The sequence below is a fragment of the Humulus lupulus genome, chromosome 3 (genome assembly GCF_963169125.1).
Source record: "Humulus lupulus chromosome 3, drHumLupu1.1, whole genome shotgun sequence".
NCBI lineage: Eukaryota > Viridiplantae > Streptophyta > Magnoliopsida > Rosales > Cannabaceae > Humulus > Humulus lupulus.
Window position 1 is genome coordinate 83,879,424 of NC_084795.1, and position 72,089 is coordinate 83,951,512.

The window sequence follows — 72,089 nt, forward strand, 5'->3', positions numbered from 1 at the left end:
CCAAGTTTCTAGCAACGAAAAACAAAGGTAATGATTATAGTTCATTTATCTTAAAAACATGTGTTTTAGAGAATGATAAATCCGTTTGGATTATTGATTCTGTATCTACTAACCATGTTTGCAACTCTTTACAACTTCTTGAATCGTGGGAGGAATTGGACGAAGGCGGCTTAAAGCTTAAAGTTGGGAATGGAGCATTCGTTGCGGTCAAAGCTAGAGGAAGAGCTCATATGAAGTTCAGAAATAAATTTTTTATTTCAAATGATGTATTTTTTATTCCGGATTTTAGTAGAAATTTAATTTTAGTTTCCATGTTGCAATTAGAACAATTTGTTATGACTTTCACAAGTTTTAATATAACTATTTATTTCAATGGATCACAATTGTGTATTGTATGTTTGGAAAATGAGTTTTATATTCTGTGATCTAACGAACCCCTCACTCTTAACAATGATTTATTCAAAGTAGCTAAACCTAGGACCAATAAATGTCAAAAGACCGATCACGTTAATATTATGTATTTATGGCACTTGAGACTAGGTCACATTGGCTATGATAGGATTCAAAGACTTATGAAGGACGGGCCTTTGAGGGAACTTATCTTAGGTGAATTACCTGTCTGTGAATCTTGTTTATAAGGAAAACTGACCAAGCGTCCATTCTCTACAAAGGGTGATAGGGCCAAAGAACCCCTTGGACTTGTGCGTTCAAATGTTTGTGGACCTTTGAATGTACAAGCTAGGGGTGGTTTTGAGTATTTAGTCACTTTCATTAACGATTACTCTAGATACTTATGTCTTTACCTAATGCATAGGAAACCAGAAACATTTTCAAAGTTTCAGGAATTCTTAGTTATGGCTCAGAACCAATTAGGTAAAACATTAAAGATCTTGCGATCTAATAGGGGTTAAGAATATTTGAATATGCAGTTCCAAGATCATTTAACTAAACTTGGGATTTTATCACAACTTACTGCCCCGGGTACTCTGCAACAAAATGGTGTAGCGGAATGCCGGAACAGAACTTTTTGGAAATGGTTAGATGCATGCTTAGTTACTCAACTCTACCAACTTCGTTCTGGGGACATGCAATTGAAACCACGAATGACATTCTCAATGTCATGCCATCTAAATCAATCCCCAAAACAACTTTAGAATGCTGGAATGGACGTGAACCTAGTTCACGCCATTATAGAATATGGGGGTGTCCTGCCCACGTCCTGAGGAAAAAGGAAGGAAAGCTAGAACTGTGAACTGAAGTTTCCATGTTTGTTGGCTATCCTAAAAGTACTCGGGGTGGACTTTTCTATAGTCATTCACAAAAGAAAGTGTTTACTTCTACGAATGCTACTTTTATGGAAAATCGCTATGTCCAAAACTTCAAACCACCCAGCAAAGTAGTTTTAGAGGAAATGGTTAAAGAATTGACTACAACCAATGTTCCATCGTCATCAACGCGAGCTGATGATGAAATTTCCACTCTTCATGTCCAACCGATGCAAGTCAATTTAAATGAGGAAAGTACGACAGTTCTTGAGCAAACAGTGACGGAGCCTCGTCGTAGTGGGAAGGTTTCTAGGAATCCAGTTCGCTATGGTATGGATGGTGAAACTGTTGGAAACATTATACACGATCTTTATTTATTTTCATGTAGATCTAATATTAAACAAATTAATATGAGATAACCTAGAACATGTTTCTAAAATTGAATTCAAAGAGAAACAATGATAAGAATACTTACAATATACGCAGCGGAATGAATGAGTCATTCCTTCAGTTTCTCTAACCCTTGTATCCTTTTTGTCGCAGAGTATTATCAAGAAATTGAACCAATCTTCTATTATCTTCACAGTCTTCCAAAGTATCATTAGAATCACCTAGACTAGAGTGGGCAATTTCAACACATGAGATAGATACAGATAGAAGAAGAGAAAAGAATATTAAGAGGCTTAGAAAAGGACTTGTGTTTAGAGAGAATATAAAACTATCAGAAAACTAGTGATTAAACTTATGTTTTGACTTCTCTCTAAGCACTCCTTTTATAGACTCAATTAAGTCATTTATTTAATTAAAAAATCAATAAAATAATAGCCAATTAATAGCCATAGGTCGAAATTATCATGGGTTTTAGGCCGGTGAAATTTCCCATTTGATTATAAGCCCATTGAACTTAAAATCAAGGCCTGTATAATTTTCTATTGATTTAATTAATTTAATAATTATTTAAATCCTTTACCAAATTAATTATTTATAATTTGAACCTTGATTTAAACTTATTTATTGATTTAGATACCAATTTATCTTAATTAATAAATTTGCCCTAATTAAAACCTCATTTCTTTGTAATCTCATTTATTATCAATAAAAGAATATAAATCATTTCTTGACTTGGTCAATCACTATGCTCACATGTTTTATTTTCGTGATTATTTGTTTAATATAAACTTCTATTAAATACCAAGCATATAGCTAATCATATTTATAGTGACGTAATCACAGTGGAATATAAATATGATTATATGTTCAAAATAGTTAGTCCTAAGAATAGTCAGTGCACAGGATTTACACTGACTTGCCAATCTACGATATGATCTACTTACACATTTTAGTGTTATGTTCCTTCCAGAACATTAGCAAAGTAGATAAGATCGGATGTATTTGTTACATCGGACACGATCGATATTGACAGTTGATAATATAAGTAAACATACCGTTATTATCTATTCTAGTCATATCATATAGTTGACCATAGGTCAATTCAATCTCAATTCTGAGTGGTTAGTATTCTAACTGATTGTATTATTTGAGTTCTTTGACTTGTTCGTTACCAGCTTACCCTACAGACTAGCCCATACTTACATCTTGGGAACTCAGTAGTATAATTGAGTGGGAGTGTTAATCATAGATATGAGCATCTATAGCTTCTTATGAAGAAGTGAAACGATGGTTTCCTTTTAGTTTGGCTCAAGGTGTTAAATGATAGATATCTCATTTCAGTAATTAAATTAGTTTACTGAAATATAATTTACAAGGAACTAAGTGTTTTAAGGATAAAATACAATGAGGGGTAAAACGGTGTTTTAGTCCTATCTCATTGTAGACCGTCTATAGAGGATTGAGTGACAATTATGGTTGTAACAATGGATAATTAATAGCGTATCTATATTTGTTATAGAGCATTCTATGAATTCAAGAGTGCAATTCCGAGTCTTTAGTGGAGTCACAAGGAATTAATAATTTAGTAAATTTATTTGTTAGATTTATGATAACTTATTGGAGCTTGATTTCATAGGCCCATGGTCCCCACTGTACCTTGGATAAAATCATCTAGATAGTCTCAATTAATTGATTTAATTTTCCATTAGAATTATTAAAGTTTGCCAGGTCAATTTTGGATAGTTTCATTGAGTTATACAATTTAGAGAAGAAAAGAGAAATTAGGGCACATTTATTAATTATGATAAATTAGTATCTAAATTAATAAATAAGTTTAAATCAAGGTTCAAATTATAAATAATTAATTTGATAAATGATTTAAATAACTATTTAATTAATTAAATCAATAGAAAATAAGACAGACCTTGATTTTAAGTCCAACGGGCTTATAATCAAACGGGAAATTTCACGGGCCTAAAGCCCATGATAATTTCGACCTAGGGTTGTTAATTGGCTATTACTTTGTTGATTTTTTAATTAAATAAATAACCTAATTGAGTCTATAAAAAGAATATTAAGAGAGAGTTGAAAACAGAAGTTTGACAAGTTGAAACACAAGTTTTTGATAGGTTTTAGATTCTCTCTAAATATAAGTCATTTTCTAAGCCTTATTGTTCTTTTCTTTTCTTCTCTTTGTATCTATATCATGTGTTGAGAATTGCCCGCTCTAGTCTAGGTGATTCTAAGGATACTTTGGAAGGTTGTGAGGAAAATTGAAGATTGGTTCATTTTCTTGGTAATACTCTGCGACAAAAAGGAAACAAGGGTTAGAGAAACTGAAGGAAGGACTCACTCATTCCACTGTGTATAATGTAAGTATTCTTATCATTATTTCTCTTTGAATTCAATTTTAGAAACATGTTCTAGGTTGTCGCATATTAACTTGTTTAATATTAGATCTACATGAAAATAAATAAAGATCTTGTATTAGTTTACAAACATACAGGTGCTTTCTCGTTGCCTCCCTGAGTGTAGAGTCCCAGAATGTTTACTTAATTAGCTAGTTATTAGTAGTTGTAGTATTTTAGATTTCACAGATTTTCGTTCAAACCGGGACTTAGTTGGAAACTCCTAGCAATAGTTATGGATTTTATAAGTTTAACCTAAAGTTTAAGAATATTAATTATAACATAAGGTTTGATTAATATTACTGGTCATAAATATGATATTTATTATAACCTGAGGTTTAGATAGAGCCAATAGGAATATGACACTTGTCATAAGCATGATTATTAAGGAATTAAGTATTTTAATGATAAAATAAGGAAATATAAGCTTTAGTATTCACCAGAAACTGTTAGGGTCGTAGTTTGACTCAATCAAAGCAGTTATCCAACTTCAATTATGCTGAAAAAGTGCAATTACGTGTTTAAAATATTCGTGTATGCCGATATATCGCCTGACGAAGGATACAGAAAACACATTGATGATTCACGAACGTACGAACGGAGGCTCGGGATTAGGGCAGAGCCGATATATCGCCACATAGGGGCGATATATCACCCTAATTTATATTTTGTTTTTAATTTTAAAATCAAACCTTAACTACTTAGACCTGCCCCTAAATAGTTTTGGCCGAGTCTTCAGCCTCTGATTGACGAATATTCAAATATTTTCAATTATTATTCATTATTTTATTCAAACCAAAAAGAAGATATTTTATTCCTATAACTCTATAAATAGGACCTAGTACCCAGCCCTTTCTCTCATTCTTCAAGCTGTGATGAGAGACTCCAAGGTGCTAGTGCTACCATAGAGTGATAAACACTTGGGTTGGGAAAAAGCTTTGCCATTCTTAAGCTTTATAAAATACTTGGGAAGTGAGGTTTAGTGTATTTCGGTATTGAAGATAGACCAATCCATAAGGTCAACTAAGGTACTCTTATTCTTTAAGTCCAATTCTCTAAAACTCTTTAGTTTTCTTTAGTTCCTTTTATTCAGATCCTAACTTTTGATATTGGTTTTGATTAGGTTCTTGAAACTAAAATATCTTTCTTGGTAAGTCTCTTATTGAAGGTTTAGTTTCCACAATTATTCTTTACTCTTTAGAAATACTCACCATTCTTATTGTTGGTTTTAGGAGTGTTCCAAGTCCCACATTTGTTCTCAAATATCCCGGTTTTGGTAAGGAAAATTAGATAGAATTTTATATGTTTATATGATATGTTATATTATCTTATGTTATGTAATGTTTACATTATGTATAGTATGCTTATAGACCTTGGGCATATGACTTGTCTAGCTAGCAAGCCCCAATAATTTATGGGCATATGACTTGCTTGACTAGCAAGCCCCACAAATCTAATGGGCATACGACTTGCTTAGTTAACAAGCCCCAAGTAGTATAATGGTCATTGTAGTATTAAATGACATATGTTTATAGTATATGTGTTTATGATATAATTTATGTATATGGTTTATCTTGTTAATAGTTTTCCTTGCTGGGCATTAGGCTCACTCCTTTACTTTTAGTGTGATGCAAGAAACTAGATACAAAGAATAAATGATTCTTGGAAGCTTGGCATGTGTGTTGAGGTGAATGGAGTGGATGGGCTGCGTGTCGATTCGAGGACGAAGTTATTTTCTTTAGTCTATTTAAATTACGTTTTTATGTATTTTTCGCATTTAGCTTTGTAAAAAATTTCATTTAAATTTATGTTTTATTTTTAAAACAATGAGCTCTTTTATGTATTACAAATATTATTTTAAAGTTTCAATAAAGTTATGAATATTTCTCATGTATGTTCTCTTCAAAGTAGTAGTTATGTCTAGTAGTTTTAATGGTCTAAGTCTTAGAAATAGTTGGGTCATTACAGTTGGTATCAGAGCAACGGTCCATTGACATGAAATTCTCCTTGATACACACGCTCAAGCTCCGAATCCAACCGCCAATGTACGTATTTATATTTTAGTTATTATGTTTCTGTGTTTTAGCTAACATTTTAGTCTTATGTTTTCAGTTAAGAATGGATGGAGCTTTATCATATAATGATATTCGAGCCATTAAGGCCTTAGAAAGGATTAGAGAACCAAGAAATACAGTAGGAATATTGGAAAGAATCACTCGGAGATTTCTTTTATTCCATAATCAAATAGTTCATCTCCAAACGACTAAGCAAATAATGATGAAAGCTATGGAACAATATATTTTAGTAATTAGGCTTTTTAAAGATTTTCCTTTTGTAATTGCTGCTTTGGAAGAAATATGGGAGACAATAGATGTTGAAGATGAAATACCAGAGGCGATGAGATATTATTTTCTTATAATTAGGTTTACCTCTAAGATGGAATTTCAATTCACAGGAGAACAAAAGAATAGAATCTTTACGAATCTTCCCCAGGGAATTTTTGAGGCAAAATGATGATTATGAAGAGATAAATGATGACAAGTTAGATGAAGGATCTGATGTAGAAGATCCTGATCTTTAGAATAGATTAGTTTCTTTATTTATTTTATTATTTTTCCTTTATGATTGTTCTTAGTGAAAACTGTTTTTCCAAATTAATATCATTGTTATTTTGATGACATGTATAAGTTTGATTTTTATTTTGCACTCATAATAAATAATAAATTTAATAAATAATGACTAAGTTCGGTAAGGGTGGATACAAATCAATGAACCAGGGTTCTATATTGAGAGTTAAGGGGCCATAGTAGTGGGAACGATTTTACTAATCCCAGCTCTCCCTCAATATGGTTAAGTTTGGAACAACGATGAGTTTCGAGCCTGAGAATTAAGTCATATAGGATAATTAGAAACTAACTTAGAAAATAATAAAGATGGCTTATTTTTCTAAGTTTGGAAACACACCCTAATTATAAAGAAGGCTTATATAATTCTTTTCATAAAAAATCATAATTAATAGGTCCAAGTTATGTTTGCTTAGATTAAGTTTTTGCTTTAGAGCCTATTAAGGTAAGTTCTAACATCTTTTTCTCGACTGTTAGAACTTTGCTGAAGATGTCGCTCAGAAGGTCTGCACGCACGAATGGCAATGCCTCCAACGTCGCTCCTAAGACTAATGAAGCCCCTCCAGTTCGTAGAAGGGGAGTGCGTGCTAATGCCAACTGAAATGCACCGCCGCCGCCGCCGGTTGACAACACTGCAAAAATTGCTAGGCTACGACAACAAGTTGAGGAATTACTGCAGGCTCAACCTCAGCCTCCACCTCCACCACAACCACAGCCTCAACAAATGGCTCCAGCACCCCAACAAGTTGGTCCGTATGGGGGATGGCCAATGGCGAACTACGCGCCATACCCAGCTCAACATGTGGAGCCTATCTATAAGTGGTTTCGTAAGCAACATGCTCCAAACTTTGAAGGGACAACAGACCCCTTCGAGGCAGAAGAATGGCTAAAAAATGTGGAGTCGATCCTGATGCACATGAACCTCGGTAACGCGGACCGCATATCCTACGTTTCGTCTCTGCTCAAGAAAGATGCTAGAATATGGTGGGACCCAGTGCAGCAGACTCACGATGTCGCCACCATGACTTGGACCAGATTTATGGAGTTGTTCCACAAAAAGTACTACAACTTAGCTGTCATCGCTTCAAGGGTCGAGGAGTTCGCTGGTCTAAAGCAAGAACTTATCACTAGCAGAATATGCTCGGCAGTTTGACCGATTAGCCAAGTTTGCATCAAAAATGGTTCCAACTGACTTTCTAAGGGTGACTAAGTTCGTTAGAGGACTTCGGCCGAAGATTGAGCTAGGGGTTAAGCTCTCAAACCCAGGAAATACTACCTATGTCGATGTCATAGGAATGACAATAGAAGTGGAAAGGCTCCAGGCGAATGTTAGTAAAGAAGAGGACAGTGAGCCTGAGCCTAAACATTAGAGTCAGCCTCAGAATGGTCGAAACAACAACAACAACAATCAGCCCAGCAATAATAGTAATGGTCAGAAGAGATGGCATCCTGACAACAAGCAATTCGATGATGATAAAAGGACACGGACAAACAATGAAAGTAACAGGCCGGGTTATGTTGAATACCTGCAATGTGCTAAGTGCCAAAATAAACATCCTGGTGAATGTCGTGCAAACACCAAGGGATGCTACAACTATGGTCAGGAAGGACACCGGAAGAGAGAATGTCCCCAGCTCAAGCCAGAGGGAAAAAGGGACGACAAGATGGTTCCTGCCAGGGTATTTGCCTTAACCCAAGGAGAAGCTGACGCTTGCAATAAAGTAGTTACAGGTTAGGTTTCTATCCTCCATAATATATGTTATGTATTATTTGATTCGAGAGCCACTCATTCGTATATCTCGTTAGGAATGATAGAGAAATTAGACAAACCTTGTGAAAAATTTAGAACTAGTTTTGTAACCGAGTTGCCTTCAGGCAAAGTAGTCCTATCATCATGGATAGTACGAGGCGTACCGATCAAGATAGAGGACGTAGAACAAGAAAGAGACCTGATAGAACTAGAGATTAAAGACTTTGACGTGATACTTGGAATGGATTGGCTAGCAAGGCATGGCACAACCATCGACTACAAATGTAAGCAAGTGATATTCGAGACTCCTGATAGTCAGAAACTATGCTTTATGGGACAAGTTTCAGGACTACACACATCGCTTATTTCATCTCTCAAAGCTCAGAGGATGATAGAAAAAGGATGTCAAGCATTTTTAGCTAGTGTCACGGATGTGGTCAAGGAAACACCGCTTAAAGTTGGAGACGTTCATATTGTAAAGGAATTTCCAAAAGTACCGTCGACTCGGGAAATTGACTTCACGATCGAGCTAGTATTGGGCACCGAGCCTATCTCCAAGGCACCATACCGGGTGGCACCTACCGAACTTAAGGAGTTAAAGATGCAGCTACAAGAACTATTAGACTTGGGCTTTATTAGACCGAACCATTCCCCATGGGGAGCACCGGTTCTATTTGTGAAGAAGAAGGACGGGAGTATGCAGATGTGCATAGATTACCGCAAGCTGAATAAGGTGACAATAAAGAACAAGTATCCGCTACCCCGAATTGACGACTTGTTTGATCAATTCCAAGGAGCGACCGTGTTCTCAAAGATTGATCTACAGTCCAGGTATCATCAGCTCAAGGTACAGGAAGAAGACATTCCTAAGATAGCTTTTAGAGCTTGTTATGGGCATTACGAGTTTCTAGTCATGTCTTTCAGTCTTACCAATGCTCCAGCCACATTTATGGACCTAATGAATATGGTCTTTAAGGACTACTTAGATAAATTCGTCGTGGTATTCATTGACGATATCTTGGTGTACTCAAAGGATAAAGTCGAGCATGAGAAACATTTAAGGTTAATCTTATTGCGACTAAAGGAGCATCAGCTTTACCCCATGTTCAAGAAGTGCGAATTTTGGCTTTCACAAGTAGCATTTCTCAGCCACATAGTATCCAAGGACGGAATTTTTATAGACCCATCTAAAGTGGAAGCTATGAAGGATTGGCCAAGACCAAAGAACGCGTCTGAAGTAAGAAGTTTTCTGGGTTTAGCAGGCTATTATCGGAGGTTTATAGAAGGCTTTTCTAAGATAGCCACTCTGCTCACCAACCTGACTCGGAAGCAGCAGAGGTTCAACTGGAATGATAAGTGTGAAGAGAGTTTGCAGTTGCTAAAGGATAAGCTATGCTTAGCACCAGTACTTTGTGCACCGACACCCAATGATAAGTTTGTAGTCTACTGTGATGCGTCGAAGCAAGGGTTGGGTTGTGTGCTGATGCAGAATGACAAGGTGATAGCCTACGCCTCAAGGCAGCTAAAGGAATACGAGCAACGCTATCCAACACACAATATGGAGGGTGCAGCAGTGGTCTTTGCGTTGAAAATCTAGCGCCACTATCTTTATGGAGAACGGTGTGAGATTTATACAGACCACAAAAGCTTAAAGTATTTCTTCACTCAGAAGGAGCTCAACATGAGGCAGCACTGGTGGTTAGAGCTAGTGAAGGATTATGACTGCGAAATCTTATACCATCTGGGAAAGGCAAACGTAGTTGCTAATGCGCTAAGTAGAAAGAATTATGGAAGTCTAGCATCATTAGCTGGAATAGAAAAGTCGCTACAGCAGGAGCTGATCAATGATGGAATAGAAGTAGCCATTGGTAAATTGGCTAACTTGTCCATACAGTCAAGTCTGTTAGAAGAGATACGGATTGGGCAAGGGCATGATGACACATTAGTAGTACATATGGATGCAGTTAAAGAAGGCAAGGCCACAGACTTCTCGATATCCAGACAAGGGTTCTTGAGGTATAAGGATCGGGTATGCGTGCTGAATGATCAAGGGATTAAGATGAAGATTCTAGAAGAAGCGCATAGCACCCCATACTCTGTTCACCCAGGGTCGACCAAGATGACTCACGATCTTAAAGCACTGTATTGGTGGCCAGGAATGAAGAAGGATATAGCGGAGTATGTGTCTAAATGCTTAGGGTTCCAGCAAGTAAAAGCAGAACATCAGCGGCCTGCAGGCTTATTACAACCGCTTAGCATTCCAGAATGGAAATAGGACGATATAGCCATGGATTTTGTGATAGGACTTCCACGAACAAATAAGCAGCACAACTCGGCTTGGGTAGTAGTAGATAGACTAACCAAGTCAGCTCATTTCCTACCTGTCAAAACTACGTTCATAGCAGATCAATACGCGGACGTTTATGTCCAAGAAATTGTACGACTTCATGGAATCCCTAAAACAATAGTATCTGATAGAGGATCGGTGTTTACATCGAGATTTTGGGGAATTTTGCAGCAAGCCATGGGTACCAAGTTAAGTCTTAGTATAGCATTTCATCCTCAGATAGACGGTTAGTCTGAGCGTACCATACAGATTTTAGAAGATATGTTGCGCGCTTGTGTACTTGATTTCGGAGGATCATGGAGTAAGTACTTGCCGCTGATAGAATTCTCCTATAATAATAGCTACCAGTCAATGATCGGGATGGCACCTTACGAGCTACTTTATGGAAGGAGGTGTCGATCGCCGTTACATTGGGATGAGGTAGGAGAAAGGCAACTACTTGGACCCGAAGCTGTTAGAGAAGCTTAGGAAGCAGTAGCACTGATTAGAAAACGTATGCTCGCTGCTCAAAGTCGTCAGAAAAGTTATGCGGATGCCAAGAGGCGTGATGTGGAATTCAAAGTTGGAGATCAAGTCTTCCTAAAGATATCTCCTATGAAAGGTGTGTAGCAGCTTGGGAAGAAAGGCAAGCTTAGTCCCAGGTTTATAGGTCCTTTTGAGATATTGGACAAAGTGGGAGCAGATGCATATAGATTAGCCCTACCGCCAGCATTAGCATATAGCCAAAATGTGTTCCACATCTCGATGTTGCGCAGATATGTGTCAGACCCATCTCACGTCCTTAAGTATGATACAATAGCACTCCAGAAAGACTTGAGTTACGAGGAACAACCAGTTAGCATCCTAGATAGAGGGATGAAGGAATTATGGTTTAAGAGTATTCCGATAGTCAAAGTCCTATGGAGAAATAGTTATGAATGAGAGGCAATGTGGGAGTTGGAGGAGGACATGCAAGCTCAATATCCGAAATTGTTTGGTAAGTAAATTTCGGGGACGAAATTCTTTGTAGTAGGGAAGAATTGTTGTAACGACCCAAATTTGCTAATAAGGCTTACGGGCCTTGATTAGCGTGCCAGGAGGGCATAATTGGATGATATGGGATTTAAATGAATTAAACGCATGATTATGTGAAAAGTATGATTATATAATTATTTGGATATTTGTGATGTATGACTATGTGTAGTAGTACGCATGTAGGCCCTGATTAGGTTATAAGGGCATTCTCGTAGTTTTGGCCCGTCGAGGGCTTAAATGTAAATATTTGTGATAAATTAATGAGACCACATTATTATGTGGATATATTTATAATTTGTGACTCAAGGCGATCCTAGTGAGCGAGTTAGCAAAAAGGTCACGGCAGGGATTTGTCCCCGGCTCGGGGCGAGCCTGGGGGTATTTTTGGGAATTTAGGTAACATATTGGAGATTATTTGATATTGAGGAATATAATTGGGAACTAGTTAGGTGTCGGGAATTAAGCGATAAATATTAGAGACATTTGAGGAATTAGCGGGAATTGGGTGAAATGACCAAAATGCCCCTAGGTGGATTAAAAGGCTTAAAAGTAAAGGGAGGGCAAATTGGTCATTTGGATTATAAGGGATAAGAGTTAAGTTGCTTTATGCCTTAGTGGGAAAATTCTCGAGTCTGAAGGAAAGAAAAGAAGAAGGAAAAATAGAAGTTCATTTTTTCTCTCTGTTGGTTTAGGATTCTTCTCCATTCCTTGGGGTCTTTTGGAGCTAAAATTCAGAGGATTTCTTGGCTAAGGCCTTGTGCTTGAAACCTTGATCAAGTGTGACAATTCAGAAGGGATTAGGCATCCAACTGAGGTAAGTTTCTAGGGCCTACTCTTATGTTTCTGGTTTTGGCTGAGATGATTTTCTAAACAGAGATTTTATGGGGAATTATGGGAATTAAAGCTGAGGATTTGAGGAGGAGTAAGCCAAGGAGGTGTAGATTCTAGCTTAAGGTCGACTCTCCATTGAAGGTATGAAATTCTAGCTCTAAAACCCTGAGGTTTTGTTGTCTTGTTGAGTTTCTGAGTTTCTGAGTTTGAGGTCCAGCCATGGTGAATTTTGGGATTTGGAGTGCATGTGCTTAAGTTTTATGTTTTTGGGTCACATGGGATGAGTTAGACATGTTGATAAGCTTGTTTTTAAGTTTGGTTGAAGTTCGGAAAAGTTTTGGTAAGGCTTGGCTCGGGAAAATCGAAGGAGGGAAAAATGCAGGGTTGCTGTTCTGTGACTAGCGCTACAACGCTAGCCTTTGGGCATTGTAGCGCTAGGCCATGTTGTCTGGGACATTTTTAGGTTCTGTTTGTAGCGCTGTAGCACCCTCCAAAGAGCGCTGTAGCGCTACCCTGTTTCCATAAAAGGGTTTTTGGGTTATTTTCAAGGGTTTTTGCCCGGGGGTTCGGGGTTTGATTCCACCACCCCGTTTGGTGGAATTAGGGCTTCCCGAGGGCTCGGGATTGGTCCCGAGGTTAGGTTTTGAACTTGAGGTTTGGTGATGATTCTGATCTATGGTTGTGACTAGGTGCGCGCTAGGGCTCAAGAGGGATCGTGCTTAAGGATCAATTGAACAAGGCTAGCAAATCTAAAGGTAAGGAAACTACACCCGATTATGTGTTTGTGATGGGATTAAGTGCTCCCGTTAACTGTATGATGTCATTGACGGTATTACGCCATGGGACATGTGATAAACGGCCGAAGGGTGCCGTAAATTATATTTGCACACAGGGCGCGGCTCGGCCACTGGTAGCCGAGGACAGCTTAATATTCACTGAGCTCGGTTTAAGCGGGCCAGAGTCAGTGGGATAAACAGAGGGTGCGGCCTAAGGGCTTTAACCCTGGTTATCATGTGTGGATTGATTATTGATGTGGGATGATATACTTGGTATGCTGAATACTTGATTAACATGAATGCTTAAACTGTTGAGTACATGCTTATGCAGTATGAGATATCTGATTGTCTATTGATTGATTGTGCTTTGTTATTGTGTTTTCTTGCTGGGCCTTGGATCACGGGTGCTACGTGGTGCAGGTAAAGGCAAAGGCAGGTTGGACCAATCCTGAGATAGAGAGCTGCGGGGTTGAATGTACATAGTCAGCTGTTCGGCCGCCACGGCCGAGGAGTGGAAAAGGACAAAAAATGTTTAACCGTCTGTTTTGCCTTAGAGTGGCTAATCATTGTATCTAGATCTTGAATCTTTTGTAAACAGTCTTTAACTTATTACTTTTGGGATCCCATGTAAATAGAAAATGTTTATTTATAAGAAATGCAGCTTTTGAGACCAAAATCTTTTAACCCTAGTTCGACTATAGTTTCAGTAACACGTTTTGAATTAAATGACTTGATTAGCAAGTCTTGCATCTTTATAAACACACAGTGTAACGGTCTTGGATATCCAGGGCATTACAACTGTAGAGTCCCAGAATGTTTACTTAGTTAGCTAGTTAGTAGTAGTTGTAGTATTTTAGATTTCGTGGATTTTGTTTCAAACCAGGACTTAGTTGGAAACTCCTATCAATAGTTATGGATTTTATAAGTTTAACCTATAGCTTAAGAATATTAATTATAATATAAGGTTTGATTAATATTTCTGGTCATAAATATGATATTTATTATAACCTAAGGTTTAGATAGAGCCAATAGGAATATGACACTTGTCATAAGTATGATTATTAAGGAAATAAGTATTTTAATGATAAAATAAGGAAATATAAGCTTTAGTATTCACCAGAAACTGTTAGGGTCATAGTTTGACTCAGTCAAAGCAGTTATACAACTTCAATTATGCTGAAAAAGTGAAATTACATGTTTAAAATATTCACGTATGTTGATATATCGCAGCATTGGAGCCGATATATCGCCTGACGAAGGATACAAAAAACACGTTGACGATGCAAAAACGTACGAACGGAGGCTCGGGATTAGGGCAGACCCGATATATCGCCCTAAGTTATATATATATTTTTAATTTTGAAATCAAACCTTAACTACTTAGACTTGGCCCTGAATAGTTTTGACCGAGTCTTCAGCCTCTGATTGATGAATATTCAAATATTTTCAATTATTATTTATTATTTTATTCAAGCCAAAAAGAAGATATTTTATTCCTATAATTCTATAAATAGGACCTAGTACCCAGCCCTTTCTCTCATTCTCAAGTTGTGATCAGAGACTCCAAGGTGCTAGCGCTGCCATAGAGTGATAAACACTTGGGTTGGGAAAAAGCTTTGCCATTCTTAAGCTTTATAAAATACTTGGGAAGTGAGGTTTAGTGTATTTCGGTATTGAAGATAGACCAATGCATAAGGTCAACTAAGGTACTCTTATTCTTTGTCCAGTTCTCTAAAACTCTTTAGTTTTCTTTAGTTCCTTTTATTCAGATCCTAACTTTTGATATTGGTTTTGATTAGGTTCTTGAAACTAAAAGATCTTTCTTGGTAAGTCTCTTATTGAAGGTTTAGGTTTCGACAATTATTCTTTACTCTTTAGAAATACTCACCATTCTTATTGTTGGTTTTAGGAGTGTTCTAAGTCCCACATTTATTCTCAAATATCTCGGCTTTGGTAAGGAAAATTGGATAGAATTTTATATGTTTATATGATATGTTATATTATATTATGTTATGTAATGTTTACATTGTGTATAATATGCTTATAGACCTTGGGCATATGACTTGTCTAGCTAGCAAGCCCCAATAATTTATGGGCATATGACTTGCTTGACTAGCAAGCCCCAAAATCTAATGGGCATACGAATTTCTTAGTTAACAAGCCCCAAGTAGTATAATGGCCATTGTAGTATTATATGACATATGTTTATAGTATTTGTGTTTATGATATAATTTTTGTATATGTTTTATGTTGTTAGTAGTTTTCCTTGCTGGGCATTAGGCTCACTCCTTTACTTTTAGTGTGATGCAGGAAAATAGATACAAAGGCAGAAGGATTCTTGGAAGCTTGGCATGTGTGTTGAGGTGAATGGATTGGATGGGCTTCGCGTCGATTCGAGGACGACGTTATTTTATTTAGTCTATTTAAATTACTTTTTTATGTATTTTCCGCATTTAGCTTTGTAAACAATTTCATTTAAAGTTATGTTTTATTTTTAAAACAATGAGTTCATTTATTTATTACAAATATTATTTTAAAGTTTCAATAAAGTTATGAATATTTCTCATGTATGTTCTCTTCAAAGTAGTAGTTATGTATAGTAGTTTTAATGATCTAAGTCTTAGAAATAGTTGGGTCATTACACTGACCCTCCTGCTGAGAACTTCCCCCTATTCTCACATATCTCATCAAATGTCCTTGCCGAATAAGAACTCGATCTCATCCTTAAGCTGGTTACACTTGTTTGTATCATGACCATAGTCGTTGTGAAAACGACAAAATTTAGTTGTATCCCTTTTGGATATGTCTTTCCTGATCAGGGGTATGACTGGCCTGATACACTTCAACTCAGCTATCGACCAGGGAAATGTAATTGGTGAACCTTGGTTCATATCTGTTTTGTCCAGGGCGCTTGTGTAATGACCCACTAATCTAGACTCTTGGACCATTATCGAACTACACATACAAATTCTTACTAAAACATACATTTGCGAAAATACCATAATTTATTATAAACTTGTAGAAACAAAGGTTACTTTCATAAAAATAAGTAGGATATGGGTACCCATTGTCTTTTTAAAACAAAAAAAATAACTTAAAGTAAAAAGAGTTACATAGAAAATGAGGAAAATACATCTAAAACCATAAAAAACATAAACAAGACTACATCCTCGAATCGAATAACGCTCGGCCCCTTGACTCCATTCACCATCGATACACATCCTCTAAGCGTCACGAATCTTACCGCCTCTAAAGCTTATTTTCCTGTACATAAACAGAAAGGAATGAGCCTAATGCCCAGCAAGGAAAATCTAACACATAGTCATAAACATAGATTTCATAATAAACGTAAAGACATATCATAACACATAATACACTTATTATAATGGCCATTATTACTTGGGGTCCCATAGACTAAACAAGCTTATGCCCATGAGATTAGTGGGGTCCTACCAGCTAAATAGGCTTATGCCCACAATCTTTTTGGGGTCTTGTTAGTCAAATAGGGCATAAGCCCAAGCCTACAACAAACACATGCATAACATATTCATAACATACTCATAACATAACACATAAGATAACATAAACATAAACATAAACATATAGATTCTAGCCTATTTTCCTTACCAAAGTTACCGGGATATAATGGACTGAGTTGGGACTTTTGGAACACTCCTAAAACCATAATGAACATGAGTGAGTTGAAAGAAGGAAAGAGATGAAAAGGAAATGAGAAGACTAAACCATTTGAGAGACATGTTTACCGAAACTTATGTGCTCAAGAACTTAGATTCCCTAACCAAAATAGAGATTAAGGTTAGAGATTGAGTAGAAGACTATGAGAAAGAAAATAACATAATACAGAAATGAACTAGAGTTTTGGTTACCTCAAAGACTTGTAAGATCAATCTAACCACAACCGAAAGACTAACGAATCTCACTTCCCAAAGTGTTTGATAAGCTTATGATGTTTAAGCTTATGATTTCCCAACCAGGTGTTTACACTCTCACACTCACTTTACACTAGCAGCTTCTGAACTTAGAGCAAAAGGTGAATAATGGCTGGGTACTAGGTCCTATTTATAGAGTTTGGGCATGAAAGTATCTTGATTTTACTTGAATAAAAATAATGGCTTTTTAGGTGAAAATCATTTGAATAATCGTTCAGCAGAGGCTGAAGACTCGTTCAAAAGATGCTGGACTGTTGAAGGAGTTTGAATGGCTGAAAGGAACTGAATTCAAAAGAGTTTGAATTTGTGCTGGAGGAGGCGATATATCGCCCCCTGTAGGCGATATATCGCCTAGGCCAGTATGCCCGAGGCGACCGTGCATCGTTTCGTGTTTTCCGTATCTACGTGCTGCGATATATCGCCCCCTATAGCTGCGATATATCGGCACACGCTGAATAATTAAACACGAAATTACACATTTTTAGCTAAGTTTGAATGGAGTAAACAGCCTTGACTAAGCCCTCAACGTATTCAAAGCTGCTGACTGACCCTATAACATTCAAACTTTACTCCTTATTAAATTTAATCCTCAAAAATACTTAATCCTTAATCACCATTCATAACATGTGCTTAAAATCCTATTGGTTGATGTCTAAACCTTATAATATAATAAATATAATCCTTAATATCAGTCACATTAATCAAACCTTAGGTTATACTTAATATTCTTAAACTATAGATTAAACTTAGAAAATCTATAAGTACTACTATGAGTGTCCAAATAATTCCCGATCTAAACCAAAATCCATAGTAACAAAGATAATGTTATAAATACTATCATACTATTATCTATCTTAGCTAAGTAAAGTTCTTGGACTCTACAGCTTGCTATCAGATGTCGCTGGTTTAGTGTTCGCCCTTTTTCCCCCATTCTTACTGTTACCTTTGCCGTTGTGGTTGGGTTTACCAGACCCATTGGGGCCTTTGGTCAGGTTGTCTTTCTTACCCCGGTCGTCATTTAGGGACTTTCTTTTGTTGGCAATGGCCTCCTCGAGTTTGATATATTTGTCTACTTGATCCATAAATTATTGAGTGCTCTTGACTTCATTCTTTCGCAGACTACTCCAGAGAGGAGAATGGCGTCACACTCCAGCTGTGATTGCCATCATTTTTCCCTTGTCTCCAACAGTTTTGGCCTGAGCAGCCGCTCGCATAAACCGCTGGATATACTCCTTGAGAGTTTCTCTTTCCTTCTGTCGAATGTTGACCAGCTGATTAGCCTCCGTTGGATGTATTCGACCAGCATAAAATTTCCCGTAAAACTCCTTCACGAACATCTCCTAGGAAACTATATAGGCTGGAGGGAATTTGAAATACCATTTCTGAGCAGATTCAGACAAACTGGCAGGAAAAATCCAGCACCGAGCATCTTCGGACACCTTCTGGATGTCCATTTGTATCTCAAACTTGTTCACATGAGATACTAGATCTTCTCCTCCCGTGAAGTTGGGTAGAACTGGAATCTTTAATTTGCTCGAGATTTCTGCCCCGTCTGACCCGCTTTCCTGAAGGTTTTCTCCATTGTTTGTCTTGAAGTTCTTGAGTTCAGCTTTCAATGAAAGCACCAAAATGTTGACTGGTGATTTAGCCAATTACACGGAGTCACTAAAAACGATAAGAATTAATTAGATGAATGCAAGAACTAAACAACACGAAGATTTTATAGTGGTTCGGCCCCAGAGATTGGTAATAACCTATGTCCACTTAGTGTTTCTATTAATGTAAACTCTGAAACCTACGATCAACAAACTAGGGTTCACTAAGTTTCACAAGCTCCAAAGTGGAATACAAAAGTTGTGTATAAAAACACTAGTTCTATTTGAATACCGATTATTGCCTTCCTTTAAATGAATCCCGTGAGTCCTATTTATAGGTTCAAGGATGTACATATGGGTGGGCCGTGTTTAAACTCTGTTATAGGCATATTTGAATAATAATAGAATTCATAATAGTTACACATAAAGAGGGTCAAATATCTTAGAAATATTCGTCTTATAACTATATTTGAACTCTGGCTTCGTTACTACGATCAGACATGGTTGCATATGTTAGCATATCTTCTATCGTATTGTCCAGCATCTTTCTTGAATCCATCGAGCAGCTTGCTATCTTGGTCGTTGGTCGACCAGACTGTCATCACTAAACAATCATGTGCTATCCACGTACGTCCCTATTGTGCCACATCATCAAGCATATATTTTTCGGGTAAACAACGTTAATTTCTACTTAGTTGACAATCGTTGTTCAAGGCTGTACACCACATACTCTCTCTAATCTCTAAGAGGTTACTCTATGATGAGAACCTCACAAAATTTGTGTCCAACATCAACATGGTGTTGATTATGGACAACATCGAGTTCGTGATAGTCAAAGATGTTCCTATTTTTCCTATGCAACGATCACCGAATCCTTCAAGGAGGATTGTTGATGGTTGACCGAGCAAAGGAAAGAAGGTTAATACTACCAAACATGCTCAAGAAGAAGTTGTCTTAAGCTTCTTCTTCGAATAACACATGAAGAAGAAATTCAAGCAAAAAGAACAAGAAGTCCACTGGCAAGGCACCAAATGCTGCAAAGCATCTTGGAGCAAGGCCTGAATATAAGTACACTGAAGGGGAGTGTTTCCATCTAAAAGGAGTCTAGGAATTGAGACAAGATTTCCCAGTACTCAAGGCATATGGAACTCAAGATAATGAAATATTTGTCTTGGATGCATTTGATTTTAGAGGATGATTCTTTTGTTTTAGATCGTTGGATCATAATCTACTAAACATGCATATACCTTTTTTTTACAACTTTTTAGCATTAGGAAAGTGTTGAAGAATGAAATGTTGGGAATAGTGCCCTTAAAGCAATTGTAGTTGACAATGGTTTTAATGAATTGAATTGAATTATTGGGTATATGCAGCTTATGTACTATATTATTGTTAATAATATTAAGTAAATATCAGAAAAAATTCTCAAGTTCATCTATGTGGTCTCAATCTCATATTGGTATGAGAGGATCGAGATTGAGATAATGGACTTAAATAGTTCGCAGTAAAATAAAGTTGTGGAATATTTAGATTAATTACTGCTAGTACGGTCCACTAGTATTATGAATACATGTGACCTAGATCCGGGCTGCTAGTGTAGTAGGACACTTTAGTGGATGTACTTTGCATACTGAGAGTATGTAGAAATGGACCCAGATGTGATTTGATAATACTTGTTTAAATACTATTTCGTAGTATTATAAAACACATCAACTGATGATCATATACAAATTGATCTTAACCCTGAAGTTACTATGAATTCCTATATATGTCATTTGATCATTTGATTCATGTGTTATGGTTTGTCGGAATGATCAAGCTAAGAACTATTGTTTTGGGGACTCAATGATGTATATGGCTGGGGACATAGCTTAACAGATATGGAATCTATACCTTCTTATAGATTGAATGATGGTTCCCTATTGTGTTGACTTTTGGAACTGAAAAGGTTATTAACGTCAAATTCATGATCAGATTATGAATTAACCTTTACTAGTGAAGTCAATGGTACACTAGATGATTACTTTGTATGTAATGATTATATCAATGGACACTTTATGGTTACAATAAAGTACTCGGTAAATATTTGTCTTTAATTCTCAAAAGTGCATTCTCATATTTATAGTGGAGTAATCATGAGATTAATAAATATGATTATTGAATCAAAGAGTTTTGGTTAATAATCTATTATTTATTGGAGCTTGGAATTATTGGTCCATATGTCCTCGGGGTGGCTCTATCAACACTATTCAAGGTAAGAGTTGATACAAGGGTCAAACTGTGAATGGGCTATTTGGGAGAATATTTATTCTTCGGGATAAATATACAATTATGTGATAATTGAAGTTGCACAATTTATTATTGTATTAATGCAATTTTCTAAATTGTATAGAAATAAAAGAAATTGATTTTAATCAATTATTTTATTTAAGTGAGAGAGGATAAATATGGATAGTCAAAATTAGTTTTGATTATTATATTTATTTAATTAATAATAAGATGATAATGAAAATTCAAATTTTGAATTTTGATTTTTGAAATTTGAGTTGTTATCTTTTCCTTAAAAAGATGATACCTTATTTGAATTTCTAATTATTAATTAATTAAAAATAAATATGTATGAAAAAATCAAATCCCCTTATTTTAGGACGTGTTACACGCATAGGGTATCCTGAACTACCATATGCGTGTACCACTACTAATGGTGATCAGTTATTTATTTTTTTATATTATTTAATTAATTAATAAAATATTTTGAAAATGGTTTTAAAATGGAATGTAAGACTTTGTCTTCAATTATCATTTATTTTTATTATTATTAAACTGATCACTATTATTATTATTATTATTATTATTATTATTATTATTATTATTATTATTATTATTATTATTATGCTTATATATTCTATATGATAGAAAATAGGTGAAGAAGTAGTTTTTGAAGTATCAGTAAAAGTGATCACTATTTTCTCACAAAAGAAAAACCTATCTTTCTCTCTAGCCTATAATCAAGAGTCTCATGTGTTGAGAATACTTTTGATTCACAAATTTGATTCTTGTTCTCTATGTGTCCACCCACATCTTGAGGTGTAGAGAACATCTTGGAAGATATTGGTGAGAGTACTCTAGCGAGGATAGGAAGATCGAATTATATACGAAAAGATTCAAGGACTCTTTATAGGCTACAAGAGGTAAATCATTTTGTATCAATTTTACGTATACATATTTTGTTGATTAACATATTGCATATTAAAGGATCCACATATAAAGTTGTTTATATGACTTTTTTTTTTGTATACAATGCTACCATTACTGTAATTTCCGATGCGCACTAAGAACAATTCCTTACATGAAAGCTAAAGCTTGGAATCCGACAAGGGTTGTTCGTATCAGACAAGGAAAAATGATAAGCTTGAATGAATTTTGGAAATAAATCTATTATTTTAAGACAATGCTTATTTTATTCCAATTATTCAATGGAAATTTTAATTTTAGTTTTCCTTATTACATCAACAACAATTTGTAGTTACTTTCACAAGTAATAAAGTCCTATTTCTTTAAATGGATGTGAATTGTGGGGTGGGTGTATGGAAAATGGGCTATACCCATTGCAACCATACGAACCCTATGTACTAAATAATGAGTCGTTTAAGATTGCTAAATCTAGGAGCGTTAAACAACAAAATGTCAATAACGTTAGAAATGTCGTACCTTTGGCATCTTCGCTTTGGTCCTATTTTCTATGATAGGATTCAAAGACTAACAAAGGCTGGGCCTTTGAGATAACTCACCTAGGGTGACCTACCTATTTGTGAATCTAGTCTCGAGGGCAAAATGATAAAGTGTCTCTGTGATAGGAGAAAAGGCCAAAGAACCACTAGGGCTAGTATATTTAGATGTCTGGGGACAAATGAATGTTCAAATGAGGGGTGGTTATGAGTATTTTGTCACATTCATTGACGAATGCGTAAGAGACTCATGTAAGTACCTAAAGCATAGGAGTTATGAGAATTCGTTAAGAAGTTCAAAGAATTCATTACTATGGCTTTAAAACCAAATTAGGTAAAATGTTAAAGATCTTGCGATCTGATAGGGGTGGATGATATTTGGATAATCAGAACCAAGATCATTTAAATGAACTTGGAGAATTTCCTAAAGAAACTTCCCCATGGACTCCGCAACAGAACGATGTTGCTGAGCGACGTTAATCGCGCGTTTATGAAAATGTGTGTTCTATGATAAGTTATTCAACTCTACCGACTTATTACCCAGATATTTTATGGAGACATACTACCTAGACCGCATGTGACATTTTTTAAATGTTGTGTCATCTCAAAGCTATCTCCAAGACACCACTAGATTTATGGAATGGTCCTGAACCTGGTTTACGTCATTATGGAATTTGGGGGTGTCCTGCTCATGTCCTGAGGAAAAAGGTAGGAAAGCTAGAACAACGAGCTGAGGTTTGTTTTTTTGTTGGCTATCCTAAAGGTACTCGGGGTGGTATATTTTATAGTCCAGTAGATAAGAAAGTGTTTGGTTCTACAAACGCTACTTTTCTAGATAACGACTACATAATGAATTTCAAGCCTCGTAGCAAAAAAGTATTAGATGAAAAATGATAAAGTATAGTTCCATCTTCACCGATGCAAGTTGATGAAAACAAGGTAGAATTTGAAACCACTAATCCAAGTCAAAAAGTTACGATGTCTCATCGTAGTGGGAGGGACTCTCGGAACCCGGTACCTATGAGATGGAAGTGAAACCCACAAGATGGTTGGGGATTCAAGGAACAATGATTTGTTGGCCTTTAAACAGGCAATGGGTGGGTTTGAAAAGGATCTTTGGCTCGAAGCCAAGTACCAGAAATTTGAGTCTAAGTACTCTAAATTCGTCTGGGATCTTGTAGAAGCACCTGGTGACTTTAGGGTCATTGGGTGCAAGAGGATCTACAAGAATAAGTGAGGAGCTGATGGAAAGGTTGAGACTTACAAGGCTCGACTTGTGGAAAAGGGTTATACCAAGAGAGAAGGAGTTGAATATGATGAAACTTTTTCTCCAGTTGTCATGCTAAAGTCTATTTGCATACTCTTACCCATAGCCGAAACTCTTGATTATGAGATTTGGAAAATGGACGTCAAGATAGCGTTCCTTAACAGGAACCTAGACGAAACCATTTATATGAATCAACCAGAAGGGATTAAAGTAACTGGACAAGAAAAGGAAGTGTGCAAGTTGAATAGGTCCATTTATGGACTTAACCAAGCTTCACGTTCCTAGAATCTAAGGTTTAATGAAATCATTAAAACCTATGGTTTTGACAGAATGTTGGCGGGCCTTGCGCTTACCAACTCAAGGAAAACAACATTGTGGTATTCTTGATTCTTTATGTGGATGATATCTTGCTCATTGGAAACAATGTCAAGAAATTATCTGACATAAAGAACTGGCTAGGAACTCAATTCCAAATGAAGGACTTGGGTGAAGCAAGTTATGCTCTTGGTATCTAGATTTTGAGGGACAGAAAGAACAAAACTTTTGTAACGTCCCGAATTTACTATTAAGGTTGAGTGCCTTGATTACGTGCCTGGAGGGCATAATTGGATTTATTATGTGGAATTAACTGAATAAATGTGTGACTACATGACATACATGATTTACGTGGTAATATGAATATATATGCATGTTTATGTGTATTAAATATGCATGTGGGCTCGTTCTTGTTTATAAGGGCATATTTGTAATTTTGGCCCGTTAAGGGCATAAATGTGATTGTATGCGTTAAATGATTGAGACCACATTATTATGGGGATATATTTGTGATATTCGGCTCGAGGCAATCCTAGGGAGCAGATTAGCGAAATAGTCACAACGAGGTCTAATGCCCGGCTCGGGGTGAGCCTAAGGGTATTTTAGGGAACTTAGCGTATATTTGGGATTTAACGGGTAACGGATAATTATTTAGTAATTATTTGGGTATATCAGGATTAATTGGGAATTATAGGACTATTTGAGGATTAGTGGGAAATGGGACACAAATACTGTTTTTCCCTTGAGGGGCTTTGATGGGAGAGTTGTAAGGCAGAGGTATAGTGGTCATTTGGCTAGAGGATAGACTTAATACCTTAGAAGCCCTTAGAAACCAGAACAAGACAGAACACTCAGTCCTCTCTCCTCTCCCAACCGACTCTCTCTCTCTTTCTCTCTCAATTTTTGTGGAATTCTTGAGGAAGCTAAGGGGATTAGTGGCCGAAAGCTTGGGGAATAGAAGACTTGAGGTCTAGAATTCGGTTAGTTGTAGCTAGGAGGATTAATTCACAACTGAGGTGAGTTACAATTTATGTTTTAATGGTGTTCTGTTTTTGTCTTATGACTATTCTTGAGCTTTGAGGCTCAAGGTTATGAATTTGAGTTTTGGATGGAGTTTTGAGTGTGTTGAGCTGGGGTTTTGTTGCTGGTATCATATTGGTATTATTCTTGGGATTGAATTATAGTTCTAGGAATTATTTGGGAAGATTTTGGTGGGCTTTTGGTTGAGGAAAAGTAGAGGAATTCTGGGTCTGTAGGGTCAGGTCACGGCCCTGTTCTTGGGGCGCCATGACCCAGGTGAACCCAGGGCCAGGTGGGGGGCTTCTGCTTTAGAAGTGCGTCATGACTCTCTAAGGCAAGTCGCGGCCTGTGTCCTGGTTCCAGATAGGGGGCCCTCTGACCTGGGAGGCGCGCTGTGGCCATTAGGGGCAAGTCGCGGCCCGCCTGATCATTTTTGGGCCACCTCAAGTTTTAATGACGGGAACTTGAACCTAAGGGCTCAGGAAGAATTCTGCTACCCGGTTTAGTAGAATTTGAGGTCTCGGAGGCTGGTGTTTTATTTTGAAGCTTGTAATTTATTTAGATTTTAATGGTTATCCATTGTCGCCTTGTGACTGGGGTTACCACTAAGGCTAGGGGTTGAGGATCGTACTCGGGACCGCTCTACACCTTCAGCTCGGGACTCGAGGTAAGAAAACTGCACCCGGGTTGTGAATGAGGCTTAGACCCCTGTTAATGAAAATGTTAGGATTGTGAATATATATTGATCTGAGAATATCTGGATAGGCATGCTTATATATGTTGCCTCTGATTACTAGCTTTGCAATATATATTTGTGATTGTATCTATACTGAAGGCTGGCCTAAGGGCGCTGGGGGCTGATAGCAAGCGTGTGGAATGTAGCCTGACCTAAGCGTGCTGGGGTCGACTATAAGACCAGAGGACTCGGCCTAAGGGCGTCGGGCCTGAACATTATACAAACAACAAGAAGTGATGATTGCACTTACCTAACTGTATTGATTGTTGAAATTGGATTGTATGTTTGATCGAGCAGAATATCACTACTACGCTTATTGATTATATCTTGTTGTTGACTGAATTTATTGATCTAAATCTATTGTTTTTATATTGCTGCTCAGTTGTGCATGTTGATTTAAGTTTTCTTGTTGAGCTTTGGCTCACAGGTGCTATGTGGTGCAGGTAAGGGAAAGGGATAGTCAGACCAGCCATGAGTTGGAGAGCTTTAGGGGCAGTGTGTACATATGCAGCCTACTCAACGCCACAGTCGGGATAGCCTAGGAGGACCTAGGGTTGAACCCTGTTTTGCCGCTTAGGACGACTAATTTGTATTCCTTTTTGTCTTTTATAAGTATGTAAACACTTTTTGGGATAGCGTGTATAAACTCAATATTTTAATGAAAAATAATTACTTCGTTGACCAAAATTGTAATACCTAGCCTTGACCTAGTCTTTAATTACACGTTTATGTCCAAATGACTTACTTAGCAAGTTAAGAACTATTATAAACACACAGAGTAACAGTCTTGGCTAACCATGACGTTACAACTTTGGCTCTTTCTCAAGCAACTTGCATAGATAAGGTGCTTGAGCGTTTCTCTATGAAAGATTCAAAGAAAGGACGTTTACCGTCCCGACATGGAATCCATCTTTCTAAAAAGAAGTCTCCACAGGCTCCTGAAGAGGAAGATGATATGAGAAGGATTCCTTATGCATCTGCAGTTGGAAGTCTAAGGTATGCTATGTTGTGCACTAAACAGAACATCTGCCATGTTGTTGGAGTTGTGAGCAGATACCAGTCAAACCCAGGAAAGGAACATTGGATAGCGGTCAAGCACATACTGAAATATCTTCAACGAACTAGGGATTATATGCTAGTATACTCGGGTGGAGTTCTAAACCCATTAGGCTACATCGATTCTGATTTTCAAACTGATGTCGATGACAAGAAGTCAACTTCTAGAATGGTGTTTACTCTTGGGGGTGGAGCTATGGTATGGAGAAGCGTTAAGCAATCTGTTATCGCAGATTCTAACATGGAGGCTGAGTACATAGCTGCTTTTGAGGCAGCTAAGGAAATAGTCTGGCTGAGGAAGTTCTATACAAATCTTGGTGTTATTCCAGAAATGGATAAACCCCTCATTTTGTATTTTGACAACAATGGGGAAATAGCCAGTTCTAAAGAACCTCAGAGCCATAAGAGAGAAAATCATATAGAGAGGAAGTACCACATCATCAAAGAATATGTGGCTAGGAGAGAAGTGAAGGTCATGAAGATTACATCTGAGGACAATCTTGTAGATCCCTTTACAAAGACACTGGGAGAGGCAACTTTTCTAAAGCATATAGAGGGAATGAGTTTAAGAGAAATATCACATTTGTTTTAAAAGTGCAAGTGGGAATTTGTTGGGTTTTATGCTCTTATAAAACCACATTTCTTATGTAGTTCATTCATTATCAATAAAGTAGTAGAAATTATTTTGTTCAATCAAATTGCGTTGTTTGCATATTTTATTACGTGATTAATTATTATTAATACAAACATTTATAAAATCCTGAACATATGTATAGTTACACTTATAGTGACTCAGTCACACTGGATTATAATTGTAATTATATGTTCAAAAACACTTTTTTTCCTAATATTAAATCAATACATTGGACGTTTACTAATTAGGTAATCTACGATAAGATCTACTTACACATTTGGTGTGATGTCATATCCAGGACATGGACCAAGTAGATAACATATGTACTTTGTTACATTGGACTGGATCGATATTGATTATTGATAAGATAAGTAAATATTGTTATTATCTAATCTAATCATATCACAACGTTGACCATATGTCAATTAAATCTTAATTCCGAGTGATTAATATTCTGCTAAATATATTATTCAAGTCTTTTAATTTGTTCGTTACCAGCTTACCCTACGAACTAGCTCATACTTTCATATTGAAGATTTGGTAGTAAAATTGAGTGAGAGTATTTATCATAGACATGAAATCTATAGCTTCTGTTTAAGAAGTGAAACGATGATTTCCTTATAGCTTAGTTCAAGTGTTAAATGGTAGAGTACTCATTTCTGTAATTAAGTTTACAGAACTATCATTTACAAGGAACTTAGTGGGATTTAAGGATAAAATACCCATGAGGGGTAAAACGGTAATTTGCACCCGTCTCATTAGTAGATCATCTATAGAAGATTGAATGACAGTTATAGTTATAACAATGGATAACGTATTTACATTTGTTGTAAAGCGTTTTATGAATTCAAGAGTGTAATTCTGAGTCTATAGTGGAGTCACGAAGAATTAATAAGGTAGTGAGTTTATTTGTTTGTTATAAATAAACTAACGATAACTTATTGGAGCTTGAGTCCATGGATCCAAGTTCCCATGTCATCTCTTATCAAAATGAACCCGCTAGTCTTGAATAATTAATTTAATTATTAATTATAAAAATATCATATTGACTATTAATCATAAATTATTTATTAATATTTTGTGAGAAAATAAATAGAAAAAACTTTGAGAATTTTATTGCAAAGTCTCAAAAAGAGATTATTATAACCAATTGAGATATTTTTGTTAATATTGATAAATTGATATTAATATTAATAAAATGAATTAAATAAAAGTCAAAATTATAATTGGTTAATTTTGACAAGTATTTAATTAATTATAATAATTAAATAATAAAAATAAAATGGGAAACTAAAACCTATTTTATATCTTAGTTACTTGCCTATATACTAGTGTTATAGAATGCATTAGGTAAGACGAATTTGACAAAGTAAAAATTTACTACTAATATTTCATAACTAAGAATTCTGTTGAGACTTGCCCACACAAATTCTGTTGAGACTTGCCCACATAAACACTAGTTGTTTTAGATAAAAATTTGGAAGACTGCTTGTTTTAGACAAATACTTAGAAGACTGTGGTCTTGTTTCAAAGCGGTTTGAATTCCTTGCAATTAATAGCATTCAACAAAGATAAAATGTTAAGGAAACCAAAGAGTGTAGTAATTGTTCCGCTACACATTTTGTAAAAAAAAATCTGTTGTCGCAAAATACCTGTCTCTTCACAATCGCACTAATAAAATACAGACATTTGTCTATTTTTTGTATTGCAGATTAGTGTAAAATATCTGTTAGTTTCAATCTATAGTTAGCGTCTTGGAAATATAAATTGTCATTATATTGGAATAGAAATATTTTATATTATTTTAAGAAAAAGTTGAGTCATACTTATTTTTAAAAAATCATTTTATGAAAACTCTTATTTATTTTTTATTTACGTATTTATACAGTGTCCTATCATATCAGTACAAAATATATTCATTTTGTTTATATATGTTGCAACTTATAATGCTTTTTCAATTTTTATAATTATATATATATCTTTTGAATCATCTGCTTTTTTTAAAATGATGTTAATTTTATACTATATAATTTGTTATCCAAGATTTTTTTTCTTCCATTTTTTCTACCAATAATTAAAAGAAAGCACTAGTTTAAATTTTCTTTAGTTTTAATAAAAATAAAATACTTTAAAACTAAAATACTACAATAGAGCATACAAATTATTGGAAGAAATATAAAATTAAATAAAAGCTTTTATAGAATTATGAAACAAAGTTAATATTATTTTGTACTCTTTGCAAATAAAGAAACAAACAAAAGTTATAGATTATAGTAATATAATTTTAGTAAAATAATATATTTAAATAATTTTTTATAGGGGAGTAGTATGTTTACATACACATAAATTTTTCTTAATCAAATATAAAATAATAATTTCCCTTAAAAGGGGAATTATTTTGTTAAAAACATTACAATAATAAACAGATTATCTAAAAAAATTAAATATTTTATATAAAAATTGAAAAAGATATATAAACATATGAATATTTTTTACTGTGTAAATAAAGAAAGTAAAGTAATATAATTTAATAAAATAATATGTTTAAATAGTTATGACAAGTATACAAAGATATTTATCTTCAGAAACAAAGTATTCCAAGACTAAATTAACGGAGTTTTTTAATTATATTTTTTTAACTATTTTTTTATTAAAATTTAGGAAAATTTAAACTCATTCTTTTTTTTATTATTGGTATAAAAAATGAAAGAAAAAAATCTAAAATAACAAACTATACAACATAAAATTGTCTTTAAAACGTTTTACTAAGAAAGCATATTATCATCCTCACAAAAAAAAAAAAAGCAAATTATCATATAAAAAATCATCAAAGGATATATATATATATATATAAAAAATTATAAAATTGAAAAAAAACATTATATTTTCTAAAAAAAATAAAAAAAAATATTATACGTTGTAACATATATAAATAAAATGAATGATTTTTGTACTGACACAATAAGACACTATTTATATAAATATATAAAAAAGTGAATAATTTGTTTAAAATAAATATGACTCAACTTTTTTTTAAATAATATAAAATATTTCTATTCTAATATAAAACAATAGATATTTTACACTAATTATAGTCTGAAACTAACGGATATTTTACACTACCGTGCAATAAAAAAAGTAGAGAAATATTTTATTTTATTAGTGCGACATTGAAGAGACAGGTATTTTGTGATAGCAGATTATAATGAGTTCTTACACTAATAAATTGATACAAAGTAAATAAATAAATTTGTACCGTTGGAAATGTATAACCTGTATAAGAAATGAGCATGCAAGTCTTGTATAGATGATAATCCAAACATATATTCACCGTGTAATACTGCAGGTATTTTTCTTTTTGCGTAAGAGAGCGGATATTTCCTTGAACGAAATATAAAAGCACCAGGTAATAAGCCTTAACCAATTTTTATGTCTCCATGAGATTGAGTGGCCTTGTTTTTTATTTTATTTATTTCTCTGTAATATGTCTGTTTTTTTTTTAAATCATACTTTGCACGATATCTATTGTTTGCATGAGTGTTATCAATGTTGTTTTGCATTTTATTTTGATTGCTGTCAGTGTTAGACATGCTTTTAGTGTCTTTTGTTTTTTTTAAGTTTGCTGGTTGTTTATTGGATATATTGTGTACCCTTCAATTTAAAAGAATAATAACCATTGTCACTTATTTATATACTTGTGGTGGTAGCTACTGATTAGTAAATTACTATTGCTATATAGCATTTTAAAAACGTAGTTGAAAGGAACTTTTCTTGCAGTGTGTGTTTGAGAAAAGTGTTCAAAAAATTATTTTAAAATTATATCTGAATGCAAAGAGGAGTTCTTGTTTGTTTATGTACACCATGTGTTTGAGAAAATGCTTCAAAGTGTTCAAATTTATTTTGTAATCATATCCATATATATATAGAAGTTATGATTACTGTTGTCGGCTAGTTACATGGAGAGCTTGACTTCAAATTTGATTACATAACAAATAAGTGAGTAACAAAGAATAGTTGGAGTTTATTTGTGGATTTATTTAATGTATTCTCTTGCAAACTCGAAGTTTAGACTAGCATTGGATTATTACTTGCATGGCACCTCTAAATTTAAGACAATAAGTTAAAGCACTTGTTAAGAATGTGACTTATATTTATGTCAATGATTATATGAAGTGACTTGTATAATTCTCATAGTATTAGGGCTTTGAAGAACTTGATTAACTATCTTCTTTAAATTTCAGCATTTACTAAGTTTAAATAAAGCAGTTGTTAAGAATGTACTTGCCTATAGTCTTTGATTAAGAATGACCAAGAGTCATTTGAGTCTTGTGTTCAATAAAAAATTGAGTTTTGAGTTTTGAGTTCTTTCGTTAACACTGTCTATTTTTCAAATTAAATTAAATTTAGTATACAGTTTATTAATTGAGTGATCAATATCACTTATCGTCATGGTTACAAAGTAAGGGTATCAACTTGATTTATGGTGTGTTAAATTTGCTAGCCATCCTTATCTCTATTAAAACTTTCTAGCAGGGACAAAAGCAACTAGGAAAAAGAGGCATATAATGATGAAAGTACTCTAGTTGGCCAAAGCCGAAGCTTAGGATGCTTCCCTTACTTGGACTTGGTTTTCTGGTCTCTCATTCTCACCACTCTGCCGAGAAAATGATAGGACCATTTAGAACGTTGAAAGTATTTGACACTTTAGCTTACTTAGTTCGTGCTGTAGCCCACTGAGGTCAAAACTGGTTTCGCAGCTAAAACCTTTAGACGTTCATGCCGTTCCCACTGATTTAGTTGACCAATCTTCTACTTGAGCCACAAGTTGAAGAAGATAACAATGACCCTTTACATGCCCTTATTCAGGTCCTGCACCACCTTAAGAACACTTGTTCAAGTCCATGCCCACCTCTTTGTCTCTGGTCTCCACAAAGACCCACAAGCTTCAACCAAGCTAATACAGTCCTATGCCCAAATGGGTTCCCTCCAATCCTCAAGACAAGTCTTCGAAACCTTCACCCACCCAGATTTTTTTATGTGGGGTGTGCTTATCAAATGCTATGTGTGGAACCACTTATTTGAAGAAGCCATTGCATTGTACCATAAAATGTTGTACCTTCGAATCCATGTCAATAGATTTATATTCCCATCCGTTCTGAGAGCTTTTTCCCGTTCTGGTGATGTGGATAGTGGTGGTAAGCTTCATGGGAGAGCAATCAAATGTGGATTTGATAATGATGGTATTGTTCAGACTTCGCTGCTCCTTATGTATGGGGAATTTGGGTGCTTAGATAATGCTCGGGAGGTGTTTGAGGCAATGTCAGTGAAAGACTTAGTTGCATGGAGTGCCATGATTGAATCTTGCGTGGAGAACGGGATGGCAAATGAAGGCTTGGACATGTTTTGTTGGATGGTCTGTGAAGGTGTTAACCCAGATTCAGTCACAATGCTTAGTGTGGTTGATGCTTGTGGTGATTTGGGGTCTTCAAGACTAGTTAAATCGGTCCATGGTTACATTGTGAGAAGAAGCATAAAAACTGATGGGTCCTTGGATAGTTCTCTGATTATCATGTATAGCAAATGTGGAGACTTACATGGTGCAGAGATGCTTTTTGAAAATGTAACTCGTCCAAGTACTTCTTCTTGGACTGCAATGCTTTCCTGCTACAATCAAAATGGTTGCTTCAGAAAAGCAATAGATATTTTTGTGAAAATGCAGTTGATGAAAGTTGAACCGAATTCACTAACCATGATGAGTGTTCTACGTTCTTGTGCCAATTTAGGTCTGCTCAAAGAAGGGAAATCAATCCATTGCTTTGCTATTAGAAAAGCTGTAGACTTTGATATTCTAAAACCAACATTGCTAGAGTTATATGCTCATTGCAGGAGACTAAGTGACTGTGAGAAGATTCTTCTTACAACTGGAGAGAAGAATATTGTGCAGTGGAATACACTTATTTCGATTCTTGCTCGCAAGGGTCTTTTGAAGGAGGCATTATTAGTTTTTAAACTGATGATAACAGAAGGACTAATGCCAGACTCATATAGCCTTGCAAGCTCCCTGTCAGCTTGTGGAAATGTGGGTCAATTACATCTTGGACATCAGATACATAGTCACATCTTAAAAAGAAGTTATTTTGATGAGTTTGTCCAGAATTCATTAATTGACATGTACTGCAAATGTGGTATTATGGATTCATCATACAAGATATTTGACAAGCTTAAACAGAAAAGTGTTGTGACATGGAATTGTATGATCTGTGGATTTTCCCAGAATGGTTACTCATCTGAGGCAATCAGTCTTTTTGATCAAATGTACTCTACCCGGCTTCAGATGAATGAAGTGACCTTCTTGCTAGTAATCCAAGCTTGCTCCGAATTAGGTTACTTAGAAAAGGGAAAATGGCTTCACCACAAGCTCATTACGTGTGGTATGAGCCAAGATACTTATGTTGGTACTGCTCTAACTAACATGTATGCTAAGTGTGGGGACCTTATAACTGCTCGCAGAGTTTTTGATAGCATTTCTGAAAAGAGTATTGTATCATGGAGCGTCATGATTGCCGGGTATGGCATACATGGTGAGATCAATGGGGCCATAACACTCTTTAATCAGATATTAGAATCAGGAATGAAACCAAATGATGTTACCTTTATGAATGTTTTATCAGCTTGCAGCCACGCAGGTTCTGTCGAAGAAGGAAAACTATATTTCAAGATGATGAAGAATTTTGGTATTGAGCCAAACACTGAACATTTTGCTTGTATGGTTGACCTTCTGAGTCGAGCTGGTGATCTCTATGGAGCATATGATATTATCAAATCCATGCCAGTGTTTGTGGAAGCTAGCATCTGGAGTTCCTTGCTTAATGGTTGTCGAATTCACCAAAGAATGGACATGCTTAATAATATTCAAAAAGACATTTCAGATATAAGTAGTGATGATCCTGGATACTATACTTTGTTATCTAACATATATGCTGAAGAAGGAAACTGGGATGAATTTGGGAAGGTGAGATCAAGGATGAAACATATTGGCCTGAAGAAGATTCCGGGATACAGTACAATTGAGCTTGAAAACAGAACTTATAGATTTGGAGCTGGAGATGTTCCTCATCCAGACATGAAGGAAATCTGTAGATTTTTAGACAACTTTAAGTGTCTGGCACAGGAACAAGATTGTAGCATAGAATATAATGGTACATTATCTTACAGTAACATATTATCTTGGGACAATAAAGCTATGAAGTTTGGAGCTGCCTAATTCATTGAAGCCATATACTATCCTCATGATTGAAACACCTGATTACACCAGCAGTCGAAGGTAGTTCTGGTAGGTTTTTTGTTCATGTCGTTGTAATATGATGACATATACATGCACAAAAGCGTTCTAAAAAAAGGATGAGGTACCACTTGGCTATGTTGATAAGTTAGAGACGGACAACCTATTCTGTAACTAACGATTGAAAAAGAAAATAAGTATAAAGAAAGCTATTATTTCATATCACTTGGGCATAGCCTAAATGCTTTAGTGCCATTGGACTTCAGGTATGCTACTTTACATAATAGCCAACAATATTTAACCTTGTGTTTGGTCCGGTAGGTCTTTATTAGCTTCTGCTGCTCGAATTATTGCTTGATCTACTACTATACGTAGTAACAGCCTATTGGTAAATTTATTTGCATTTTTCCCTTGAAAAACAAAGGACAACATCATGCGTAAGTTGAATTGGAAGTCTTTTCCTTGAACAAGTTTATCAAAGAATATCTACAAAAATTAAAGAACAATTTTAGCTGAAAACTTCGTATAGGGTAAAGTATAAAATTTGTCTTTTTTTTTTTTATTTCCACTCAAGTATTTCTACACATATATGAACATATACTCGTCTTTGAGAGTAAAAAAAAAAAGTATTATGCCGTTAATGATAACCCTACAGGTCTTCACAGTGATTCTGTCCACTCTAGCCAACAGGGTGTATAGTACAATGTCTTTCTCAATTCATCGGTCCAACCCTGAGTATTTACTTGCATCAAATTCTTGTCTCATGCATCGCCGAAATAGAGCTTTGGAAATGATCTAGCAAATCACCATTGTCCTACTGTCGTGTAAGAAGAAGCTCTTCTTTAACTTGTTAATAGGATCTGCCGAGAACTACTGTCTCAAAGGTAGCAGGGCAAAGAAAATAATAAATAAATAATTGTAAACAATATTTTTTTAGCTCTGCCTGCTGATGATTATTGCCTTCTGGTAAAGGATTTTATCATTTATGGGTGCAAAATCTTGGGCAGATTTTGATCAGTAAATTGAAGGTGTCACCATGCTATAATCAATCTTTGAATGACTCAAAGCTTTTAAGTTTATCTTCACACTGGCAAGAAGTCTTATAGATATCCCCCAATCATCCCAACTTGGTGGTTCTCATCTCAAAAAGCAACCACATAACTAAGCAACACATGCCACTCTTGCAGCTGAAATATCATTACAGCTATTCATCTCCACCATGCTACTCCCAGGAGACTTGCTGAACCCTCTTTGCTTCATCATCTCTCTCACCTGCTTAACCTGGCTCCACCTTCCACCCGAGGCATAAAGGTTAGACATGAGCACATAGTAACAAGCCTTGTGAGGGTTGAGCTCTAGCATTTTCCTGATCACAATTTCTCCAAGATCAAACCTCGAATAGAGTTCGCATCCATGAAGAAAAGCTCCCAACAAACTCACATCTGGTTGAACGGGTAAATTTTTAATGAACTCCATGGCCTCCTCAAGTTTTCCATCACGAGCCAATAGATAGACCATACATGTATAATGCTTCATGGAAGGCACGAACTTATAGTGCTGGCACATTAGATTGAAATACCTCCAACCCTCCTGAACCATTCCTGAATGACTACAAGCTGATAGAATAGTTGTGAAGATTTCTTCATTAGGTTGAATATCATCCTTCAACATTTCATTGAAGAGTGTAAAAGATCCACTGTTGTCTCCTTGTATCCCATACCCATCAATCATTGTGCTCCATGTAATACTGTTCTTCTCTTTCATTCCATTGAAAACTATACGTGCAGATTTAGTGTCCCCAGATTTTGCGTAAAAGTTCAGCAGTGCAGTCCCCACAACCACATTATTTGTCATTAGGCCCCCCTTTATGGAGTAGGCATGAAGAGAGGAACCAACTCGAAGAGAACCAAGGAAAGCACAAGCTGAAAGGACACCGACTAGCGTGATACCATCGGGTGCGAATGACTCTGATCTCATTCTATGGAACATTTGAAGAGCTTCGTATGCACACCAATTTTGCGAATATCCAGAAATGATTGAATTCCATGCTATCACATTCCTGTCCAAGACCGTTTCAAAGACATAACGGGCATCACCAAGCGTATGGCATTTTGCATACATGTCCACCAGAGCATTTCTAACTATTGAGTCTTCCAAACCCAGTTTAACCCCAAGACCATGAATTACCCTCCCCAAATTCAAATTACTCAACTGTGCACATGATGAAAGTAAACTGGCTGTGGTGAATGAATTTGGTTGAAAACCAACCCATTTACTGTCAGTAAATAAATTCAAGGCCTTGTCCGGATGACCAGTCTGACAGTAGCCAACAATCATTGCCGTCCAAGACACAAGGTCAACTGTGGATAGCTCATCAAACACACAACGAGCATCTCTAATGCTCCCACACTTGACGTACATGTCTAGAAGAGCTGTGCCTAAGACATAATTAAGTTCAAAACCGCTTTTACTAACATATCCATGAAACCATCTTCCTTGATGCAAAGCTCCTAATTTAGTACAAGCTTTGACTAAGCTCCCTAATGTAACCTCGTTGCATTCAACAAAACCTTCTCTCATCCGATTAAACAAAGCCAAGCCTTCTTTGGCACAGTCATTCTGGACATACCCGACAATCATTGTAGTCCAAGAGACCACATTTCGATCAAGAATTCCATCAAACACCGCTCGAGAATTCTCAATCCATCCGCATCTCGCATACATATCAACCAAGCCTGTCAACACAAAGCTATCAGGATTTCCCGCCTTTTCAATTAGGCAATGCACCTTTCTCCCTTCTTCAATGTTGCGCGACTCACTGCATGCCTTCAACACAATCGAGAAAACAATATTATCATTCTCTTTTACACGCAGTCTCATGTGATTATGAAACCTTAAAACCGCCGAATAAAATTCATTCAAGAAATACCACCTAAGCATCGCTTTCCACGAATAAAAATCTGGGTTAGGCATTTGATCGAACAGTTGTCGTGCATATCGAATGTAGCCAAACGAACCATACAAACTAACCAATTTAGTGTTGCAGATAATATCTTCGGTTAGCCCATTTAATATGAGCAAAGCGTGAATTTTCTTGAGGGAATCGATGTTTCTGCAGATACCCAGAAGAGAGAAATAGGGATTGGAGAAGATGGACTGTACCGAAGCTATAGTTTGAGAAAATGGAGGCAATTCTGAATATGTTGAATTAGTCATAGTCCTCCATTGAAATACACCTCCCTTCTTGAGGTTGAATATGTTTAACCGTAAGGCAGAGCCAAGCTTCTTCATACTCCTATTTCTTTTCTCTCGCTCAAAACTACTGATATTGAAGGAGAAAAGCAGAGCTTCTCCCGCCATTGAGCAAATTAAGCCCAACCCATTAAATAATTTAGGCCCACATTTATTTTTTTTTTACATGAAATATGGGAGAATTTTCAAAATTTTGATAAATATGGCATTTTTTGTGTGTATTTTTTTATGGTATTTTATGTTTTTTTTTTTTTTACTTTTTTATGGGAATTGTGTTTCTCATATTTGTGTAATAATTTATTAGTTTTACCATATTTAATTATATAAGATTATTGTGGCTAATTTTGACTTTTTATGAGGGTATTTCAGTAATTGTAGGTATTATTATTATTCTTTTGTTCAGACATTGAAAAACATTTTTGAATCATTTTTAAAAAAAAAATCAAGCTCGTTTCTGCCATGCAAGTACTCGAGTACATATAACCTCAATTTTTCTCTAGCTTGCTTCCTTTGTACGCTTTTATATTTCCCCAATTTCGTTGTACTCGTGTTCTTCAGTGATTGATTTTCTTCAATCGATTCGTCTTCTTCGTTTTGTTTTTAGGGTTTGGTCTTTATTTTCTCTGGTTCTAACATTGATGTTTGTGGGTTTATCGTGCTTTTGCTGTGTTCGAGGTGATGAGTACCTGGTTACATGTGTTATGTTTTTATATTTGTTTTTCACTTTCGTTTTTGTTATTTGTGTTTTACTTTTGTAGTGAGTTTTGCATTTTAAGTTCAAACAATTCTGATGGAAGAGTCTGAGTTTTCTAGTGATGTTGTTGTTGGAGTTGGTGAAGTTGGTGATTCTTCTACTTCTGATAATATTGCTCAGAATTTGTTTGATTCCGATAAGAAATCATCTGAAGATGTAGAGAATGCTTCGAAGGTGGCTGACGTTGGTGATGAGATTGGTGAAGTTTTTCCTCGGAGGAGCAATATTACTCGTGTGAAGTCTGTTGCAAAGAAGAAGAGTAAAGCTCTTGCATCTGTTAAATAGAGGAGAAAATCATTTGCATATGGAAGTAAAGAGGATAAATTTAATGCATCGGGAAGTAAGGATGCTAAAGTTGATACCATTGAGGCGAACCATGTTGTTGTATGTGTTTATTTTCTCAAGTATAATAATTTTTTTCCATATGGTGATGTTAATGCAACCGGGTTCACATTCGGTGTTTGTGTTTGTTTTATTATTATCATTGTCATTTTTTTCCTTAAAGTATTATTTTTCTCTATTATTGGTTACATGTGTTACTGGTTACTGATAGATAAGTTTACAATTATTTTTTTATGAAATTGATTACATGTTTTTGTAATTGGTTTGTTTGTCTCTTTTGCAGGCTCATTTAAAGATGAGTCCCTCTAAGAGGTTTGGAAGTAAGGTTCAAAGTTTCAATGACAAGCTTCTCATTAAAGACTTGAAAAAAAAGTTCACTAGAAAACAAAAAGAAATGTTTAAGAAGACGCCATTTGGGCACTTCTTAAGTGTTTTTTATATTCATTTCCAAACCCAACTTGCACAACTGGTTTTGTTGAGAAAGGTGTCTCATGAGAGAAAGGATGCAGAGATGTGTTTTAAGTTGGGTCGTAGGGTTTGTAGGTTTTCTATTGAGGAGTTTGCCATTGTTACAGAACTTAACTGCCATGGTCTTTATGATATAATTCTTTTACATAAAAAGAAGGTTTCTTTTAAGAAAATATTTTTTGGTCGTTTTAGTGGTAAAGTGTCAAAGGTAGAATTGAGTAATGCTTTCAATAGTAAGGAGTTAGTAGATGATGATGATGTTATGAATTTGGTGATAGTTTATTTGTTAGGAAACTACTTGTATAGCTATACAAGTCACAAATTGGTTGATGACTTTTTTTTTTTGAGTTAAATACTGATGGACCCAAAACGGGTATGTTTTAAATACTTATAACTCGCAAGCGCACAAATCGTATATGAAATAAAGTGTTTGTGTAAGCACGAGATCGAACCCAAAGGAGTTGTCTAAAATAAAAAAGAAAACTATTTTGAATCAAAATTAATAAATTCTAACCTAGCTCCAAAGATTGATGAGAATTTGTGACAAGAAAATCAAATAAGAGACAATAATAAAGAAATTAAAGACTATATATAAACATAAATTAATAATAGAAATCAAGATGGTAAAAGAAGATTATTAAGGTATTAGAATCCACAAAATATAAGTTCAATAATATTTATAAGTACATTGATTCCCAAGTTTTAGTGATAGTTAAAATAAATCAAACTATCATTTTCCAAATAGATTTATAATTTTAAGCACAAATTACTTCTAAAAAGATAAGATTTTTCTTTACTTTTCAAAAAGTATAATTTCAAAGTATTTAATGTGAATCAACTTAATGAAACAACAAAAAATCAAATAACATTATTTATAAGGCAAAACATAAAATATTTGTTCTAAGCATTGGATGTGTACAATTTAATGATACATCTTACACAAAGAATATTATGTTTTTGCACTAATGAAGAACAAAATGTAAATATGTAGTAACAATAAAAAATACATGATATTTAAGATGAAAGACTATATTTGAAAAAGAAAAATCCATAAACTTTGTTGCACAAAATGGGAAATCAACATACAAAATAAATACTATCTAGTTACATATTGTTTCATCATCACCTTAATAATCTTTAAAAGATTAGAAACTCATAACTATAATAGAAAATACAAAAAAAATTACAAACATAACTTAGGAAAATTTGGAGGAAAACCCCCAAATTATTCCTCTAAAAATACATAGAAAATTAACCAAAAAGAAGATGAAGAGAATAGAGAGGTTTGAAAGTGTAGAAACTTTGTGGTATGACCTCTCTTCCAACAAGCACTCTAAATGGTCTTGAAAATTCCCTATTTATAGCCAAAATGATAACATTAAAATAATCAATTTAAATTGATTAAATTAATAATAATATGGCAAATAGAGGTAAATTTTAGGGTGTAATGATGATTTTGGGGTAAAATGTGTAGAAAAGTTTGGGTAAAAAAAAATAGCAATTTTAGACAAAAGGGGACAAGGGAACAAAGATGCTTTTGTTAGGCTCAAAATGCACAAAGGTGGCTTGGTGGGTTGTGGCAGGCGGCTGAAGCATGTGTGCTTCGGTGGTGGGTTGAGTGGAGTTGGCTGCTGGGAGGAGGATTGGGCCAAACTGGGCTGGGGGAGCACGGCTGAAGGGGTTGATGGGTGAAAGAGATGGCTGGCACAGGTTGGGTCGGGTGGAGACTTGTTGGGCCGAGAGGCTTGAGCCGAGAAAGCAGCTAGGCTCGTGGAGGCGGATTGGGCCTGGAGTAGCAGGGAGCAAGCGGCAGAAGGAAGGGAGGCACTCGGCTGGGGCAGCTGGTGGGCTTGGCTGGGCAACTTGGTGGGTTGATTTCAGTTCTGCCATTTTTTCTTTTCTTTCCTTGAAAATGCCATTTCTTTTCCTTCATTATTCTTGCTTTTCAAGAGCAAAAATGCAACAAATTCTCTACAACAATAACATAAATTAAATTAAAACTAAATATTTTCAATAATAAAATACACAATATAAGTTTTATGAAAATATTAATTAAAACTTAATTTACTTAAATATTTAAGTTCAAAATTGCATCTTTTTACTTCTAACTTAACAATATTAATTGTAAATAATTAAACTATAACATTTTACAATAATATAACTATAAAAATACACAAAAATCTATAAAATTAAAATAAACCTAATAAATTAAAAATTACTTAAAAACTTAATAAATTAATTAAAAACTCAAGAACTAAGCAACAATTAGCATATAAAAAATAGTAAAATAACTCTATTTTGTAGAGTCATCACATCCCCAAACTTAATATTTTGCTGGTCCTCAAACAAAAGAAAATTTAAAAACACACACTTTTTTTTAATTGGTGATGTCAAATGTTTTAGTCAAAAATTATATAATGGAAATAGTTCAAAGAAAATCATAAATAAAAGTAAAGCTTATGTAATTAATTGAAAAGTTAAAATTATTTTCAAAATAAATATTTAACATGCAAACACAAAAGCATCAAATCATCATGTGAACATTAGACAAGCTTATGCAAACAAAAATAAATTAAATCTCAAGAGATAATCAAGCAAATTCTAGGATTTTTCAAAAATTTTTAGAGATTTAAAGAATTTAATGTTTAAATAAACTTTGTCCAAATATCACAATAATTTAAATAGAATAGAAAAGTGTCATATAATGAATAATAATAATAATAATAAATATATAATTAAACAAAACTAACTCAAAAATCAAAGACAAAGCTTAAGATTTATTTATATTTTTCTAAGAACTAAGAATAATTTCAATCATAATTCTTATCATCGGAAAATGAAAATCACCAATATTTTTTTTTTCAAATAAAACAAAGAATATATATATTTTTTTAATTTTACAACAAATGAAAAAACATGCAAAAACACAAAGAAAACACACATAAACACCAAGAAAAACACATACACACTACCCCCAAACTTAAATGAAACATTGTCTTCAATGAGTAATAAAATGGAAAAAGTTAAGAAATACTCCCTTGGATGTATGCTTCTTTGATTTGACTCATTTGTTTTCTTCTCTTCTTTTCTTTTTGGGCAAGAAGTTTCCTTCAAGCTTTTGAAAACACATGAAACAAAAATACATAACAAAAGTGAAATATAAAATGAAACATAACAAGTATGGGTTGCCTCCCACAAAGCGCTTTAGTTTATAGTCTTTAGCTCGACTATAATTTATTTTTTTCTTTTAACCTACACCCAATCGATAGTGTAGAATTTCATTAGTAGGGTGAGTAATGACTTTGATGCAAATGTCATAAATAATAATTGATAACATCACACCTACAAGAAAGTTAGAAATGTGCAATTTTAAGGGAATATCAATAAAATAAGAAAATGACATATCTATATTAGACTCCTTTTCATTTTGAATAAATATACAAATTTGTTCAATTACGAGCTCTTGAGATATAATTATATCTTTTTCATTTTCTTCATGAGCCTCGAAAATTATTTTATCCAACTCTTTTGTTTCATTAGGGGGGTTGGATGCATATTACAAGTTCTTCAACAACTTCATTCTCTTTTTCACTTTCAATCTGACTATTTTGATTGTGAATGGGTTGGTTGGGATAAACTTGTTTTTCCGACTGTATAACAGTTGCAAGTTGTCCTACTATTTTCTCAATTTTTGAGATTGAATGAGACTGGGCTTGTAAGATTTGGTAGGTTGATTGCATGAATTGTTGTATGGTATCCTCTAAAGATGAGCTCGTTTCTTGTTGAATGAGATATGATAGGTCGGATTGGGCATGACTTTGATTAGATATGTTGAATTCATGCTCTTGATTCATTGGAGATTGGGTATGGCTTCATGAAAAATTTGGATTATAGGTGGGGGCAAATGGGATATCAAAGGATTCAACATAATCATGCATATCATTAGTTTCTCCATAATTTAAATTTGATTGCACATAATAGTTGTACTCAGAATTCCAACTATAATTAAAATGATTTATATGGTAAAAAATAAATGACAAACTAAATTTTTTTGTTTTTTAAATGACAATTAAGGTAAAAAGAAAAAGGAAATAAAATTAAGAGAACAAAAACAATGTTAAGATATTAAACAAAATTTAGGAGGCACAAGTTGCATCAACTAATAAAAATAAAAAGTTAGGAGGCACAAGTGCCATCAACTAGTAAATTGCAAAAAAAATAAAAAATAAAAATAACAACAAGATAAATAAAGAAAATTACAACAAAATTAGGAGGCACAAGTGCTGTTAACTTATAAAAATTAAAATGATAGATAGGAGGCACAAGTGCCGTCAACTATAAAAATTAAAAAGATAGATAGGAGGCACAAGTGCCGTCAACTATAAAAATTCAAAAGATAGATAGGAGGCACAAGTGCCGTCAACTAAAAAAAACAATAAATATAACTAAATAAGTAAGTTTTTTTTATGGGTGGTAGAACCGTCCCAAATTTTCTTTTTATCTTTTTTTTAGTTTTTAGATAAATATATAATTTTTTTTTGTATTTTTGTATATAATTTTTTTAATGCGAAAATTTAAATAACTAGTAGAAGAATTCACTAACCTTGAGATAAATTTCATTTCTTTTTCTTGCAACTCCCCAACAACGGCGCCAAAAACTTGATCGACCCAAAACGGGTATGTTTTAAATATTTATAACTCGAAAGCGCACGGATCGTATATGAGATATAGTGTTCGTGTAAGTACGAGATCGAACCTAAATGAGTTGTCTAAAAGAAAAAAGAAAACTATTTTAAATCAAAATTAATAAATTCTAACCTAGCTCCAAATATTGATGACATTTTGTGACAAGAAAATCAAATAAGAGACAATAATAAAGAAATTAAAGACAATATATAAACATAAATTAATAGTAGAAATCAAGATGGTAAAAGAAGATTATTAAGGTATTAGAATCCACAAAATATAAGTTCAATACTATTTATAAGTACATTGATTCCCAGGTTTTAGTGATAGTTAAAATAAATCAAACTATTATTTTCCAAATAGATTTATAATTTTAAGCACAAATTACTTCGAAAAATATAAGATTTTTCTTTACTTTTCAAAAAGTATAATTTCAAAGTATTTAATGTGAATCAACCTAATGAAACAACAAAAAATCAAATAATATTATTTATAAGGCAAAACATAATATTTTTGTTCTAAGGATTGGATGTGTACAATTTAATGACACATCTTACACAAAGAATATTATGTTTTTGCACTAATGAAGAACAAAGTGTAAATATGTAGTAACAATAAAAAAATATATGATATTTAAGATGAAAGAAGATATTTGAAAAAGAAAAATCTATAAACCTTGTTGCACAAAATGGGAAATCAACATACAAAATAAATATTATCTAGTTACATATTGTTCCATCATCACCTTAATCATCTTTAAAAGATTAGAAACTCATAACTAAAACAGAAAATACAAACAAAAAAATTACAAACATAACTTAGGAAAATTTGGAGGAAAACCCCCAAATTGTTCATCTAAAAATACATAGAAAATTAACCAAAAAGAAAAAGAAGATAAAGAGAATAGAGAGGTTTGAAAGTGTAGAAACTTTGTGGTATGACCTCTCTTCCAACAAACACTCTAAATGGTCTTGAAAATTCCCTATTTATAGCCAAAATGATAGTATTAAAATAATCAATTTAAATTGATTAAATTAATTAAATTTATAATAATATGGCAAATAGGGGTAAATTTTAGAGTGTAATGATGATTTTGTTAGGAAAACTTATACATGATCTTTATTTATTTTCATGTATATCTAATATTAAACATATTAATACAAGATAGCCTAAAACATGTTTCTAAAATTGAATTCAAAGAGAAACAAATAATAGAATACTTACAGTATACGTAGCGGAATGAAACATTCATTCCTTCAGTTTCACTAACTTTTGTATCCTCTCTATCGCAGAATATTATCAAGAAACTGAACCGATCTTCTATTTTCTTCACAATCTTCCAATGTATCCTTAGAACCACCTAGACTAGTGTGGGCAATTCTCAACACATGAGATAGATATAGAGAGAATAAGAGAAAATAACAAAGAGGCTTAGAAAATGACTTGTGTTTAGAGAGAATCTAAAACTATCAGAAAACCAGTGATTAAACTTATCTGTCGTCTCAGAAATCTTAACAGATGACTTCTCTCTAAGCACTCCTTTTATAGATTCAATTAGGCCATTTAATTTAATTAATAAAATAATAGCTATTTTGAAGCCCTAGGTCGAAATTATCATGGGCTTTAGGCCCGTGAAATTTCCTATTTGATTATAAGCTCATTGGACTTAAAATCAAGCCCTACATTATTTTCTATTGATTTAATTAAATAATTAATTATTTAAATCCTTTATCAAATTAATTATTTATAATTTGAACTTGGATTTAAACTTATTTATTAATTTAGATACCAATTTATCTTAATTAATAAATCTTCCATAATTTCTCTTTTCTTCTCAAAATTACACAACTTTGTGAAACTATCCAAAATTTACATGGCCAACTTTGATAATTCTAATTGATAATTAACTATCTAGATGATTTTATCCAAGGTACAATGGGGACCATGGGCCTATGAAATCAAGCTCCAATAAGTTATCATAAATCTAACAAATAAATTTACTAACTTATTAATTCCTCGTGACTCCACTATAGACTCGGAATTGCACTCTTGAATTCATAGAACGCTCTATAACAAATATAGATACGCTATTAATTATCCATTGTTACAACCATAATTTTCACTCAATCCTCTATAGACAGTCTACAATGAGATAGGACTAAAATACCGTTTTACCTCTTATTGTATTTTATCCTTAAAACACTTAGTTCCTTGTAAATAATATTTCAGTAAACTAATTTAATTACTAAAATGAGATCTCTATCATTTAACACCTTGAACCAAACTAAAAGGAAACCATTGTTTCACTTCTTCATCAGAAGCTATAGATGTTCATATCTATGATTAACACTCCCACTCAATTATACTACCAAGTTCCCAAGATGTAAGTATGGGCTAGTCCGTAGGGTAAGCTGGTAACGAACAAGTCAAAGAACTCAAATAATACAATCAGTTAGAATACTAACCACTCAGAATTGAGATTGAATTGACCTATGGTCAACTATATGATATGACTAGAATATATGATAACGATATATTTACTTATCTTATCAACTGTCAATATCGGTCCAGTCCGATGTAACAAATACATCCGATCTTATCTACTTTGCTAATGTTCTGGAAAGAACATAATACTGTAATGTGTAAGTAGATCATATCGTAGATTGGCAAGTCAGTGTAAATCCGGTGCACTGACTAATCTTAGGACTAACTTATTTTGAACATATAATTATATTTATATTCCACTGTGATTACGTCACTATAAATAAGATTAGCTATATGCTCGGGATTTAATAGAAGTTTATATTAAACAAATAATCATGAAAATAAAACATGTGAGCAAAGTGATTAACCAAGTCAAAAAAATGATTTCTATTCTTTTATTGATAATAAAATGAGATTACAAAGAATTTGGGTTTTAATTAGGGCATAAAACCCCAACAAACTCCGACTTGCACTAATTGAAACTAATGCCTTAATTCTACTAATCCCATTTCCTTGATATGTTTATCAAATGTAGCTTCTGGTAGTGTCTTTGTAAACAGATTCGTAAGATTGTCTTCAGTTGCAATCTTCATAACCTTCACATCTCCCCTGGCCACATATTCTCGAATAATGTGATACTTCCTTTCTATATGCTTACTCCTCTTGTGACTTCGAGGTTCTTTCGAGTTGGCTATCACTCATGTATTGTCACAAAACAACACAAGCGGTTTATCCATTTCTGGAATAACACCAAGATCTCAATAGAACTTCTTTAGCCAGACTATTTCCTTAGCTGTTTCTGATGCGGCTATGTACTCAGCCTCCATGGTGGAATCTGAGATTGCAGACTGCTTTACGCTTCTCCAAATCATAGCTCCACCCCCAAGAGCAAACACCATTCTAGAATTAGACTTCCTGTCATCGACATTAGTCTAAATAACTGAATCGGTGTAGCCTACAGGGTTCAAAACACCACCCTTGTAGACTAACATATAATCCATAGTCCGTCTCAAATACTTCAGGATATGCTTAACTGCTATCCAATGTCCTGCTCACTACTCCCACTACATAGCAGATATCTGGTCTAGTACACAACATGGCATACATCAGACTTCCAATTGCAGATGCGTAATGAACTTTTCTCATTGCATCTTCCTCTTCAAGAGTCTAGGGAGACTGCTTCTTTGAAAGATGAATTCCATGGCGGGATGGTAGACACCCTTTCTTGGAATTTGTCATTGAGAAACGCTCAAGCAATTTATCAATGTAAGCTGCTTGAGATAAAGCTAAAAGTTTGGTCTTTCTATCTCTGATGATTTGGATACCTAGAACATAACTTGCTTCACCCAAATCCTTCATCTGGAATTGAGTGCTCAACCAATTCTTCACATCTGATAATTTCTTAACATTATTTCCAATGAGTAAGATACATCTACATAAAGAACCAGGAATACCACTATTTGATTTGCCTTCAGTTGGTGAACACATGGCTCATCAATATTTTGTTCAAACCCATAGGTTTTGATTATTTCGTCAAACCTAAGATTCCAAGAACGAGAAGCTTGCTTAAGTCCGTAGATGGACCTATTCAACTTACAAACTTTTCCTTCTTGTCCAGATACTTTAAATCCTTTTGGCTGATCCATATAAATGACTTCGTCAAGCTTTCCATTAAGAAAAGTTGTCTTGACGTCCATTTGCCAGATCTCATAGTTGAGAGCGGCTGCTATTGATAGGAGGATGCGAATGGATTTGAGCATGGCTACCGGACTAAAAGTTTCCTCATAGTCCACGCCTTCTCTTTGGGTATAACCCTTTTCCACTAATCGAGCTTTATAAGTCTCGATATTTCCATCAACACCTCGTTTCTTCTTGTAGATCCACTTGCACCCAATGGCCCAAAAGTCACTAGGTGCTTCCACAAGATCCCAGACGGAATTTGAGTACATGGACTCCATTTCTTGTTTCATGGCTTCGAGCCATAGTTCCTTTTCAGGGCTAACCATTGCCTGTTTGAAAAACAACGGATCATCATCACTAGTGTCACCAACAACCATATTGGTTTCACCATCCAAACCATAGCGAACTGGATTCCTAGAAACCCTCCTACTACGACGAAGCTCTGTGACTGTTTGCTCAGGAACAGTGGTACTTTCTTCATTTAAATCGACTTGCGTCGGTTGGACGTGAAGAGTGGGAATTTCATCATCAACTCGCATTGATGATGATGGAACATTGGTTGGAGTCAATTTTTTAACCATCTCCTCTAAAACTACTTTGCTGCGAGGTTTAAAGTTCTGGACATAGTCATTTTCCAGAAAAGTAGCATTTGTATAAATAAACACTTTCTTTTCTGAATGACTATAGAAAAGTCCACCCCGAGTACCATTAGGATAGCCAACAAGGATGCAAAATTCAGTTCACGGTTCTAGCTTTCCCTCCTTTTTCCTCAAGACGTGAGCGGGACACCCCCAGATTCTATAATGGCATAAACTAGGTTCCCGACCATTCCAGCGTTCTAAAGGTGTTTTGGGGATTGATTTTGACGGCACGACATTGAGAATGTCATTCGTGATTTCAATTGCATGTCCCCAGAATGAATTTGGTAGAGTTGAGTAACTAAGCATGCATCTAACCATTTCCAATAAAATTCTGTTTCGACGTTCCGCTACATCATTTTGTTGCGGAGTACCTGGGGCAGTAAGTTGTGATAAAATCCCAACTTCAGTTAAATGATCTTGGAACTGCATATCCAAATAATCTCCACCCTTATTAGATCGCAAGATCTTTAACGTTTTACCTAATTGGTTATGAGCAATTGCTAGGAATTCCTGAAACTTTGAAAATGTTTATGATTTCCTATGCATTAGGTAAAGACATGAGTATCTAGAGTAATCGTCAATGAAAGTGGCGAAATACTCAAAACCACCCCTGGCTTGTACATTCAAAGGGTCACAAACATCTGAATGCACAAGACCAAGTGGTTCTTTGGCCCTATCACCCTTTGCAGAGAATGGACACTTGGTCAGTTTGCCTTCTAGACAAGATTCACAGACAGGTAATTCACCTAAGGTGAGTTCCCTCAAAGGTCCATCCTTTGTAAGTCTTTGAATCCTATCATAGCCAATGTGACCTAGTCTCAAGTGCCATAAATACGTCATATTATTGTTATCGGTCTTTTGACGTTTATTGGTACTAGGTTTAGCTACGTTGAATAAATCATTATTAAGAGCGAGGGTTTCGTTAGGTCACAGAATATAAAGCCAGTTTTCCAAACATGAAATACACAATTGTGATCCATTGAAAGAAATAGATATATTAAAACTTGTGAAAGTCATAACAAATCGTTCTAATTGCAACATGGAAACTGAAATTAAATTTCTACTAAAATCCGGAATAAAAACTACATCTTTTAAAATTAAAAATTTATTTCTGAACTTCAAATGAGCTCTTCCTCTAGCTTGGACCGCAACGAACGCTCCGTTCCCAACTCTAAGCTTTAAGCCACCTTCGTTCACTTCCTGCCACGATTCAAGAAGCTGTAAAGAGTTACAAACATGGTTAGTAGATCTAGAATCAATAATCCAAACAGAGTTATCATTCTCTAAAACACATGTTTCCAAGATAAATGAACTATAATCATTACCTTTGTTTTTGTTTGTTAGAAACTTGGGGTAGTCTTGTTTCCAATGCCCCTTCTCTTTGCAGTGAAAACATTTACCTTTACCTTTCTTGTTGTTCTTGTTTTTCCCCTTAGGCGTCTGTGCACTTGGTTGTGTACTCGCCTTTGCAGCCTTTGCTGGCTTGGGGTTGTTGTTTTGTCCACCTTTCCTCTTGTTTCCAACTTTTGAAGACAAAGCTTGGTTAGCTTCAGCCTTAGCTGGATCAGCAGCAGTAGTAGTAGTTGTCTTCTTTTCTCCTCCCTTAGTAGGTCCACCCATGATAGACTCAAAATTTTGAAGCTCATTCATGAGCTGCATCAGACCATAGTTGAGTTTATTCAATACATAGTTGGTAGTGAATGGAAGGAAAGCTGGAGAAAGAGTGTTGAGGATTAAGCCAACTTAAGTTTCCTCATCTATTATGGCTCCGTGCAGTTCAGTTTCCTAAAAGTAGTTTGTCATCTTGATCAGGTGATCACGAACATGTTGAGAAGGTGCCATTCGAGCATTGGCATATTTCTTGGTGGCCTCAAAACGAGTTTGCGCTGACTTGGCACCAAACATGTCTTGGAGCTAATCCATGATTTCGTAGGCTGTCTCGACATTCTCCATCTTTGTCTTGAGAGTGTCGACCATACTAGTCAACATGTGGTATCGCGCCTTGTTGTTAGCCGCCTGCCAACGCTCATACTTGTCTCTCACAGACTTGGTAGCTCCTTCAGCTGGAACTTCCGGGGATTCCTCAGTCATGACGAACTTGGAGTTGTCACCTATCAACACAATGTTGATGTTTTGCTTCCATTTAAGGAAGTTTTCTCCAGTGAGTTTCTCCATCGAAAGTTGAGAAATGATGGGAGTAGACACAGCCATAACTCAAAACTACAAATTACCAATAAATTATAAATCAATCACATTTGCTCAATAAAACTTCTATTCACACAAATTTCAAGAAATAGCACAACATATACCAAAAATATGCAAGATATGAGAAAAAATACCAAAAACAATCATATCTCTATTTCTTTAGGTTTTTAACTAATCTATGATATCCTTGTCCCGGTTGGCGAGAGTAAAAAATACCACTAGTTAAATAGACTTGCAAACTCATTTAATAATGGACACCATTATTAACAACCTACTATTCGATCAAAATAAGAAAACAAAATCTCTTATTTTATGAGCTAGACCCACGGTTTCAATAATCATAGATTTAGTCCTAGTAGTCACTGTAGGGGTGAGTCTAGTAGAATTTGACCTATAATTATCTATCTTTCGAAATCTAACATTGTCAAAATAACTAATGAACACCTTCCGTAGGGGGACGAATCAAAGCGCCTCGAGGCCCCATTAAGCTATTGACTATGTTAAACCAACGGTGGAGATCGAATAAAATCCTTAAAATAAGCTCATTATAAAATTAAAATTAGTATTTTTCTTATTTATTTTTAGAAAATTAATGACTATGGTTTAAAAAAAAAAACAGATTAAATTTTCAAAACCAAAGTCCTATAATTTCTTATAAATTCTGAAGTATATCGTTCCTACTACAAAGGCCCCCTATCTTCCATACTAGGTCCAAAAGACAAGAATTTAAACATCCGTTTTATTAATTGTTATTAATTGATTAGGGTCACTATAGTCATGCAAAGCAAATGGGCATTCACAAGTGGAATCACCCACAAGAGAGGAATTTAAACTTTACATTTTCTAATGGGCCCAAATAAAACCTATCATTTTATGAATATTTTATTTGGCAAAATACCATATATCTAACAAACATATGGGCCACTATATGCATCTAAGCCCAATTGCAAAAATACCACATATAGTGCAAACAGACATATTATAATTGGATGGGCCTAATCATGTTACTATATGAGCAATTCTATAAATTTATACAAAAATACCACAATTTATTTCATTTGTAAAAATACCACAATTAATTATCTAGAATTTATCAAAAAATTCAAATTAATTAAATTTGTACAAAAAATAAGTCAATTTAAATGAAATTTATCAACAATTAACAATAGTTAATTTAAATTCATTTATCAACAATCAACTTGGTTTGAGGTTAATTTGAAAAAAAATATATTAATTTAATTTAAATTGGATTTATCAACAATTAACCAAAGTTAATTTAAATCTCATTTATTAAAAAAAATATTTTATTAATTGGCTGAAAAAATTTGATATTTTTCAAAATTTAACCAATTTTAAATTTTAAAATCAATATCTTAACTATTTTCCAAAAATATTTTGTGTGGTTACAACTATTCGCTAATATTTTAATCATTTAAAAAAATATATAAATAGTTATAAATCCCTAAAATATCTCAAAATAGTTAAACAAGTTCAAATATCCATAAAAATATATAACTAACAATGTTCAAATTTTAAATAATTTAAATATTAAAAACTATAGAATAAAAAGATATTTATATTTTCAAATAACGATTTAATAAAAATATCAAGAATTTAAATGAAAATATCTTAAATATCTGATATCATAATTATAATATTTTAATATATTAAAAGATTTAAAATTAAGTTGTTAGTCTATTTTTAAATTTGAATTTGAATGTTTGTAGAAAATATCTAATTATTTAAATCTTAACCAACAAAAATATCTTAATTAAAAAAATTAAATGATAAAACAAAAAAAAGATATATTTTGGTTTTGATAATAAATAATGTATTTTCACAATTAATTTTTTTTTTATTTCTCAAAAAAAAAAAAGGATGAATAGTACCCGTTTTCGGGTACTATTCACGCGTGTGCGCATGAGAGCCAATGCAAAAAAAATTCGATTTTTTTTGTGTGCAATTTTTCAAACCAAAACAATTTTATAATTAATTTTTAACATGTTTTACACAAAATAAAGCATATATAAAAATTAATAGCATAGAAAACACAACAAAATAACCTAAAAATTGCTAAAATTCACATAAAAGCAATATGCTTCATAAAACATAAAAACCATCCAATTATTCAAACATATCAAATAATTCAATTTTAAACATGTTCATACATGAAAATAAAGATTACCAAAGGCTCTGAGGCCAGTTGTTATGAAAACTTATACATGATCTTTATTTATTTTTATGTATATCTAATATTAAACAAATTAATACGAGATAGCCTAAAACATGTTTCTAAAATTGAATTCAAAGAGAAACAAAGAATAGAATACTTACAGTATACGCAGCGGAATGAAACAGTCATTCTTTCAGTTTCACTAACTCTTGTATCCTCTCTATCGCAGAGTATTATTAAGAAACTGAACCAATCTTCTATTTTCTTTACAATCTTCCAATGTATCCTTAGAACCACCTAGACTAGTGTGGGCAATTCTCAACACATGAAATAGATATAGAGAGAATAAGAGAAAGTAACTAAGAGGCTTAGAAAAGGACTTGTGTTTAGAGAAAATCTAAAACTATCAGAAAACCAATAATTAAACTTATATGTCGTCTCAGAAATCTTAATTGATGACTTCTCTCTAAGCACTCATTTTATAGACTCAATTAGGTCATTTAATTTAATTAAAAAATCAATAAAATAATAGCCATTTTTAAGCCTTAGGTCGAAATTATCATGGGCTTTAGGCCCGTGAAATTTCCCATTTGATTATAAGCTCATTGGAATTAAAATCAAGTCATGCATTATTTTCTATTGATTTAATTAATTAAATAATTATTTAAATAATTTATCAAATTAATTATTTATAATTTGAACTTTGATGTAAACTTATTTATTAATTTAGATACCAATTTATCTTAATTAATAAATCTTCCATAATTTCTCTTTTCTTCTCAAAATTACACAACTCTGTGAAACTATCCAAAATTGACCTGGTCAACTTTGATAATTCTAATTGATATTAAATCAATTAATTGAGACTATCTAGATGATTTTATCCAAGGTACAATGGGGACCATGGGCCTATGAAATCAAGCTCAAATAAGTTATCATAAATCTAACAAATAAATTTACTAACTTATTAATTCCTTGTGACTCCACTATAGACTCAGAATTGCACTCTTGAATTCGTAGAACACTCTATAACAAATATAGATACGCTATTAATTATCCATTGTTACAACCATAATTTTCACTCAATCCTCTATAGATGATCTACAATGAGATAGGACTAAAATACTGTTTTACCCCTCATTGTATTTTATCCTTAAAACACTCAGTTCCTTGTAAATGATATTTCAGTAAACTAATTTAATTACTAAAATGAGATCTCTATCATTTAACACCTTGAACCAAACTAAAAGGAAACCATCGTTTCACTTATTCATCAGAAGCTATAGATGTTCATATCTATGATTAACACTCCCACTCAATTATACTACCAAGTTCCCAAGATGTAAGTATGGGCTAGTCCGTAGGGTAAGCTGGTAACGAACAAGTCAAAGAACTCAAATAATACAATCAGTTAGAATACTAACCACTCAGAATTGAGATTGAATTGACCTATGGTCAACTATATGATATGACTAGAATAGATAATAACGGTATGTTTACTTATCTTATCAACTGTCAATATTGGTCCAGTCCGATGTAACAAATACATCCGATCTTATCTACTTTGCTAATGTTCTGGAAAGAACATAATACTGTAATGTGTAAGTAGATCATATCGTAGATTGGCAAGTCAGTGTAAATCCGGTGCACTGACTAATCTTAGGACTAACTTATTTTGAACATATAATCATATTTATATTCCACTGTGATTACGTCACTATAAATAAGATTAGCTATATGCTCGGGATTTAATAGAAGTTTATATTAAACAAATAATCATGAAAATAAAACATGTGAGCAAAGTGATTAACCAAGTCAAAAAAATGATTTCTATTCTTTTATTGATAATAAAATGAGATTACAAAGAATTTGAGTTTTAATTAAGGCATAAAACCCCAACAGATTTTGGGGTAAAATGTGTAGAAAAGTTTGGGTGATAAAAATGACAATTTTAGACAAAAGGGAACAATGGAACAAAGATGCTTTTGTTGGCCTCAAAATGCACAAAGGTGGCTTGGTGGGATGTGGCAGGCAGCTGGAGCATGTGTGCTGCGGTGGTGGGTTGAGTGGAGTTGGCTGCTGGGAGGAGGATTGGGCCAGGCGGCTGTTGACTTAGATTGGGCCCAACTGGGCTGGGGGAGCACGGCTGAAGGGGTTGATGGGTGAAAGTGATGGCTGGCACAGGCTGGGGCGGGTGGAGGCTTGTTGGGCCGAGAAAGTAGCTGGGCTCGTGGAGGCGGATTGGGCCTGGAGCAGCAGGGAGTAGGCGGCAGAAGGAAGGGAGGCATTCGGCTGGGGCAGCTGGTGGGCTTGGCTGGGCAGCTTGGTGGGTTGATTTTAGTTCTGCCATTTTTTCCTTTCTTTCCTTGAAAATGCCATTTCTTTTCCTTCATTATTCTTGCTTTTCAAGAGCAAAAATGTAACAAATTCTCTACAAAAATAACATAAATTAAATTAAAACTAAATATTTTCAACAGTAAAATATACAATATAAGTTCTATGAAAATATTAATTAACAATTAATTTACTTAAATATTTAAGCTTAAAATTGCATCTTTTTACTTCTAACTTAACAATATTAATTTTAAATAATTAAACTATAACATTTTACAATAATATAACTATAAAAATACACAAAAATCTATAAAATTAAAATAAGCCTAATAAATTCAAAATTACTTAAAAACTTAATAAATTAATTAAAAACTCAAGAATTAAGCAGCAATTAGCACATAAAAAGTAGTAAAATAACTTTATTTTGTAGAGTTATCAAATACTATAGGAGTTAATAGTATGTTGTTATGTGTAAGTTTGTTAGTGTAACCGGTTTCATTTTTGTTTTTTGTTTAGAGTTCTTGGAAGGATTTAAGTGAAGATTTTGATGATGTTTATACTGGGTTGGAGTTATCAAATATTGAGACTGGAAGTGAGGTATTGAAATCAATTTTTTTTCTTTGTATTATTTTATTTAAAGTAACTGGTTTTATTGTTCTTGATTTTAAGGTCATGCAAAGAAGGCTATGTTCAGTTCTGTTGGTTTAAGTTTTGAACGAATATATATATTGATCTAGAGATTTTGAAAGTTATTGATAAAACCGTTGAGTATGCAGAAGGAGAAAAGAGCTCACGCATCAATAATGATGATTGGAAAGTTGTGTTGGTTGGTGATGCTAATGAAATTCCACTTGCTATTGAAAAGAGGGAGCCAAAACCTAGTGCTCTTGTTAAATCTCCTTTTATTACTGAATTTGGTTCATCTGAAGTAAAAGAAGATGTGAAGAGGAAGGTAGAAGAAATGTTGATTGTGAGAGGGTTGTTTCCATTTAAAATAAGTTTGAACATAATGCTTCAAAGGATGAATGCATAGATTATGTTGCTTGGATTGAGGATAAGATTATTTTTAAAACTAAGTATGTTTTTTTTTAATTTTGTTTAATATTAATGATTTTGTTATGTAAAATTGTTGAGAATATGTGGTTTTACAAGCTTCAAACTTGTGGGGGGATCTTATGGACACAGTAAGTAACTAGGTTCTTGGTATAATGTTTTGCAATCGATTTCCTCGTTGATTTGGATGTTTAGTTATTTTTTGCATGATGGTGATGACAAATAACCAGGTTCTTATAGTAATGTGTGTAACTAGTTTTGATTAGTTTTATATATATATAGTTTTGTTCCTTGTTTTGTTACTATTTCCAATTGATTTCTTTATATTACTTCAATGTTATATTGTATGTAACTAGTTTCTTTAATTGTAAGTGTTGACTTTTGTATGTTTATTTATTTTTTTGTAGCATATTAATGTTTGCTTTTATTACTTGAGGAAAATGATTAAGTTCAGTGATATTTTAAACAAGAGGGTTATAACTACAAACTCCTAGTTTGATGCAACTATCAAGGGTCTGTATGATAACTTTTTTGCAGCCAAATGTGATCCAAGCAACATTCGTATTGATAACCTAGTTTCTAAATATATTATTGCTGAATATTTGTTTTGTAACACTCCTAGATTGGATGTGGATCATGTTCTTTTCCCCGTGCATGTGAAGGTTCAGTTACATTGGATTTTTATCCACTTTTGCATAAAAAATAGGATGCTAACTGTCTACAACTCTTTGGTGGGGAAGAAGAATGAGATTGTTGCTTTGCCATATGTGTAACGTCCCAAATTACCTAATAAGGCTTAGGGTCTTGATTAGGGGGATAGGATGGAAATTTATGGAAAATTATGTGATATATATGTGTGTAATATGTGATTATGTGAGTTATATGATAATATGACTAGATATACATGTTTATGTGTATTAAATATGCATGTGGGCCTATCTCTTATTAGAAGGGAAATTTTCGTAATTTGGCCTGTTATGGGAATATTTGGAATATATGTTCATATATGTGATATATGTGTAAGACCACATTATTATGTGGATACATTTGGGTTACTTAGCACGAGGTGATCCTAGGGAGTAAGTTAGCTGGATATTCACAACGGGACCTAATACCTGACTCGGGGTGAGTCAAGGGGTATTTTGGGTATCTAGTACAATACCGGGTTATCGGGTAACGAGAATAAATATTCGAGGATATATTTGGAGTTAGTGAGATTAGGAGGGAATTTCAGGGATTTTGACCATTTTGCCATCGAGGACGTTTTTGGTACCCGAGCCTTGGGATTTACTTAGAGTTACTTGAACTCTAAGTAACCTCTCACAAACCGAGAAACACACAAACACTTTATTTCAGCAGCTCTTTCTCTCTCTATCTCTCTTACTCGTTCTCTCTCTCTCTTTCTCTCATCTTGTTGGTGAATTTTGTAGAACCCAAAGGGAATTTAAGGTAGAAAACTTGGGAGATTGAAGGCTTGAGTTAGGAATGGATTTGCTGCAGCTAGAAGGATAGAAATCATAATTGAGGTAAGCTGCAAATCCCTATTTTTATTAAATTCTGTTTTGGTTCTTAAGTGTTCTTAAGCTTTGTGGCTCAAGGTGTTGATTTTGTGTTTTGGTCAGTTTTTGGGTGAACTTAAGGATGGGTTTTGTTGCTGGGAATATGTTGATTCTGTTATGGGGATCGAATTATGGTTCTAGATATTATTTGGGAGGGTCTTGATAGGATTTGGCTGAGGAGAATGTTGGGAAATCTAGGTTTGTAGGGTTGCGTCGCAGCCCTGTTCCTGGGGTGTCGCGACTCGTGTGAACCCAGGGCGCAGGGGAGGGGGGGTTCTGTCTGGGGTAGGCGCATCGTGACCCTCAAGGTCAAGTCGCGGCCTGTGTCCCTGAGTTTGGGGTAGGGGAGCTTTTCGGGTTTGAGGTGCGCTGCGACCCTTAGGGTCAAGTCGCGACCCACATAGACATTTTTGGCCAATATGGGTTCTTCTGACGAGAACTCAAACCTAAGGCCTCGAGATCAATTCTACTACCGGTTTAGTAGAATTCGACGTCCCAGAGGCTAGGACTCGGTCTGGAAGCCTTTATTCGCTCGTTATTAACGGGGTTCTATATTATGGTTGTGACTAGGTTATCGCTAGGGGCCGGGAACCGGGATCATGCGCGAGGGTCGTTCTTAATACACGTTGCACTCAGACCCATGGTAAGAAAACTTCACCCAATACGTGATATATGTGATTAGGGCTCGACCCGGTTGTTGATTATAACTATGAATAGGGCTCGACCCCTAAGAATGAACGTGATTTAGGTTATGCTTGAATGCTCTGTGTCTGGATAATTGTCTAATGAATGCTTGCCTTGTTTCCATAGGTAGGGCTCGGCTCCGTTAGGGAACATGGTTATTACTGTGTTTGTGTTTGATTGGTTAAGATACCATGATTTATATGCATGCATACTTGCATTTTCTGAAGTATGCTTATCTGTATCTGTATCTGTTTGTCTGGTAATCTTAATGTCTAATTAAAGCCTTGTCTTATTAGTCAAGGGTGGTAATAGCGCGCCTCGCGTTGGTCAAGAGGCTTAGGCCCAATCAGGGACGTATTATTATGTTGACCGACCCTATGGTTGTTGGAAAACAAAGCGCTTGGCTAGCTCTATGGTTAGTTACTCAGAACTAAGGGCAAAGGCCCCAGGTGACTCTATGGTCACATAGCTAGGGCATAGGGCCCCGGGTTGACCCTATGGTCATCTATTCATGGCAGCAGGCCTTAGAATGATCCAATGATTGTTTATTTGTAATTGTATGCATGCATGAGTAGGTTATTATTGCTGGGCATTCTAAATATGTATTTGGAATCTGTATTTACTGTTCATGCATATGTTTAAGTTTTTTTGCTGAACCTTGGTTCACGGGTGCTATGTGGTGCAAGTAAGGGGAAAGGAAAGCTAGACAAACCATGAGTTGAAGAGCTTCGGTGGCGGCATGTACATATGCGGCTGCTCGTCCACCACGGCCGAGGATATCTTAAAGGAACTAGGGTTGTATCCTTTATTTTGCCGCTTAGGCCGGCTAGCTGTAACTTTTGATTGTATATACCTTTTCAAACATTTGTTGTAACCTTTTGGGATCCCATGTATGTATTAAACTTTTAAATGAAAAGTCAATGTTTCCTTTGACCAAAAATTTTAACCCTAACCCTTAACATTAACCTTAGTTACACGTTTATAACCAAATGACTTGATTAGCAAGTCTAACACTATTTAAAGTACACAGTGTAACAATCCTGGATTAGGAGGACGTTACAATATGTAAAGGCTTATTCTGTTATTATTTCATATTTTCTGGAGTTTCTTGATTTTTATGTTGCTAGGAAAGACCAGGACTTGAATGTGAATCCATATTCTATTGGGAACAGGGAACCATTGGATTTTAGGTTTTCCAAACACCCGCCTTCTCAAGAGGACAAGTAAGTAATTGGTTTTGTGATTTGTTGTTTATTTGTTGTTTATTTTGTTTGTTTTTATTAATTACATTTTTTTTGCAGTGATTTTGGAATATTTGTTATCAAGTATGTTGATTTGTTTATCCACGGGAAGATAGATGACATCTCAAAGAATATGGCTACCAAAGTTGCTACCAAGAAGCAGATTGGTGGGTACAAGACTAAAGATGATGGTCCATTGAAGAAATCAAATAGGTGGAAGAAGAATAAGTAGAGATATTTGTAGACTTTTTAAGTTGTAGTAATGACTTTGATTTTTCTTTTAAGTGAATTTGTGGTTTGTAACTGTATACTGTTTTGGAACTGTGGTTGTTTGTGGGTACTTTTTTTTTAGTTGTTTTGGTTATTGTAAAGAACTGATTTCACCTTTTGGCTTAATATAAATGTTTTTTTTTTGTTTTTTTTTTTATAATTATGTGTATGTTTTTTTATCAATAGAGTTGGTGATTTTTTTTTAAAGTTTGAAGATACTGTTTTGTATATGTTTTTTTTTTCATATAGGTTTTCATCAGTTTTGGAGAAGTTTGTATGCTAATAGATAACTAGTTACTGTCGTCTTTGAAATTATTAGTCATATGTTACAGGTACCTAGTATCAGTATTTTTGAAATTTTTAATTTTTGAAATTTTTTTTGTTAAATTATAATCATTTATTATTCATGAATTTTTAATGTATTTGTAAGAGATAAATCATTAAGTAACTGGTTTGTAAATGTTTATTTTTTAAAAAATAGGCGTGTATTATTTTTTTTGGCAAGTTTGGATGAGGATGGCATAATCGGTTACTTCTATTTTTGCTAGTGTAAGTCAGATATGCCAGGTAACTAGTAACAATATATATATTTTTTAATTTTGATATATTTTTTTGTTAGAATATGTGCATTAATTGTTAATCTTTTTTGTGAATGATATTCGATTAAGTAACTGGTTTTTATTTATATTTATAGGTGGTGTATGATTTTTTCCTAAGTTTATTTTTTGCTAGTATAAGTCATTTGTTACATGTATCTATAGTAACTGGTTACTGTAATTATATATTTTTTTTATTAGCTTGTGTGATGATGGGTAACCAAGAACTTGAGTCTCCAATTTATAAAATGTTAAATGCTTAAAGAAGATAGCAAATACCATTATTGCATGTGCACACGATATTTCATCTTGTTCGAACCTTTTGAACTTGCATGTTTTCTTAATTAGGTTGACCAGAAAATTTCCTTTGTCTTCTACAACAACTTGGTCTAATATAGTGTTTACTAGGAAGACCCATTTTTTTAGCAGAGGAATACATGTTAGAAACTGGTTACTGTGATAATTATTAGTAGCTGGTTACCGAATGTCTTGGAAAATAATATTAAGTGCAGAATTTATGCTAGTTACTTGAAATTTAATGCCCCAATTTTTTTTTTCCCTGAGCACAGTTTCAGCATCTATTATTACTTGTGTGAATGCTCCATATGCTTGAATTCCATTTTTCCATACCCACTTTTGAACTAAACTTCGAAGGCCCTCCATCATTGTAGTGATTGGCAACGTTCTTGCAGCTTTCAATGCAACATTTATTGATTCTACTATATTTGATGTCATCATTGTATATCTTCTTGTTGGAGCATAACATCTAGACCAAGTGCGATATCCAATATTCTGTAAATATGGTCTTATGTGAGTGTCAATCTTGTCTATTTCGCGCATGTAGTGCTCAAATGATTTTACTTGTATGCTTTTGCTACCTTCAAAAAGTTTATGTTTAGGTCTTCACCATGCACACCGAAATTCACTTTGATGTTGTTTAGCAGGTGGAATATGCATGCTCCATGGAAAGCTTTTGGGTATATGATAACTCTTGAATAAAGAGTTATTTTTCATACTTTTAAGCTTACAAATACAAAATTAGGTTGAGTGATGTTTGTTTAATATTGTTATTCTTAGTTAGTTTCTTTCCTTTTTGTGTTCTTGTGTCCTTTTTGGTGTTTTAGAGCTGAAAGTAGCAAATAAGAAGTTTATGCATGAATTTGTCCAAAGAAAACAATGAAAAGTGAAATGCGTAACGACCCAAAATCACTAGTAAGGCTTAAGGGTCTTGATTAGCGTGCCGGGAGGGCATAATTGGGTTATGTGTGATTTAAATGATTAAATACATGATTAAATGATAAGCATGATTATATGGATATGTGAAATGCATGTTTATGAGTATTAGATATGCATGTGGGCCCTGTTTAGCTTATAGGGGCATATTTGTAATTTTTTCCCGTCAATGGCATAAATGTGATTATATGGATATGTAAATTGTTGAGACCAAATTATTATGTGGATGTAATTGCAGCATATGGCTCGAGACAATCCTAGTGAGCGGTTTGGCGAAATAGTCACGGCGGGGATTTATACCCAGCTCGAGGGAGCCTGGGGGTATTTCTAGGAATTTGGGAAATATATTGGAGATTTTTAGACATTGGGGAAAAATAATTGGTGATTAATTAGATGACGAGATTTAAGTGATAACTATTAGGAAGCTTCGGGGGATTCGCAGGAATTGGGAGCAAATGACCAATGTACCCTTAGATTAATTAAAAAAAAAAGCATAGTTTTAGTTGGGATGGTAAAAGAGTCTTTTGGTTATTAGAAGGGATAACTGATATAATCTGTTTTCCTTAGACTATAGTAGAAAGAAGTAGAAGCAGTGAAGGAAAAAGAAGGATTTTTCCCTCTCCCACTCTCCCTTGAGGATTTTGAAGCTGAGAACTCAAAAGGAAGTCTAGGCTAGGCTTTGGGGCTTTGATCCTTGGAGTAACTAAGGAGTTAAGCTGGAATTAGCTTCCAAGTTGAGGTAAGGTTTAAGGTTTTTCTGAGTTTGTTGAGGATGATTTCTGAGTTTGGATTTTGGATGAAGTTTAAGGACTTAAGCTTGGGAATTGGAGGAGTAAAAGCTTGGAAGGGCACTGAGGGCAACCTAGGGTCGGATTCATCCATTTGAGGTAACAATTTATGGCCTTAATTGTCTGGGTTTTTTGGTTTTGGTTAATTTTCTTGAGCTTCAGAGATCAATTTTGATTTCTGTGTTTGAAGAGGTGGTTAGCCAGGTTTTGGTGTTATTTGGGTGTTTTGGGTGAGCTATAGTGAGTTATGGGTTCAATTTTAAGTTTGGTTGATGATGGGAGTGGGTTTTTTGAGCTTTGGCTCAAGAAAGTTTGATGAGAAAAACCCAGAATTTTGCATGTTCTGGTTGTAGTACTGTAGCGCTAGGTTGGGAGCGCTACACCGCTAGGCTGCATTTTCTGGGGGGCTTGAGTCTCTGAATCTAGCACTGTAGCGCTACTCAGCCTTCTGAACTTGGTTTTTGGGAATTCTTTTAGGGTTTTTGCTTGGGGGCTTGGGGGATGGTTTCACCACTTCGTTTGGTGGAATTAGAGGTCCCGAGAGTGCGAGTTTGGTCTCGAGATTGTCCTTTAGAATTCAAACTCATCGAAGAACCATTTTATGGATTGTGACTAGGTGTACGCTAGGGCTCGGAATGGGATCGTGCTCAAGGGTCGTCTCTATTAACCAAAGCTCTCGAAATTAAAGGTAAGAAAATTGCACCCTTATGTGACTGTGTAGGACTGAGATTCCCTGTATTTGAATGCACATGTTGTGTGATTGTGATATGCCATGTGAGCATGAACTAAACGACCTAAGAGTGTCGGAACTGATATTCGCGCACAGGATGCGGCTCAGCCATTGGTAGCTAAGGATAGCTAAATAATCACTGAGCTTGGCCTAACCGAGCCGGAGATAGTGGGTTAAATAGAGGGTGCGGCCTAAGGGCGTCGACCATGAGTATTGTATGGTGAATATTGCTATGTTATCGTTGTTGTCTGTTGTTTATACCTTGTTTAATACTGAGATGAATGACTTATGAGTAAGTGATGATCTCTCTGATTGGATGATTGTTATGGAATGCTAAATACCTGGATAACATCTTTATGGATTATTTGATTGTCTGTATTGTTTATACTCTGCATTTTGGTTTTCTTGCTGGGCCTTGCCTCACGAGTGTTACGTGGTGCAGGTAAAGGCAAAGGCAAGGTGGACCATTCCTGAGTTGGAGAGCTCTGGGGCAGAATGTACATAGTCAGCTGCTCGACCACCACGGCCGAGGGATGGTGCAGGGACAAGAGAACCTAAAGTGCCTATTTTTCCATTAGAGTAGCTTGTTATTGTACTTAAACTTTGAAATTTTGTAATCTGTCCTTTAAACCTTGTTTTTTTTGGGATCCCATGTATCAAATGTTTATTTAAATGAAATTCGTCTTTTATGACCAAAATATTTTAACCCTAGTTCGATTATGGTTTTAGTGTCACATTTTTAACTAAATGACTTGATTAGCAAGTCTTGCACCTTTATAAACACACAGTGTAACGGTCTTGGTTATCACGGGCGTTACAATTTGGTATCAGAGCGTCCTAGTTTTAAGGATTCCTGAAGACTGGCTGGACATGTACATTCGCCGCTAAAGACAAGGTCGACTTAGGGTTGGGTAATTGTATATTTGTGTTTATATGTTTGAGTGTTTGAAAGAAATATGAATGTTGTTATTTGTTTGATTAATAGGGAGCATGAGATACTGACAGGGCCTGACCCTTGACTGTTGTGTGATGATAGTAAGGCGTGCTTATTAGCATTGTTGTTGCATGTGGATGAATATCTGGATAAACTGTTATATTTTGATTGCTTGTGATTGGTTTTGTTTCAATGGTGGATTGTTGAAAGATTGTTACATTGTCATCATAGTCTGACCGCCGAGTCGTTGATTGCAGATTAACTTGGATAACTACGTGTCCAAGGTGATCTATACGACTAGCCGGCATTGGGTCTGAGGCTAGGGATGATGACCAAGGCCAAAACCCTCCGCCAGTCCCTGAGAACTAGCAACAGATTATGGCAGACATGTAAGTCCAGCTTCAGAGCCAGGAAGAGCAGATCTGTCTTCTGAGATAGTAGGCTCCATCAGGGAGTGGTGTATATATTGTGCCACCTACAGTGGCACCAGTTGTTCAGCCATTGGAAGTTGGGAAAAGGTGGGAGTCGTTGTATGAGCAGTTCAGGAGACAACACCCTCCAACTTTTGAGGGGGGACCAGATCCACTAAAAGTCGAACAGTGGATGAGTATGATTACCGCTATCCTGGACCTCATGAGGGTAGAGGGTCATGACAGGGTGGCCTGTGCCACATTCATGCTGAGGGAGGTGCCCGCATTTGGTGGGAGGTGGGATGGATGGATTCAAGGATTTGTTTAGTCAAAAGTATTACAACATTGCCATCAGGGCAGCGAAGGTTAATGAATTTGTGGGGTTAGTTCAGGGCAATATGTTAGTTACAGAATATGCCCTGAAGTTTGACAGACTTGCGAAGTTTGCATTAGATCTTGTGCCTACTGACGCTGCTAGGAGGGACAGAATTATCAGAGGGCTTAATGCTATGATAGCCCAAGATGTGAGAATTACAACAGTACCTGGGGGGACGACTTATGCCCAGGCTGTTGAGAAGGCTCTTACCGCTGAGGAAGCGAAGAACAAGATTTGGAGGGAGAACGCTGCGAGACGGGAGGTTCGCAGGGTAGTGCCACCATATTCAAGATCTGGTAGGGGCGGAGGCCCCAGTGATTTGAAAAGGAAGGCCCCTGACACTTCGATCGTCGCTGGTTCTAATAGGAGGGGTCAGGGTGTTCAGGGTGGTCGCCAGGGAGGCGGTGACACATGGAGGAGCTACCCAGAGTGCACAAGGTATAGAAGACGCCATCCGGGCGAATGCTGGGCCAAGGCATGTTATGTGTGTGGGGTGGTGGGACACCTCAAGAAGGACTTCCCAATAGTGAAGAAAGGGGAAGCAAGGAAGGTGGACAGATTAACTCCAGCTCGAGTGTTCACCTTGACACAGGCAGAGACCGAGGCTAGTCCCTCGGTGGTGACAGGTCAGCTTTCTAGCACTGGCTCTCCTTTTACTGTATTGATTGACTCTGGTGCTACATATTCATTTATTTCTAGTAAGGTGATTGATAGATTGTGTAGACCTAGTGAGTACTGTACTACGGGGTTTGGGACTATACTGCCTACAGGGGAACTAGTAGTTTCTAGGAGATGGATTAGAGCACTGCCAGTGATGGTTGATGGTAGGGAGTTATCTGTAGACTTGATTGAGTTAGGTATGGAAGACTTTGATATGATTCTAGGAATGGATTGGCTGGTTAGATACGGAGCTATTATTGATTGTAGGAAGAAGATGGTGACCTTTGAGCCGGAGGGAGAGGATCCCTTCGTCTTCGTGGGTGCGGTCTGTGGACCCCACATACCCATGATATCAGCACTGAGGGCTAGGGACCTATTATAGGGGGGATGTATAGGTTTCCTGGCTAGTGTTGTGGATACTACCAAAGCGTTGCCAATAGGGCCGGGAGAAACCGGATTAGTTTGTGGGTTCTTGGATGTATTCCTTGAGGAATTACCAGGGCTGCCGCCGCACAGGGAGATTCAGTTCATCATTGAGTTAGCGCCAGGGACAGAGCCAGTGTCGAGGGCACCATATAGGATGGCACTGGCAGAACTGAAGGAGTTGAAGATACAGTTACAAGAGATTTTGGATTTGGGGTTCATCTAGCCTAGCTACTCGCCTTGGGGTGCTCCGGTTTTGTTTTTGAAGAAGAAGGATGGGACACTGAGAATGTGTATAGACTACAGAGAGTTGAACAAGTTGACCATAAAAAACAAGTACCCTCTACCAAGGATTGACAACTTGTTTGATCAGCTGCAGGGAAAGATGGTATCTCGAAGATTGATCTTCAATATGGTTATCACCAGCTGAGGATCAAGGACAAGGATATACCGAAGATGGCCTTCTGTACGAGGTATGGGCACTATGAGGTTTTGGTCATGTCATTTGGTTTGACCAATGCCCCAGCTGCCTTCATGGACTTAATGAATCGGGTGTTCAAGGACTTCTTGGATCAGTTTGTGATTGTATTCATCGATGACATCTTAGTGTACTCCAGTTCAGAGGCAGAACATGAGCAACATCTTCGACAGGTCTTGTAGAGATTAAGAGAGCACCAGTTGTATGCCAAATTTAAGAAGTGTGAGTTTTGGCTACCAAAAATGACATTCCTTGGACATATAGTTGGTGAAGATGGGATTAAGGTGGACCCATCTAAGGTGGAGGCAGTGAGAGATGGTCGAGGCCAAGGAATGCCTCAGAAGTTCGGAGTTTCCTCGAGTTAGCAAGTTACTACAAACGGTTTGTGCAAGGGTTCTCGAAGATTGCTGCACCGATGACAGAATTGACATGGAAGAATTTGAAGTTCATATGGTCAGACAAGTGTGAGAACAGTTTTCACAAATTGAAGCGACGACTTATTACAACACCTATGCTGAGTCTTCCTTCGGAGGAAGGAAAGTTTGTGGTATATTGCGACACATCAAGGTTGGTTTTGGGATGTGTGTTGATGCAGAACGGGAAGGTTATAACTTATGCATCACAACAACTGAAGGAATATGAGCAGCAGTACCCTACCCGTGATTTAGAGTTGGTCGAAGTGGTATTCGCACTAACGGTGTGGTGACATTATCTATATGGAGAGAAATGCAAGAAATACACTGATCACAAAAGTTTGAAGTACTTTTTTACCTAGAAGGACCTGAACATGAGGCAAAGGCATTGGCTGGAGTGTTAGGAGTGTGTCCTAAAAGCATGTAAAGACATTTGTTTTTTCAATGAATAAATAAATACAATAGTTTATTATTATTGTTATATTTAGATTGTTAAATTATTATTGGAATAATTTTGAAAATATCAGAAAAATTCCATATTCATTATTGAGGATGTGATCTTTTATTAGTACGAGAGAATTAAGATCACATGAATGAATAAAAATAGTCAACAACAACAAATTAAAGTTATGGAATTCTTTAATTGGAGTTGTAAGTACGGTTTACTGAGTATCATAATGATACAAATAATCTAGATTCAGATTATTGATGTGGAAAGACATCTCGGTAAAGGTGCTTTATATAATATGATTATATATGACATGGACCGATATGAATTAAAGTCTTTATCCAAAAACCATTTAACAATAAAGATTTGTAATTCATATCATAATTGATGATCATTTATAGATCAACCTAAATCCTGAGTGTTCATGAACTCCTGTTCATGTTTATTAAATATTTTGCTTCATTCGTTAAGGTCTCTTCAAAGAATGAGGCTAATGACTTTTGTTTTGGAGATTTAATATCATGGATGGCTAGGAACATGTATCAACAATACGGAATCTAATCTTTCCTAACAAATCGTATATTAGTTCCCTTAAGGGTTAATTCTGGAACTAAATGATTTTGAGCTCAAATCTATAATTAGATTATAGATTAATTATTCACTAGTGAATTAATGGTACTTAAGGAATAAGAAGTAAATTAGAAAGGTTAAATGGTAATTCTTCCATTCTAATTTATGAACTAATTAATTAAAGGGTTGAACTATTGTAAGATGGTTATATCAATGGACGACATAAGAAAAAGATTTATGTAAAAGTATATCTATAACATAAAGAGTGCAATTCTGAATTTATAGAGGAGTAATATCAGAATTAATAAATTAACTATTATAATTAAAGAATTTAATTATTTAGTTTTAATTTATTGGAGCTTAATGTTATAGGTCCATGGTCCCCGAAATGGCTCAAACAATCACTGTCAAAGGCAAATACAAAAAATGGGCAAAAAGGACTTATGTGATAAGTAAAATATTTTTCTATGTATCAAACATAATTATTGTTTAATTATGTGAAATTAATTAATTATTTTATTTAACAAAAATATAATTAATTTTGAATTAATTTATTTTTGGGATTTTTGGTATTTAAATAATAATAAAAATTAGGAAAAATCACATGCCATCACAGGCATGTGGTCCACGTGTGGCATAGTGCACATGCACTGTGCTACACGCATAAGAGAGTTTACTCAGTTTCTTGATTCCACAATTTTAGTTATTTAAATATTAAATAAATAATGAGATATTTTAATATGATTAAAATATTATTATTTAAACAAAAATCTGATAACTGATCAGTTATTTTGAATTTGTTTAAAATAACAAATATTTTAATATATTGGATATTATTAAATATTGGATATCAGTTTTTTCATAAAACGTAACTTTTCAGGGATAGAAAAATATCTAGGAATCTCTCTCAGAGAAAGAGAACAGTGACAAAAATAAAGTCATTGTTCTTCACAAAACCTAGGTCCAAAATTTATCAGATCTCATGTGTTGAGAAAATCTGATAAATAGTTTATTGCCTATTATTTGTATAGCGAGCCCACACTCGTTCTTTGTGTGCCTGAGAACATTTTGGAAGATCTTGGTGTGAGATCTCAAGGAATTTAGCCATACAAAAAGATAGCAGCAAGGAAGGACCTGAGGTAATTTTTCTGTTCATGTCCTTGATTCAATATATATATATGCATGTGAAGAAGTAGATCTAGAAATCTTATGGGATTAATCTAACAATTTGATTGTTGTTCCGCTGCGTATAATCTCTGATTTGATCAATAAAAACCAACACGGAGTTGGTAAAAGACTATGACTGTGATATTCTTTACCACCCAGGGAAAGCCAATGTAGTGGCAGATACATTGAGCTGGAGGGGCCCGGGGCAATTATTTAGTTCCACTCAAATATCGAGAGAGTTGGTGGTGGGCCGGTTGGCCAACATTACTTTACAGTCGACCCTACTGGAGCGAATTAAGGAGGGTCAGCTGGTGGATGCACAGTTACGGGAGGTTAGAGAGAATGTCTTAGTGGGAGCAGCTAAGGACTATTCAATTTCTGAGGTTGGTTTACTTTGGTATCAGGGTCGGATTTTTGTTCTGACTGATGTGGGGATTAGACGAGAAATATTAGATGAGTCGCATTCTACCCCGTACTCACTTCATCCGGGTACCATGAAGATGTATCAAGATCTACGAATGTTGTATTAGTGGCCCGGGATGAAGAAGGATGTGGTGGAGTACGTGGCCAGGTGTTTGACCTGTCAGTAGGTGAAAGCTAAGCATCAGCGACCAGCAGGGTTGCTTCAGCCTTTGGGTATTCCCGAGTGGAAATGGGAGGATATTACGATGGACTTTGTGGGAGGATTACTCAGGACAGTGATGCTTCATGACTAGGTGTGGCTGATAGTGGACAGATACACCAAGTCAGCTCATTTTCATCCAGTGAAGAGGACTTATACGGTGGGTCAGTATGCAGAGTTGTATGTGAGGGAGATCGTACATCTCCATGGGGTTCCTAAGTCTGTTGTGTCAGACCGAGATCCTATCTTTATCTCCAAGTTTTGGGGTAGTTTGCAGAAGGCTATGGGGACTCAGTTGCAGTTTAACACAACATTTCATCCTCAGATTGATGGAGAGTCTGAGAGGACGATTCAGGTGTTAGAGGATATGCTTAGGGCATGCATGATTGACTTTGAGGGATCTTGGAGTAAGTATCTCCCGTTGATTGAGTTCACATACAACAACAGTTATCGATCAACGATTGGAGTAGCTCCATATGAGATGTTATATGGGAGGAGATGTATATCACCCATTCATTAGGATGAGATGGGTGAGAGGAAGTATTTGGGGTCGGACATGGCTCAGAAGACTAATGAGGTTATTGAGAAGATCCGAGCTCGAATGCTTGCCTCACAGAGCAGGCAAAAAAGTTACGCTGATCCTAAGCGTAGAGACGTGGAGTTCCAGATTGGGGACCATGTGTTTCTGCGAGTTTCACCACTGCAAGGGGTGAGAAGGTTTGGAAAGAAGGGCAAGCTGAGCCCTAGATTCATTGGACCCTTTGATATCCTAGAGAGGGTCGAGAAGGTGGCTTATAGATTAGCCTTGCCACCATCGTTGTCGGGAGTTCATGGCGTATTCCATGTTTCTATGCTTCGGAAGTACATTTCAGATACCACACATGTGTTGAAGTATGAAGACTTGGAATTGCAGACAAACTTGTCTTATGAGGAGCAACTGGTTCAGATCTTAGATAGGAAAGATAAGGTTCTACGGAACAAGATGATTCCTCTGGTTAAAGTATTATGGAGGAATAGGAGGGTCGAGGAAGCAACCTGGGAGCTTGAGTCAGCAATGCGAAATCAGAATCCCGAGTTATTTAGGTAAAATTTTGAGGACGAAATTCTCAGTAGGAGGGGATAGTTGTAACGACCCAAAATCACTAATAAGGCTTAAGGGCCTTGATTAGTGTGCCGTGAGAGCATAATTGGGTTATGTGTGATTTAAATGATTAAATGCATGATTAAGTGATAAGCATGATTATATGATTATAAGGATATGTGAAATGCATGTTTATGAGTATTAGATATGCATGTGGGCCCTGTTTAGCTCATAGGGGCATATTTGTAATTTTGGCCCGTTGAGGGCATACTTATGATTATTTATGGTAAATTATTGAGACCACATTATTATGTGGATGTATTTGCAGCATATGGCTCGAGACGAT

The 72,089-nt window shown here is 35.1% G+C and overlaps 2 protein-coding genes across 2 annotated transcripts; one reads left to right on the forward strand and one right to left on the reverse strand.

The window, feature by feature from the left end:
* The first annotated feature begins 32,168 nt into the window (after positions 1-32,168).
* LOC133822901 (putative pentatricopeptide repeat-containing protein At1g69350, mitochondrial) lies at positions 32,169-35,213 on the forward strand. Its single transcript, XM_062255368.1, has one exon. The coding sequence runs from the start codon at positions 32,547-32,549 to the stop codon at positions 34,968-34,970; it is 2,424 nt and encodes an 807-aa protein (XP_062111352.1). The 5' UTR covers positions 32,169-32,546; the 3' UTR covers positions 34,971-35,213.
* Positions 35,214-35,508: 295 nt separating this feature from the next.
* On the reverse strand, positions 35,509-38,421 carry LOC133822902 (pentatricopeptide repeat-containing protein At2g03380, mitochondrial). Its single transcript, XM_062255369.1, has one exon. The coding sequence runs from the start codon at positions 38,346-38,348 to the stop codon at positions 36,150-36,152; it is 2,199 nt and encodes a 732-aa protein (XP_062111353.1). The 5' UTR covers positions 38,349-38,421; the 3' UTR covers positions 35,509-36,149.
* Between the last annotated feature and the right edge of the window lie 33,668 nt (positions 38,422-72,089).

Bases quoted from the DNA above. Each gene is read 5' to 3' on its own strand.
- LOC133822902 (XM_062255369.1), bottom strand. From the start codon at position 38,348: ATGGCGGGAGAAGCTCTGCTTTTCTCCTTCAATATCAGTAGTTTTGAG.
- LOC133822901 (XM_062255368.1), top strand. From the start codon at position 32,547: ATGACCCTTTACATGCCCTTATTCAGGTCCTGCACCACCTTAAGAACA.